This window comes from Pseudophryne corroboree, chromosome 10, assembly GCF_028390025.1.
Source record: "Pseudophryne corroboree isolate aPseCor3 chromosome 10, aPseCor3.hap2, whole genome shotgun sequence".
In the NCBI taxonomy this organism is placed as follows: Eukaryota; Metazoa; Chordata; class Amphibia; order Anura; family Myobatrachidae; genus Pseudophryne; species Pseudophryne corroboree.
Window position 1 is genome coordinate 7,111,950 of NC_086453.1, and position 72,089 is coordinate 7,184,038.

At 49.5% G+C, this 72,089-nt stretch overlaps 1 protein-coding gene across 6 annotated transcripts; it reads left to right on the top strand.

Annotated features, from left to right (window-relative positions):
* The first annotated feature begins 25,578 nt into the window (after window positions 1-25,578).
* HP1BP3 (heterochromatin protein 1 binding protein 3) lies at window positions 25,579-38,728 on the top strand. Of its 6 annotated transcripts, none has more exons than XM_063942068.1 (12): window positions 25,579-25,654; window positions 28,214-28,315; window positions 32,944-33,100; window positions 33,292-33,454; window positions 34,972-35,115; window positions 35,881-35,961; window positions 36,081-36,235; window positions 36,352-36,442; window positions 36,805-36,964; window positions 37,050-37,161; window positions 37,456-37,584; window positions 37,689-38,728. In XM_063942068.1, exons 2-12 carry the CDS (start codon window positions 28,231-28,233, stop codon window positions 37,999-38,001), a joined length of 1,590 nt encoding a protein of 529 aa, XP_063798138.1. In that variant the 5' UTR covers window positions 25,579-25,654; window positions 28,214-28,230; the 3' UTR covers window positions 38,002-38,728. The 6 variants fall into 6 exon arrangements, with proteins under 6 accessions (XP_063798138.1, XP_063798140.1, XP_063798142.1 ...); XM_063942070.1 differs by lacking the exon at window positions 25,579-25,654 and adding an exon at window positions 25,986-26,089; XM_063942067.1 differs by lacking the exon at window positions 25,579-25,654 and adding an exon at window positions 26,271-26,616.
* The last annotated feature ends 33,361 nt before the right edge of the window (window positions 38,729-72,089 follow it).

Sequence of the window (72,089 nt, forward strand, 5' to 3'; positions counted from 1 at the left end):
GCACAGCAGGTAGTCCTAAAGCTTTCTTTAGTTGTGCCCAGTCTCCTGCGGAGCCGCTAATCCCCATGGTCCTTACGGAGTCCCAGCATCCACTTAGGACGTCAGAGAAATATATATATATATATATATATATATATATATTCAAAGAAATGTGGACCCTGACGCACTTATCCACACAGGGCTCAGAATATAGTGATAGTAAGGGTGTGATACACTTGGAAAGGAGAGCACACACAGCAGCTATAGGCACACTCAGTCACAAACACAATGCAGGAGTAATGTACACAGCAATAATACTGCACTGGACAGGCAATGTACATACAATCTCCTATATATTTGCCTTATTATAAGTCTGTACCTGGCCCTCTAACGCTGGGCAGAGTCACAGTGGTGGGTGGAGTTACAGGCCTGGGTGGAGTTAGCAGTTCCTGCCCTGTCCCAGCACACCACTAGCAGAACGGAGCAGCAGCCACATAACCCCACCATCCCCACACAGAAGCCGCCAGGGGACACCACAGTGCCAGGTAACCATGGACACCCCAATGCCACCCGCACCAGACACCCCCAAACCCACCCTCCACCAGCTCCCACATGCAGCCACTGACGGCCCAGACACCCCCACACCCCACGCATAACGATCCCACCCTCCGCACAAGCCCACCATCTCCCCCAGCCATCTGCGGCACGGACGCTGTAGCCGGGCCCCGCCGCCCGCACCACGGCCGACCAGACAGCCGCAGGCCGCACCACCCCTCCCGCCCTCCACACACCACCAGAGCCAGCTCCCGCACTGCAGCCGCGGCTGGGACCCACTGTCCCGCCAGACGCCGTCTGCACAACGGACGAAGACAGTGAGGTTACAGGTCAGCATCACCCGCGCCTGATTGCCGCCGCCATACGCATTAGGAGGGACGGGTGGCGCAGGAAAAGGCTTCATAGCCCTCCCTGCGCCACGTACAGACACCCGCCGCCTCCTCCGCACACCTAATACAACACTGCCTCCCACCATCCCCAGAGACCCGGACTGCACGCCACAGGGCCCCTGGGCTGCCGGCTCCACAGGCCAGAGACGGGGGGGGGACAGCGCGCCTCCTACTGTGGACGCTGCACCAACCTCACAGGTAAGAGAGACTGCACAGGCAGCACCGCGTCTCTGCGCCCCCTCCCTGCCGCTCCGCGCCCCCTCCCTGCCGCTCCGCATCCCCTCCCTGCCTCTGCGTCCCCTCCCTGCCGCCCGCCTCTCTGCGCCCCCTCCCTGCAACCCCGCGTCTCTGCGTTTCATCACTGCCACCCCGCATCTCTGGACCCCCTCCCTGCCGCCCCGCGTCTCTGTGTCCCCTCCCTGCCGCCCGCATCTCTGCGTCCCCTCCCTGCCACCATGTCCCCTCTGTGCTGCCCGCGTCTCTGCGTCCCCTACCTGCCGCCCCGCGTCCACTCCCTGCCTCTGCGTTCCCTCCCTGCCGCCCCGCGTCTCTGCATCCCCTCCCTGCCACCGTGTCCCCTCCCTGCCAACCTGCCTCTGTCCCCTCCCTGGCGCCCCGCATCTCTGCATCCCCTCCCTGCCACCGTGTCCCCTCCCTGCCAACCTGCCTCTGTCCCCTCCCTGGCGCCCCGCATCTCTGCATCCCCTCCCTGCCACCGTGTCCCCTCCCTGCCAACCTGCCTCTGTCCCCTCCCTGGCGCCCCGCATCTCTGCATCCCCTCCCTGCCACCTTGTCCCCGACCTGCCTCTGTCCCATCCCTGCCACCCCGCATCTCTGGACCCCCTCCCTGCCGCCCCGCGTCTCTGTGTCCCCTCCCTGCCGCCCGCATCTCTGCGTCCCCTCCCTGCCACCATGTCCCCTCTGTGCTGCCCGCGTCTCTGCGTCCCCTACCTGCCGCCCCGCGTCCACTCCCTGCCTCTGCGTTCCCTCCCTGCCGCCCCGCGTCTCTGCATCCCCTCCCTGCCACCGTGTCCCCTCCCTGCCAACCTGCCTCTGTCCCCTCCCTGGCGCCCCGCATCTCTGCATCCCCTCCCTGCCACCGTGTCCCCTCCCTGCCAACCTGCCTCTGTCCCCTCCCTGGCGCCCCGCATCTCTGCATCCCCTCCCTGCCGCCATGTCCCCTCCCTGCTGCCCTGCATCTCTGCGTCCCCTTCCTGCCGCCCCGCGTCTCTGCGTCCCCTCCCTGCCGCCCGCATCTCTGTGTCCCCTCCCTGCCACCGTGTCCCCTCCCTACCGCCCCGCGTCTCTGCGTCCCCTCTCTGCCACCCCGCATCTCTGCGTCCCTTCCCTGCCGCCCCGTGTCCCCTCCCTGCCTATCTGCGTCCCCTCCCTGCCGCCCCGCGTCTCTGCATCCCCTCCCTGCCGCCCCGCATCTCTGCGTTCCCTCCCTGCCGCCCCGCATCTCTGCGTTCCCTCCCTGCCGCCCCGCATCTCTGCGTTCCCTCCCTGCCGCCCCGCGTCTCTGCGTTCCCTCCCTGCCGCCCCGCGTCTCTGCGTCCCCTCCCTGGTGCCCCGCGTCTCTGCGTCCCCTCCCTGGCGCCCCGCGTCTCTGCAGGGGTTAAAGGGGCGCAGCCCCTTCCGACGGTGTGAAGAGCGCCAGTAGGGCGCGATGAAGCACCTAGTATCAGATATGTATATGCAGAGAGATATAACAATGCACAGCAGTACTGGATGTATATCACAGAATAATCGTACCACCTATTCTGGCAGTAACACACTTATTTGTTAACACAGTCAAATGACAGGTAGAATACGCAAGTGTCCTGTATAAACTGGGCGCTGTGACAGGCAGCTATACAGAGGAGACAGCCCCCAGCAATCCCATAGAGAGCGGCCCCTCACTAAAATGGTGCCAGGTCTCAGCAGGGAGTGAGGGGGAAGTGGAAGCAGCTCCAGGGGGGGGAACATCTGCAGTAGAAGGCGCCCGGAGCTGGGGGGAGGGGCTACAGGCAGCGCTCTATCCCCATAGTGCTGGACTTCACCACCGCTACTTAATGGAGCCTAAAATATATGCCTGTGCTCCGTTTACTGCCCTGGTGGATATAGTGGGGTCCCTGAGCAGTACAGTGTCTACGCCAGCCGCGCGGTCCGTCTCCCATTGGCCACGCGCGAATCGCGATTTGTACCTGGCGGGTCACACCTGGGGGACCCTCTTACCTCCACCCCAAGTCCTGCAGCCACGCGATCCTGTGGGTGAGCAGCGGCAGTGTGCCAAAGTACCGGTGCGTCTCCGCTGTAAGTACCCGGGAACCAGGCTGCAGGAGTATACAGCGCCGCATAGGGGAGGCGATGGAGCCGCAACACAGTATGTTCCCTGGACATAACAGTGCTGCGGCTCAGTAGCATAGTAAAAGCTTTCTTCATTTCTTCAAAGTCTTCAGGGCTGCCTCAGGCAGCCCCCTCTGTTAGTGTCCTGCACTGCAGGCATCAACTTACAAACTGAGCTTCTGTGCACGGAGGCGGGGTTATAGAGGAGGCGGCGCTGTGCATCTTGGGAACAGTCAAAGTTTTTAGCCTGTTAGTGCCTCGGATCAAGATCCAACTCTACACCCCGATGTTATTCCTTGTGGAATACCAGTGTACCCCACTGCAGAAAATGTTAGTTTCACCTTTTAAGTTGAACTACTGAAATAAATGAACTTTTGCACGATATTCTATATTTCTGAGTTTCACCCAGGGCCGGATCTAGGGGGGGGGGGGGCGACCGCCCCCCCTAACAGTCATAGCCACGCCCACTTTTGAGCAGAAGAGAGCTCTCCTGGGAGAGCCTGAGGCAGAATGATGTGCTGCAGCCTATACCACAGCAGCACAGAGGAGCCAGGAGAGCAAGGGTTACAGAGCATTTGCCCCTCACTTGCTGGTGTGTGGGTACTAGGGCTAATAAATACAATTGCCCCATAGCACAGTCACATGTACATAGAACAATCGCAAAGCTCTATCTCAGTCTCACTCAAAAAGTTGAGTCAGAATTGAGAGAGGAGGAGTTAGGATTGCAGATGGGAGGAGTTGGGACTGTAGAGGGAGGAGTCAAGATTAAACAGTAACCCCCCCCCCCCCCCCCCCCCCGTAAAGAAAAAATAAGAATTTACTTACCGATAATTCTATTTCTCATAGTCCGTAGTGGATGCTGGGAACTCCGTAAGGACCATGGGGAATAGCGGCTCCGCAGGAGACTGGGCACAAAAAGTAAAAGCTTTAGACTAGCTGGTGTGCACTGGCTCCTCCCCCTATGACCCCCCTCCAAGCCTCAGTTAAGATACTGTGCCCGGACGAGCGTACATAATAAGGAAGGATCTTGAATCCCGGGTAAGACTCATACCAGCCACACCAATCACACCGTACAACTCGTGATCTGAACCCAGTTAACAGTATGATAAACGTAGGAGCCTCTGCAAAGATGGCTTCCAACAATAAACAACCCGATTTGTTTGTAACAATAACTATATACAAGTATTGCAGACAATCCGCACTTGGGATGGGCGCCCAGCATCCACTACGGACTATGAGAAATAGAATTATCGGTAAGTAAATTCTTATTTTCTCTGACGTCCTAGTGGATGCTGGGAACTCCGTAAGGACCATGGGGATTATACCAAAGCTCCCAAACGGGCGGGAGAGTGCGGATGACTCTGCAGCACCGAATGAGAGAACTCCAGGTCCTCCTCAGCCAGGGTATCAAATTTGTAGAATTTAGCAAACGTGTTTGCCCCTGACCAAGTAGCTGCTCGGCAAAGTTGTAAAGCCGAGACCCCTCGGGCAGCCGCCCAAGATGAGCCCACCTTCCTTGTGGAATGGGCTTTTACAGATTTTGGCTGTGGCAGGCCTGCCACAGAATGTGCAAGTTGAATTGTACTACAAATCCAACGAGCAATCGTCTGCTTAGAAGCAGGAGCACCCAGCTTGTTGGGTGCATACAGTATAAACAGCGAGTCAGATTTTCTGACTCCAGCCGTCCTGGAAACATATATTTTCAGGGCCCTGACTACGTCCAGCAACTTGGAGTCCTCCAAGTCCCTAGTAGCCACAGGTACCACAATAGGTTGATTCATGTGAAACGCTGAAACCACTTTAGGGAGAAATTGAGGACGAGTCCTCAATTCCGCCCTATCCGAATGAAATATCAGGTAAGGGCTTTTATAGGATAAAGCCGCCAATTCTGATACGCGCCTGGCTGAAGCCAGGGCCAACAGCATTACCACTTTCCATGTGAGATATTTCAAATCCACTGTGGCAAGTGGTTCAAACCAATGTGATTTTAGGAACCCTAAAACTACATTGAGATCCCAAGGTGCCACTGGAGGCACAAAAGGAGGCTGTATATGCAGTACCCCTTTGACAAACGTCTGAACTTCAGGCACTGAAGCCAGTTCTTTCTGGAAGAAGATCGACAGGGCCGAAATTTGAACCTTAATGGATCCTAATTTTAGGCCCATAGACAATCCTGCTTGCAGGAAATGTAGGAAACGACCCAGTTGAAATTCCTCCGTAGGGGCCTTCTTGGCCTCACACCACGTAACATATTTTCGCCAAATGCGATGATAATGTTTTGCAGTTACATCCTTCCTGGCCTTGATCAGGGTAGGGATGACTTCATCTGGAATGCCTTTTTCCTTCAGGATCCGGCGTTCAACCGCCATGCCGTCAAACGCAGCCGCGGTAAGTCTTGGAACAGACAAGGTCCCTGCTGGAGCAGGTCCTTCCTTAGAGGTAGAGGCCACGGGTCCTCCGTGAGCATCTCTTGCAGCTCCGGGTACCAAGTTCTTCTTGGCCAATCCGGAGCCACGAGTATCGTTCTTACTCCTCTCCTTCTTATGATTCTCAGTACTTTTGGTATGAGAGGAAGAGGAGGGAACACATATACCGACTGGAACACCCACGGAGTTACCAGAGCGTCCACCGCTATTGCCTGAGGGTCCCTTGACCTGGCGCAATATCTGTCCAGTTTCATGTTGAGACGGGACGCCATCATGTCCACCTTTGGTTTTTCCCAACGGTTTACAATCACTTGGAAGACTTCTGGATGAAGTCCCCACTCCCCCGGGTGGAGGTCGTGTCTGCTGAGGAAGTCTGCTTCCCAGTTGTCCACTCCCGGAATGAACACTGCTGACAGTGCTATCACATGATTTTCCGCCCAGCGGAGAATCCTTGCAGCTTCTGCCATTGCCCTCCTGCTTCTTGTGCCGCCCTGTCTGTTTACGTGGGCGACAGCCGTGATGTTGTCCGACTGGATCAATACCGGTTGACCCTGAAGCAGAGGCCTTGCTTGACTTAGGGCATTGTAAATGGCCCTTAGCTCTAGGATATTTATGTGAAGAGACGTTTCCATGCTTGACCACAAGCCCTGGAAATTTCTTCCCTGTGTGACTGCTCCCCAGCCTCTTAGGCTGGCATCCGTGGTTACCAGCATCCAATCCTGAATGCCGAATCTGCGGCCCTCTAGAAGATGAGCCTTCTGTAACCACCACAGGAGAGATACCCTTGTCCTTGGAGATAGGGTTATCCGCTGATGCATCTGAAGATGCGATCCGGACCATTTGTCCAGCAGATCCCACTGAAAAGTTCTTGCATGGAATCTTCCGAATGGAATCGCTTTGTAAGAAGCCACCATTTTTCCCAGGACTCTCGTGCACTGATGCACTGACACTTGTCCTGGTTTTAGGAGGTTCCTGACTAGCTCGGATAACTCCCTGGCCTTCTCCTCCGGGAGAAACACTTTTTTCTGGACTGTGTCCAGAATCATCCCTAGGAACAGTAGACGTGTTGTTGGAATCAGCTGTGATTTTGGGATATTTAGAATCCACCCGTGCTGACGTAGCACTACCTGAGATAGTGCTACTCCGACCTCTAACTGTTCCCTGGACCTTGCCCTTATCAGGAGATCGTCCAAGTAAGGGATAATTAATACGCCTTTTCTTCGAAGAAGAATCATCATTTCGGCCATTACCTTGGTAAAGACCCGTGGTGCCGTGGACAATCCAAACGGCAGCGTCTGAACCTGATAATGACAGTTTTGTATCACAAACCTGAGGTACCCTTGGTGAGAAGGGTAGATTGGGACATGGAGGTAAGCATCCTTGATGTCTAGAGATACCATATAGTCCCCTTCTTCCAGGTTCGCTATCACTGCTCTGAGTGACTCCATCTTGAATTTGAACCTTTTTATGTAAGTGTTCAAAGATTTTAGATTTAAAATTGGTCTCACCGAGCCGTCCGGCTTCGGTACCACAAACAGCGTGGAATAATACCCCTTTCCCTGTTGTAGGAGGGGTACCTTGATTATCACCTGCTGGGAATACAGCTTGTGAATAGCTTCCAATACTGCCTCCCTGTCGGAGGGAGACGTTGGTAGAGCAGACTTCAAGAACCGGCGAGGGGGAGACGTCTCGAATTCCAATTTGTACCCCTGTGATACTACCTGCAGGATCCAGGGGTCCACTTGCGAGTGAGCCCACTGCGCGCTGAAATTCTTGAGACGGCCCCCCACCGTGCCCGAGCCTGCTTGCAGAGCCCCAGCGTCATGCTGAGGACTTGGCAGAAGCGGGGGAGGGCTTCTGCTCCTGGGAAGAGGCTGCATGGTGCAGTCAATTTCCCCTTCCTCTGCCCCGGGGCAGGAACGAGCGGCCTTTTTCCCTCTTGCCCTTATAGGGACGAAAGGACTGGGTTTGAAAAGACGGTGTCTTTTTCTGCTGAGAGGTGACCTGGGGTAAAAAGGTGGATTTTCCAGCCGTTGCTGTGGCCACCAGGTCCGATAGACCGACCCCAAATAACTCCTCCCCTTTATACGGCAATACTTCCATATGTCGTTTGGAATCCGCATCACCTGACCACTGTCGCGTCCATAACGTTCTTCTGGCAGAAATGGACATCGCACTTACTCTAGATGCCAGAGTGCAAATATCCCTCTGTGCATCTCGCATATATAGTAATGCATCCTTTAAATGCTCTGTAGTTAATAATATACTGTCCCTATCCAGGGTATCAATATTTTCAGTCAGGGAATCCGACCAAGCCACTCCAGCGCTGCACATCCAGGCTGAGGCGATCGCTGGTCGCAGTATAACACCGGTATGTGTGTATATACCTTTTAAGATATTTTCCAGCCTTCTATCAGCTGGTTCCTTGAGAGCGGCCGTATCAGGAGACGGTAACGCCACTTGTTTTGATAAGCGTGTGAGCGCCTTATCTACCCTAGGGGGTGTTTCCCAACGTGCCCTAACCTCTGGCGGGAAAGGGTATAGTGCCAATAATTTATTAGAAATCAGCAGTTTTTTATCGGGGGAAACCCACGCTTTATCACACACCTCATTTAATTCATCTGACTCAGGAAAAACCACTGGTAGTTTTTTCACACCCCACATAATACCCTTTTTTGTGGTACTTGTAGTGTCAGAAATGTTCAATGCCTCCTTCATTGCCGTGATCATGTAACGTGTGGCCCTACTGGACATTACGTTTGTCTCGTCACCGTCGACACTGGATTCAGTATCCGTGTCAGGGTCTGTGTCGACCATCTGAGGTAACGGGCGTTTTAGCGCCCCTGACGGTGTCTGAGACGCCTGAACAGGCACTAATTGATTTGTCGGCTGTCTCATGTCGTCAACAGTTTTTTGCAAAGTGCTGACATTGTCACGTAATTCTTTAATTACTACCATCCAGTCAGGTGTCGACTCCCTAGGGGGTGACATCACTAACACAGGCAATTGCTCTGCTTCCACATCATTTTCCTCCTCATACATGTCGACACAATCGTACCGACACCCAGCACACACACAGGGAATGCTCTGATAGAGGACAGGACCCCACTAGCCCTTTGGGGAGACAGAGGGAGAGTTTGCCAGCACACACCAGAGCGCTATATATATATATATACAGGGATAACCTTATATAAGTGTTACTCCCTGTTATAGCTGCTGTATTTATATATTAGCTGCCAATAGTGCCCCCCTCTCTGTTTTACCCTGTTTCTGTAGTGCAGGACTGCAGGGGAGAGTCAGGGAGCCGTCCTTCCAGCGGAGCTGTGAAAGAAAATGGCGCTTGTGTGCTGAGGAGAAAGGCTCCGCCCCCTTCACGGCGGCCTTTTCTCCCGCTTTTTTCAGGAAACTGGCAGGGGATAAATGCATCCATATAGCCCAGGAGCTATATGTGATGCATTTTTTTTAGCCATATAAGGTTTTTATATCGTTTTTATTGCGTCTCAGGGCGCTCCCCTCCAGCGCCCTGCACCCTCAGTGACCGGAGTGTGAAGTGTGCTGAGAGCAATGGCGCACAGCTGCAGTGCTGTGCGCTACCTTATTTGAAGACAGGAACGTCTTCTGCCGCCGCTTTCCCCGGACCTCTTCGCTCTTCTGGCTCTGTAAGGGGGCCGGCGGCGCGGCTCCGGGACCCATCCAAGGCTGAACCTGTGATCGTCCCTCTGGAGCTAATGTCCAGTAGCCAAGAAGCCCAATCCACTCTGCAGTCAGGTGAGTTCGCTTCTTCTCCCCTTAGTCCCACGATGCAGTGAGCCTGTTGCCAGCAGGACTCACTGAAAATAAAAAACCTATTTAAACTTTTACTTCTAAGCAGCTCAGGAGAGCCACCTAGCTTGCACCCTTCTCGTTCGGGCACAAAAATCTAACTGAGGCTTGGAGGGGGGTCATAGGGGGAGGAGCCAGTGCACACCAGCTAGTCTAAAGCTTTTACTTTTTGTGCCCAGTCTCCTGCGGAGCCGCTATTCCCCATGGTCCTTACGGAGTTCCCAGCATCCACTAGGACGTCAGAGAAATCTAGATCCGTCCCTGGTTTCACCTGTATATAGTGTACAGTAACATCACCACAGGGGGGTATATAGTGTACAGTGTCATCACCACAGGAGGGTGTACAGCAGTGTTTCCCAACCACGGTCCTCAAGGCACACCAACAGTGCATGTTTTAGCGATATCCAGGCTTTAGCACAGGTGACTTAATTAGTAGCTCAGCTATTTTGATTTAACCATCTGCTGAAGCCTGGATCTCACTAAAACCTGCACTGTTGGTGTGCCTTGAGGACCGCGCTTGGGAATGCCTGGTGTACAGTAACATCACAGGGGGTGTACAGTAACATCACCACAGGGGGGTATATAGTGTACAGTAACATCACCACAGGAGGGTATACAGTGTACAGTGTCATCACCACAGGGGGATATACAGTGTACATTAACATCACCACAGGGGTGTATATACTTATAGTGTACAGTAACATCACCACAGGGGGTATATAGTGTACAGTAACATCACAGGGGGTATATTGTGTACAGTAACATCACCACAGTGGGGTATAAATCGTACCGTAACATCACCACAGGGGGTATATAGTGTACAGTAACATCGCCACAGGGGGTGTACAGTAACATCACCACAGGGGGGTATATAATGATAAAGCTAAATATTTATCTTATATATTACCCTTTATGAGGTCTAAGAACACTGTACGCTATCTACGTATGAAGTACCGTAAGGGTACGCTAGTTGCGTAACAATCGCTTAGCCGTAGTCGAGACGCTCAAGCGTCACGTTCGCTCACGGCCAAGAGATCACAGGCAGGCACGCTATTGGCTGCTGACTAACGTAATGATTCGCTCTAGCGTAGCGAACGCTCGGGACCACGAGGAGATCACCAGCGGCGCTGACGCTCACAATGTTAAACCTTTGTATCTAAACCATAAACAGTGTATTATGCAGTAAGACCTTAGTGTAGTGATAGAGTGTAAATGCAACACAGTATAACCTTATTAACTTAAAAGCTGTTCGAGCGTCACCGACGCTCTGAGAATACTTAACACTATAAGAAATACACAGATACCTGGGCTTAGGGTCCAACGCCTAATATGTATATATTTTGAATGATATACTTGCAAAAGAATTAATACAAATACAAATCATACACTACAATATAACATAGACTACCTAACCAGATAACTACACAGGAAATATAATACAATTACTATTTAAGGGAAAATAAGAGAAAAAGAGGAGGAGAGAGAGAGAGAGAGAAATTGGCCCACAATAACAAGAAGATCAATATAGTTGCGGAGAAACACTTACGCACAAAGGGAAACGATCGCATGCGCCTCGATATCCAGCTCCCGATTATCAGCAATGAGAACCGTTGAAGAGTGAACTGGATATGGTCGGCTTACCTATTTATGCCCCACACACAATGCAATTCAATGGTCCCTACAATCTCATTGTTCATTGGACACAGGAATTCGGCTTCGCATTATAACAAAAGGTCATAGGTTGATTCATACAGGTGGGCTGTGACTGCTTCCAACTGTTCAGGTGGGTGGGATACTGAGTTTCCCGCCGCATGACTAAATAAGAACAAATAATAGTAAATGGACATAAACTTCTTATGTCCATAACTATTCGCACGAGCGATTAATCCGCTCCAAACCAACACCGGAATATTGCTATTTAAATACTCTTCCGATGGGTACCAAACACCACTGTATGACCCCTGTTAGACCCTTCGTACAATACAAAGAGGGATCTCTCTGTTCAGGAACATGCTATGTTAACTAAACTTTCAGAATCTATCAAAGGGACCATGATCTGCAAAATACATTATATAGTGAAAATAATAAGAATTTACTTACCGATAATTCTATTTCTCGTAGTCCGTAGTGGATGCTGGGAACTCCGTAAGGACCATGGGGAATAGTGGCTCCGCAGGAGACTGGGCACATCTAAAGAAAGCTTTAGGATCACCTGGTGTGCACTGGCTCCTCCCCCTATGACCCTCCTCCAAGCCTCAGTTAGGATACTGTGCCCGGACGAGCGTACACAATAAGGAAGGATTTTGAATCCCGGGTAAGACTCATACCAGCCACACCAATCACACTGTACAACTTGTGATCTGAACCCAGTTAACAGCATGATAATAGAGAAGCCTCTATAAAAGATGGCTCACTACAACAATAACCCGAATTTTTTGGTAACAATAATTATGTACCAGTATTGCAGACAATCCGCACTTGGGATGGGCGCCCAGCATCCACTACGGACTACGAGAAATAGAATTATCGGTAAGTAAATTCTTATTTTCTCTGACGTCCTAGTGGATGCTGGGAACTCCGTAAGGACCATGGGGATTATACCAAAGCTCCCAAACGGGCGGGAGAGTGCGGATGACTCTGCAGCACCGAATGAGAGAACTCCAGGTCCTCCTCAGCCAAGATATCAAATTTGTAGAATTTTACAAACGTATTTGCTCCTGACCAAGTAACTGCTCGGCAAAGTTGTAAAGCCGAGACCCCTCGGGCAGCTGCCCAAGATGAGCCCACCTTCCTTGTGGAGTGGGCATTTTAAGATTTTTGGCTGTGGCAGGCCTGCCACAGAATGTGCAAGCTGAATTGTACTACAAACCAACGAGCAATCGTCTGCTTAGAAGCAGGAGCACCCAGTTTGTTGGGTGCATACAGGATAAACAGCGAGTCAGATTTTCTGACTCCAGCCGTCCTGGAAACATGTATTTTCAGGGTCCTGACCACGTCAAGCAACTTGGAATCCTCCAAGTCCTTAGTAGCCGCAGGTACCACAATAGGTTGGTTCATGTGAAATGCAGAAACCACCTTAGGTAGAAAATTTGAGGACGAGTCCTCAATTCTGCCCTTTCAGAATGAAATATTAAGTAAGGGCTTTTATATGATAAAGCCGCCAATTCTGACACCCGCCTGGCTGAAAACAGGGCTAACTCGTCACTTCCATGTGAGATATTTTAAGTCCACAGTGGTGAGTGTTCAAACCAATGTGACTTTAGGAAACTCAACACAACATTGAGATCCCCAAGGTGCCACTGGAGGCACAAAAGGAGACTGTATATGCAGTACCCCTTTTACAAATGTCTGAACTTCAGGCACTGAAGCCAGTTCTTTTTGGAAGAAAATCGACAGGGCCGAAATTTGAACCTTAATGGACCCTAATTTTAGGCCCATAGACAGTCCTGTTTGCAGGAAATGGAGGAAACGACCCAGTTGAAATTCCTCTGTAAGGGCCTTCTTGGCCTCACCCCACGCAACATATTTTCGCCAAATGCGGTGATAATGTTTTGCGGTTACGTCTTTCCTGGCCGTGACCAGGGTAGGGATCTTCAGGATCCGGCGTTCAACCGCCATGCCGTCAAACGCAGCCGCGGTAAGTCTTGGAACAGACAAGGCCCTTGCTGGAGCAGGTCCTTTCTTAGAGGTAGAGGCCACGGTTCGTCCGTGAGCATCTCTTGAAGTTCCGGATACCAAGTCCTTCTTGGCCAATCCGGAACCACGAGTATAGTTCTTACTCCTCTCCTTCTTATGATTCTCAGTACTTTTGGTATGAGGGGCAGAGGAGGGAACACATACACTGACTGGTACACCCACGGTGTTACCAGAGCGTCCACCGCTATTGCCTGAGGGTCCCTTGACCTGGCGCAATATCTGTCTAGTTTTTTGTTTAGACGGGACGCCATTATGTCCACCTTTTGTTTTTCCCAACGGTTTACAATCAGGTGGAAGACTTCTGGGTGAAGTCCCCACTCTCCCGGGTGAAGGTCGTGTCTGCTGAGGAAGTCTGCTTCCCAGTTGTCCACTCCCGGAATGAACACTGCTGACAGTGCTATCACATGATTTTCCGCCCAGCGAAAATCCTTGCAGCTTCTGCCATTGCCCTCCTGCTTCTCGTGCCGCCCTGTCTGTTTACGTGGGCGACTGACGTGATGTTGTCCGATTGGATCAATACCGCCTGACCCTGAAGCAGGGGTTTCGCTTGACTTAGGGCATTGTAAATGGCCCTTAGTTCCAGAATGTTTATATGAAGAGATGTCTCCAGGCTTGACCATAAGCCCTGGAAATTCCTTCCCTGTGTGACTGCTCCCCAGCCTCGCAGGCTGGCATCCGTGGCCACCAGGACCCAGTCCCAAATGCCGAATCTGCGGCCCTCTAGAAGATGAGCACTCTGCAACCACCACAGGAGGGATACCCTTGTCCCTGGTGACAGGGTTATCCGCTGAAGCATCTGAAGATGCGACCCGGACCATTTATCCAGAAGGTTCCACTGTGCGTGGAATCTGCCGAATGGGATTGCTTCGTAGGAAGCCACCATTTTTACCCAGAACCCTTGTGCATTGATGCACTGAGACTTGGTTCGGTTTTAGGAGGTTCCTGACTAGCTCGGATAACTCCCTGGCTTTCTCCTCCGGGAGAAGCACCTTCTTTCTGGACTATGTCCAGAATCATCCCTAGGAACAGAAGACAAGTCGTCGGAACCAGCTGCGATTTTGGAATATTGAAAATCCAATCGTGCTGCCGCAACACTACCTGATATAGTGTTACACCGATCTCCAACTGTTCCCTGGATCTTACCCTTATCAGGGAATCGTCCAAGTAAAGGATAACTAAAATTCCCTTCCTTCGAAGGAATATCATCATTTCGGTCATTACTTCAGTAAAGACCCGGGGTGCCGTGGACCATCCCTACGGCAGCGTCCGAACTGATACAGTTCTGTACCATAACCTGAAATACCCTTGGTGAGAAGGGTAAATTTTGACATGAAGGTAAGCCTCCTTGATGTCCCGAGACATCATGTAGTCCCCTTCTTCCAGGTTTGCAATCACTGCTCTGAGTGACTCAATTTTGAATTTGAACCTCTGTATGCAAGTGTTCAAAGATTTTAGATTTTAGATTTTAAAATCGGTCTCACCGAGCCGTCTGGCTTCGGTACCACAATAGTGTGGAATAATACCCCGTTCCCTGTTGCAGGAGGGGTACCTTGATTATCACCTGCTGGGAATACAGCTTGTGAATGGCTTCCAAAACTGCCTCCCTGTCAGCGGGAGACGTCGGTAAAACAGACTTTTGGAAACGGCGAGGGGAATACGTCTCGAATTCCAATTTGTACCCCTGAAATATTATCTGAAGGATCCAGGGGTCTACTTGCGAGTGAGCCCACTGCGCACTGAAATTCATTGAGAACGGGACCCCACCGTGCCTGAACTTGTAAAGCCCTAGCGTCATACTGAGGGCTTGGCAGCGGCGGAAAAGGGTTTCTGTTCCTTGGAACTGGCTGATCTCTGCAGCCATTTTCCTCTCCCTCTGTCACGAGCAGAAAAGAGGAACCCTTTTGTCCGCTTGCCAACCAGGACTGCGCCTGATAATACGGCGTCTTATTTTGAGAGGCGACCTGGGGTACATCCCCTCTTTTAAGGCAATACTTCCAAATGCCGTTTGGAATCCGCATCACCTGACCACTTTACTGGAATAATTGGACAACGCACTTATACTTGATGCCAGTCGGCAAATATTCCGCTGTGCATCATGCATATATAGAAATGCATCTTTTAATTGCTCTATAGGCAATAATATACTGTCCTTATCTAGGATATCATATTTCCAGTCAGGGAATCCGACCACGCCAACCCAGCACTGCACATCCAGGCTGAGGCGATTGCTGGTCGCAGTATAACACCAGTATGTGTGTAAATACATTTTCTCTAACGTCCTAGTGGATGCTGGGACTCCGTCAGGACCATGGGGAATAGCGGGCTCCGCAGGAGACAGGGCACATCTAAAAAAGCTTTTAGGTCACATGGTGCGTACTGGCTCCTCCCCCTATGACCCTCCTCCAAGCCTCAGTTAGGTTTTTGTGCCCGTCCGAGAGGGTGCAATCTAGGTGGCTCTCCTAAAGAGCTGTTTAGAAACGTTTTTTTTTTAGGTTTCAATCTCAGTGATTCCTGCTGGCAACAGGATCACTGCATCGAGGGACTTAGGGGAGAGATTTCCAACTCACCTGCGTGCAGGATGGATTGGAGTCTTAGGCTACTGGACACTTAGCTCCAGAGGGAGTCGGAACACAGGTCAGCCTGGGGTTCGTCCCGGAGCCGCGCCGCCGATCCCCCTTACAGACGCTGAAGAGACGGCAGAACGGAGGTCCGGAAAGCAGGCGGCAGAAGACTCCCCAGTCTTCTTGAAGGTAGCGCACAGCACGGCAGCTGTGCGCCATTGTTGTCACACGGCTCACTGACTCAGTCACGGAGGGTGCAGGGCGCTGCTGGGGGCGCCCTGGGCAGCAATATAATTACCTTTAGTGGCAAAATAAATACATCACATATAGCCATTAAGGCTATATGTATGTATTTTAACCCAGGCCAGTTTCTTAAAAACCGGGGAAAAGCCCGCCGAAAAAGGGGCGGAGCTTATTCTCCTCAGCACTCAGCGCCATTTTCCTGCTCAGCTCCGCTGGTGAGGAAGGCTCCCAGGTCTCTCCCCTGCACTGCACTACAGAAACAGGGTAACAAAGAGAAGGGGGGCATAAATTGGCGATATTTATATATTAAGAGCGCATATATAGTAAACAACACCTTCTAGGGTTGTTTATATACATTTATAGCGCTTTTGGTGTGTGCTGGCAAACTCTCCCTCTGTCTCCCCAAAGGGCTAGGGGGTCCTGTCTTCGATTAGAGCATTCCCTGTGTGGCTGCTGTGTGTCGGTACGTGTGTGTCGACATGTATGAGGACGATGTTGGTGTGGAGGCAGAGCAATTGCCGATGATGGTAATGTCACCCCCTAGGGAGTCGACACCGGAATGGATGGCTTTAGTTATGGAATTACGTGATAATGTCAGCACATTACAAAAGTCAGTTGACGAAATAAGACGCCCGGCAAACCAGTTAGTACCGGTTCAGGCGTCTCAGACACCGTCAGGGGCTGTAAAACGTCCTTTACCTCAGTCAGTCGACACGGGTACCGACACAGATGAATCTAGTGTCGACGGTGAAGAAACAAACGTATTTTCCAATAGGGCCACACGTTATATGATCACGGCAATGAAGGAGGCTTTGCAGATCTCTGATACTGCTGGTACCTCAAAAAGGGGTATTATGTGGGGGGTGAAAAAACTACCTGTATTTTTTCCAGAATCAGAGGAATTGAATGATGTGTGTGATGAAGCGTGGGTTAACCCCGATAGAAAACTGCTAATTTCCAAGAAGTTATTGGCATTATACCCTTTCCCACCAGAGGTTAGGGCGCGCTGGGAAACACCCCCTAGGGTGGATAAGGTGCTCACACGTTTATCAAAGCACACACGTTTATCAAAGCAAGTGGCGTTGCCGTCTCCTGATACGGCCGCCCTCAAGGATCCAGCAGATAGGAGGCTGGAAACTACACTGAAGAGTATATACACACATACTGGTGTTATACTGCGACCGGCAATAGCCTCAGCCTGGATGTGCAGTGCTGGGGTAGTGTGGTTGGATTCTCTGACTGAAAATATTGATACCCTGGATAGGGACAGTATTTTATTGACTCTAGAGCAATTAAAGGATGCTTTCCTTTATATGCGAGATGCTCAGAGGGATGTTTGTACTCTAGCATCAAGAGTAAGCGCGATGTCCATATCTGCCAGAAGAAGTTTATGGACGCGACAGTGGTCAGGTGATGCGGATTCCAAGAGGCATATGGAAGTATTGCCATATAAAGGAGAGGAATTATTTGGGGTCGGTCTTTCGGACCTGGTGGCCACGGCAACTGCCGGCAAATCCACTTTTTTACCTCAGACCCCCTCCCAACAGAAAAAGACACCGTCTTTTCAGCCGCAGTCCTTTCGCTCCTATAAAAAGCGACCAAAAGGACAGTCTTATCTGCCGCGAGGCAGAGGAAAGGGTAAGAAAGGGCAGCAAGCAGCCCCTGCCCAGGAACAGAAGCCCGCCCCGGCTTCTACAAAGCCATCAGCATGACGCTGGGGCTTTACAAGCGGACTCAGGAACGGTGGGGGGTCGACTCAAGATTTTCAGCAATCAATGGGTTCACTCACAAGTGGACCCGTGGGTCCTGCAGATAGTATCTCAGGGTTACATGCTGGAGTTCGAAAGGTCTCCCCCTCGCCGGTTCCTAAAGTCTGCTTTACCAACGTCTCCCTCAGAAAGGACGTCGGTTTTGGAAGCCATTCACAAGCTGTATTCTCAGCAGGTGATAGTCAAGGTACCCCTCCTACAACAGGGAAAGGGGTATTATTCCACACTATTTGTGGTACCGAAACCGGACGGTTCGGTAAGGCCTATTCTAAATCTGAAATCCTTGAACCTGTACATAAAGAAATTCAAGTTCAAGATGGAGTCACTCAGAGCAGTGATAGCGAATCTGGAAGAAGGAGACTTCATGGTGTCCTTGGACATAAAAGATGCTTATCTACATGTCCCGATTTACCCCTCACACCAAGGGTATCTCAGGTTCGTGATACAAGACTGTCATTATCAGTTTCAAACGCTGCCGTTTGGGTTGTCCACGGCCCCTCGGGTCTTTACCAAGGTAATGACCGAAATGATGGTTCTTCTACGAAGAAAAGGCGTATTAATTATCCCTTACTTGGACGATCTCCTGATAAGGGCAAAGTCCAGAGAACAGCTGGAAGTCGGTGTAGCGCTAACACAAGTAGTGCTTCAGCAACACGGGTGGATTCTAAATCTTCCAAAATCTCAATTGACCCCGACAACACATCTGCTGTTCCTGGGCATGATTCTGGACACGGTTCAGAAAAAGGTATTTCTCCCGGAAGAGAAAGCAAGGGAGTTATCCGAACTTGTCAAGAACCTCCTAAAACCAGGAACTGTGTCAGTACATCAATGCACAAGAGTCCTGGGAAAGATGGTGGCTTCGTACGAAGCGATTCCATTCGGCAGATTCCATGCACGAACATTTCAGTGGGATCTGCTGGACAAATGGTCCGGATCGCATCTGCACATGCATCAGCGGATAACACTGTCACCGAGAACAAGGTTGTCTCTCCTGTGGTGGTTGCAGACTGCCCATCTGTTAGTGGGCCGCAGATTCGGCATACAGGACTGGGTCCTGGTGACTACGGATGCCAGCCTACGAGGTTGGGGAGCAGTCACAAAGGGAAGAAACTTCCAGGGCGTGTGGTCAAACCTGGAGACGTCTCTTCACATAAATATACTGGAGCTAAGAGCGATCTACAATGCTCTAAGCCTGGCAAAATCGCTGCTTCAGGGTCAGCCGGTGTTGATCCAGTCCGACAACATCACGGCAGTCGCCCACGTAAACCGACAAGGCGGCACGAGAAGCAGGAGTGCAATGGCAGAAGCTGCAAGGATTCTGCGCTGGGCGGAGAATCATGTCGTAGCACTGTCAGCAGTGTTCATCCCGGGAGTGGACAACTGGGAAGCAGATTTCCTCAGCAGACACGACCTTCACCCGGGAGAGTGGGGACTTCATCCAGAAGTTTTCCACATGATTGTGAACCGTTGGGAAAAACCAAAGGTGGACATGATGGCGTCTCGCCTCAACAAAAAATTGGACAGGTATTGCGCCAGGTCAAGAGACCCTCAGGCAATAGCTGTGGACGCTCTGGTAACACCGTGGGTGTACCAGTCAGTGTATGTGTTCCCTCCTCTGCCTCTCATACCAAAGGTACTGAGAATTATACGGAAAAGAGGAGTAAGAACAATACTGGTAGCTCCGGACTGGCCAAGAAGAACTTGGTATCCGGAACTTCAAGAGATGCTCACTGAGGATCCGTGGCCTCTACCTCTAAGAAGGGATCTGCTTCAGCAGGGACCTTGTATGTTCCAAGACTTACCGCGGCTGCGTTTGACGGCATGGCGGTTGAACGCCGGATTCTAAAAGAGAAGGGCATTCCTGAGGAAGTTATTCCTACTTTAATTAAAGCCAGGAAAGAAGTGACCGCACAACATTATCACCGCATTTGGAGAAAATATGTTGCGTGGTGTGAGGCCAAGAAGGCTCCAACGGAAGAATTTCAATTGGGTCGATTCTTACATTTCCTGCAAGCAGGATTGTCTATGGGCCTCAAATTGGGGTCCATTAAAGTTCAAATTTCGGCCTTATCAATTTTCTTCCAGAAGGAATTGGCGTCAGTGCCTGAAGTACAAACTTTTGTCAAAGGTGTACTACATATACAACCCCCAATAGTGCCTCCAGTGGCACCGTGGGATTTGAACGTGGTTCTAAATTTTCTCAAATCTCATTGGTTTGAGCCTTTAAAATCGGTAGATTTAAAATACCTTACATGGAAGGTAACCATGCTGTTGGCCCTGGCTTCAGCCAGGAGAGTTTCGGAGTTGGCAGCTTTGTCATACAAAAGCCCATATCTGATATTCCATTCGGACAGGGCAGAATTGAGGACACGTCCTCAATTTCTCCCTAAGGTGGTTTCGGCATTTCACTTGAACCAGCCTATTGTGGTGCCTGCGGCTACTAGCGACTTGGAGGACTCCAAGTTACTGGACGTTGTCAGAGCATTAAAAATATATATTTCAAGGACAGCTGGAGTCAGAAAATCTGACTCGTTGTTTACATTGTATGCACCCAACAAGTTGGGTGCTCCTGCGTCTAAACAGACGATTGCACGTTGGATATGTAGTACAATCCAACTTGCACATTCTGTGGCAGGCCTGCCACAGCCTAAATCTGTAAAGGCCCATTCCACAAGGAAAGTGGGCTCATCCTGGGCGGCTGCCCGGGAGTCTCGGCATTACAACTTTGCCGAGCAGCTACGTGGTCAGGGGAGAACACCTTTGTAAAATTTTACAAATTTGATACTCTGGCTAAAGAGGACCTGGAGTTCTCTCATTCGGTGCTGCAGAGTCATCCGCACTCTCCCGCCCGTTTGGGAGCTTTGGTATAATCCCCATGGTCCTGACGGAGTCCCAGCATCCACTAGGACGTTAGAGAAAATAAGAATTTACTTACCGATAATTCTATTTCTCATAGTCCGTAGTGGATGCTGGGCGCCCATCCCAAGTGCGGATTGTCTGCAATGCTTGTACATAGTTATTGTTACAAAAATCGGGTTATTACTGTTGTTGTGAGCCATCTGTTCAGAGGCTACTTCGTTTGTGTTATCATACTGTTAACTGGGTTCAGATCACAAGTTGTACGGTGTGATTGGTGTGGCTGGTATGAGTCTTACCCGGGATTCAAGATCCTTCCTTATTGTGTACGCTCGTCCGGGCACAGTACCTAACTGAGGCTTGGAGGAGGGTCATAGGGGGAGGAGCCAGTACGCACCATGTGACCTAAAAGCTTTTTTAGATGTGCCCTGTCTCCTGCGGAGCCCGCTATTCCCCATGGTCCTGACGGAGTCCCAGCATCCACTACGGACTATGAGAAATAGAATTATCGGTAAGTAAATTCTTATTTTAGGATACGCTCCTGCTTTCTATCAGCAGGATCCTTAAGGGCGGCCATCTCAGGAGAGGGTAGAGCCCTTGTTTTTACAAGCGTGTGAGCGCTTTATCCACCCTAGGGGGTGTTTCCCAACGCACCCTAACCTCTGGCGGGAAAAGGTATACTGCCAATAACTTTTTAGAAATTATCAATTGTTATCGGGGGGAAACCCACGCATCATCACACACCTCATTTTATTTCTCAGATTCAGGAAAACTACAGGAAGTTTTTCCTCACCAAACATAATACCCCTTTTTTTTGGTGGTATTCATATTATCAGAAAAGTGTAAACTTTTTCCATTGCCTCAATCATGCAATGTGTGGCCCTATTGGAAATCACGGTTGTCTCTTCACCGTCGACACAGGAGTCAGTACCCTTGTCGGCGTCTGTATCTGAGGTAACGGGCGCTTTAGGGCCCCTGTATGAGACGTCTGGACATGCACAAGCTGAGTAGCCGGCTGTCTCATGTCAACCACTGTCTTTTATACAAAGCTGACACTGTCACGCAATTTCAACAGTACATCCACTCAGGTGTCGACCCCCTAGGGGGTGACAACACTATTTCAGACACTCTACTCCGTCTCCTCATCATTTTTCTCCTCATACATGTCGACACCAACGTACCGACACACAGCACACACACAGGGAATGCTCTGATAGAGGACAGGACCCCACTAGCCCTTTGGGGAGACAGAGGGAGAGTTTGCCAGCACACACCAGAGCGCTATATATATATATACAGGGATAACCTTATATAAGTGTTTTTCCCTTTATAGCTGCTGTATTGTTATATACTGCGCCTAATTTGTGCCCCCCTCTCTTTTTTAACCCCTTTCTGTAGTGTAGTGACTGCAGGGGAGAGCCAGGGAGCTTCCCTCCAACTGAGCTGTGAGGGAAAATGGCGCCAGTGTGCTGAGGAGATAGGCTCCGCCCCTTTCTCGGCGTCCTTATCATCCTTTTTCTGTATGTTTTGGCAGGGGTTAAATGCATCCATATAGCCCAGGAGTTATATGTGATGCATTTATTTTAGCCATATAAGGTTTTTTATCGATTTATTGCGTCTCAGGGCGCTGCCCCCCCCAGCGCCCTGCACCCTCAGTGACCGGAGTGTGAAGTGTGCTGAGAGCAATGGCGCACAGCTGCGGTGCTGTGCGCTACCTTATCTGAAGACAGGATCGTCTTCTGCCGCCGATTTTTCCGGACCTCTTCGCTCTTCTGGCTCTGTAAGGGGGACGGCGGCGCGGCTCCGGTGACCCATCCAGGCTGAACCTGTGATCGTCCCTCTGGAGCTAATGTCCAGTAGCCTAAGAAGCCCAATCCACTCTGCACGCAGGTGAGTTCGCTTCTTCTCCCCTTAGTCCCTCGATGCAGTGAGCCTGTTGCCAGCAGGTCTCACTGAAAATATAAACCTAAACTAAAACTTTCACAAAGAGCTCAGGAGAGCCCCTAGTGTGCACCCTTCTCGTCGGGCACAGAAATCTAACTGAGGCTTGGAGGAGGGTCATAGGGGGAGGAGCCAGTGCACACCAGGTGATCCTAAAGCTTTCTTTAGATGTGCCCAGTCTCCTGCGGAGCCGCTATTCCCCATGGTCCTTACGGAGTTCCCAGCATCCACTAGGACGTCAGAGAAATGTAATGATTGAGTCGCACGCTACGATCACATAAACTCTACCGTAAATACGCATACCGTGCGCCTGCGGGTGCCCGCGACTGTGAGTATGCGCACGTACGGGAGAGCGCACGCATGCGCAGCACGGACCTGTGTGAGGTGCAAATATGGTAGTGTGCATAGAGATATTTTTCTGACTTTGACAATAATGTACAGTACCATCGCCACAGGGGGTATATAGTGTACAGTAACCACAGGAGTATATGTGGCATACTGGAATGTTAGGAGACGAGGAAAAGTTCCAAAAGCCATTTGAATCTTTTCAGTGAGTGGGGAAATTTATGGCCCCAAAACCAGAAAAAAACAGTTCTCACAGAGCCTGCCACATGTAGGGGGTTACGACAGGAAGTGTAAGGGTTTTTTTTAGGACAAGGAACAAAGCACAGGACAGTTCAGTGTGAGCTGAGGACAGGGGATGGAGGGCACAGGTTAGTGTCCAGGAGAAACGCAGTCTGGGGACTGTGGAACAAGCATGTTACTCTACAGTCCCTGGCATTATGGAGAGAAGAGCAGTGTGTGGGTGTTGCTATGAAGAGAGGGAGAGCCATATCTGCAGTGTAACAGGAGAGCCAGCAGCTTCAGTGAGAGATGGAGAGTGCAGTGTGAGAGCCACAGTATGCAGAGTACAGTGGAAGGAACCAGGAACAAAGGGGATCCCCACCTTCAGGTGTACCGAAGAAGCAGGACGGGAGGTGTGAGTCTGCGTGAGAGGACGATCTGGGTGAGTGGTAGGAAACCACGTTTGGCGGAAGGCCCCCAATAACGTGTCCATGAGAGATCCCGTTTTGATAGAGCCCCTAGCGAATGGGGGAGAGCACACCGAAATGAATCTCAGTTTGCGGAAGCCGCACTACTGATTCCCAGAGACTGTGCTGGTATGTACTGTACTGTAATGCTGTCACATCATTGTTAATGCTGTTATTGCCAGTGAAGCAAATAAAAGGAGATGTAACCCATATGAATATTGTGCTGGAGATGAGAACCAGGAGTTAAATGTTATTGTCATGATAACCCTCTCTGAACTGTGAATAAACTGCTTATGTGATACGGATGGCCTGGCGTGCAATGCTTTTAAAATCACTGACAGATCTGGACCTGCCCGGCTATCACATATATAGTGTACAGTAACATCACGGGAGGTATACAGTGTACAGTAACACCACCACAGGGGGGGTATACAGTGTAAAGTAACATCACCACGGGGGTTTAAAGTGTACAGTAACATCACCACATGGGGGGTATACATCATACAGTAACAGTAACATCACCATAGGGGGGTGTACAGTAACATCACAGGGGGTATACAGTGTACAGTAACATCACCACAGGGGGATATACAGTGTATAGTAACATCACCACAGGGTGTTATATAGTGTACAGTAACATCACCACAGGGGGGTATACAGTGTATAGTAACATCACCACAGGGGGATATACAGTGTATAGTAACATCACCACAGGGGGATATACAGTGTACAGTAACATCACCACAGGGTGTTATATAGTGTACAGTAACATCACCACAGGGGGGTATACAGTGTATAGTAACATCACCACAGGGGGATATACAGTGTACAGTAACATCACCACAGGGGGATATACAGTGTACAGTAACATCACCACAGATGGTATATAGTGTACAGTAACATCACCACAGTGGGGTATAAATCGTACCGTAACATCACCACAGGGGGTATATAGTGTACAGTAACATCACCGCAGGGGGTATACAGTGTACAGTAACATCACCGCAGGGGGTGTACAGTAACAACCACAGGGGGTATACATTGTACAGTAACATCACCACAGGGGGTATATAGTGTACAGTAACATCACCGCAGGGGGTATACAGTGTACAGTAACATCACCGCAGGGGGTGTACAGTAACAACCACAGGGGGTATACAGTGTACAGTAACAACCACGGAGGGTATACAGTGTACAGTAACATCGCCACAGGGGGTATATAGTGTACAGTAACATCGCCACAGGGGGTATACAGTGTACAGTAACATCACCACAGGGGGGTATATAGTGTACAGTAACATCACCACAGGGGGTATATAGTGTACAGTAACATCACCACAGGGGGTATACATTGTACAGCAACATCACCATGGGGGTATATAGTATACAGTAACAACCACAGGGGGTATACAGTGTACAGTAACATCACCACAGGGGGTATACAGTGTACAGTAACATCACCACAGGGGGTATACAGTGTACAGTAACATCGCCACAGGGGGTATATAGTGTACAGTAACATCGCCACAGGGGGTATACAGTGTACAGTAACATCACCACAGGGGGTATACAGTGTACAGTAACATCACCACAGGGGGTATACAGTGTACAGTAACACCACCACAGGGGGTATACATTGTACAGTAACATCACCACAGGGGGTATATAGTGTACAGTAACATCGCCACAGGGGGGTATACATTGTACAGTAATATCACCACAGGAGGGGGTAAATGGTATCCGGTCTCTAGGTCGACCACTATTGGTCAACAGTAAGTAGGTCTCTAGAGACATGGTCTCTAGGCAGGGGCGTTTTAAGAGAGTAGGGGACCTGCGTGCAGCCTCCGTCACGGGCCCCCTCCTCTCCGGCACCAGTAGACTCTGGCATAATGTCAGTCTACTGAGCATGTGCAGGTCTCTGGGAACATGGCGCCCGCATCTTGTTTCCGGGGACACCTCGAGTGCGCATGCGCAAATCACTCGGAAATGCCTGCGGCTGCCATTTTCCAAGTGATCTGTGCCCGCATAGCAGGGCCTCCGTTGCGGGACTCCGGAAGGGTAAGTATATTCTATGGGTGCCGAGAGGGCCCCCCTGCACCCGTTATAGAAACGCCCATGTTTCTAGGTCGACATGATAGAAGGTCGACATGCGTTTTTCACATTTTTTTTCCATTTTTGTAACGTTTTCGTGCTTTACGTTCCACGTGGACGACTGGGAATAGCGCAGCGAGCCACGGTGCACGAATTGGGAGAAATCGACACCAAAAAACATTAACACCTCATGTCGACCTTCTGTCATGTCGGCCTAGAACAGGATTCCGGGGTATAGACATATGTGTGTATGTTATTATCAGTGCCGGAGGAGGGGCTTAGCCGGCCCCGCCCCTCCCCCGTCGCCATGGCGATGACGTCGCCGGGCTGGTGCGCGCGGAGGGGGGCGTGTCAGTAGCCAGGAGAGCGCGAGCAGACGGTTGAGCAGCTCCGGAGCCCGAGGTGAGTGCGCGCGCTGGGGGCGGCGGGCGAGGCGGGTGCGGGGCCGGCGCTGCAGGGGGTGGTGCGGGGGTGCGGGACGCGTTCCCCGGGAAAGTGCATAGCGGTAGGGGGGGCGGCCATTGTGTGTGTGTGGGCGGAGGGAGGAGCGGCGGCCATGTTCAGTGATGGAGGCTGCGGGGAGCTGTGCGCCCGTGCAGGAAAGGGGGGGGGGTGGGGTGTCCCGGGGCCGTCACAGCCGGTGCTGCTCCCGGTGATAGCCGCGGCCCCCCGGTCCCTTCCCCCCACCGCCGTCCTCCCCTCCTCAGCGCACGCCCCGCCCTCCTCCATGGCCCGTTTGAAAGATGCCGCGGTCGCTGATTGGCTGAGCTGGGCCCCGCCCCCTGAACGCGGCCTCTTTGTTTTGTGTTGTCTCCTCTCTCGGCCGCTCAGTGCTGATTGGCTGGGCCTGGGAGAGGTGCGCGCTGATTGGCTGAGAGGAACGTGTCTGAGCGGCCGTACATTGCACGTCTCACATCCGGGCACCGTCGGTGAGGAGCAGCGGGATCGGAGCTGTGCCGTGATCGTATAGGCCGAGAGCAGGGGACCCCCATCGTACAGAGCCCGGGCACGGTAACCCCCTCCTCCCCGCCCTGGGGACAACAGGCTCTCCCAGCCCAGTCACTAACCCCCTCCCCCCTGAGGGCAACAGGCTCCCCCAGCCCAGTCACTAACCCCCTCCCCCCTGAGGGCAACAGGCTCCCCCAGCCCAGTCACTAACCCCCTCAGCCCAGTCACTAACCCCCTCCCCCCTGAGGGCAACAGGCTCCCCCAGCCCAGTCACTAACCCCCTCCCCCCTGAGGGCAACAGGCTCCCCCAGCCCAGTCACTAACCCCCTCCCCCCTGAGGGCAACAGGCTCCCCCAGCCCAGTCACTAACCCCCTCCCCCCTGAGGGCAACAGGCTCCCCCAGCCCAGTCACTAAACCCCCCCCCCCCCCCAGGGCAACAGCCTCCCCCAGACCAGTCACTAACCTCCCCCAGACCAGTCACTAACCCCCCCCCCCCCCCCCCCCCCCCCCCCCTGGCCAGTCACTACCCCCACCCCCCTCCCCACCCGAGGGCAGCAGGCTACCCCAGACCAGTAACTCCCCCCCCCCCCCTTCCCCGAGGGAAACAGGCTCCCCCGGCCCAGTATTCTACCTCCCTGAGGGCAACAGGCTCCCCCGGCCCAGTATTCTACCTCCCTGAGGGCAACAGGCTCCCCCGGCCCAGTATTCTACCTCCCTGAGGGCAACAGGCTCCCCCGGCCCAGTATTCTACCTCCCTGAGGGCAACAGGCTCCCCCGGCCCAGTATTCTACCTCCCTGAGGGCAACAGGCTCCCCCGGCCCAGTATTCTACCTCCCTGAGGGCAACAGGCTCCCCCGGCCCAGTATTCTACCTCCCTGAGGGCAACAGGCTCCCCCGGCCCAGTATTCTACCTCCCTGAGGGCAACAGGCTCCCCCGGCCCAGTATTCTACCTCCCTGAGGGCAACAGGCTCCCCCGGCCCAGTATTCTACCTCCCTGAGGGCAACAGGCTCCCCCGGCCCAGTATTCTACCTCCCTGAGGGCAACAGGCTCCCCCGGCCCAGTATTCTACCTCCCTGAGGGCAACAGGCTCCCCCGGCCCAGTATTCTACCTCCCTGAGGGCAACAGGCTCCCCCGGCCCAGTATTCTACCTCCCTGAGGGCAACAGGCTCCCCCGGCCCAGTATTCTACCTCCCTGAGGGCAACAGGCTCCCCCGGCCCAGTATTCTACCTCCCTGAGGGCAACAGGCTCCCCCGGCCCAGTATTCTACCTCCCTGAGGGCAACAGGCTCCCCCGGCCCAGTATTCTACCTCCCTGAGGGCAACAGGGTACCCCGGCCCAGTATTTTACCTCCCTGAGGGCAACAGGATCCCCCGGCCCAGTATTCTACCTTCCTGAGGGCAACAGCCCAGTCACTCCTCTCCGAGGACATCAAGCACCTGCAGACCAGTATTCTATACACTCCTCACCCCCGAGGGTGACAACCTCTCCTGCCGGGTAACCTCCCTTGGCAGGGTATCAGGCATCGGGTGATTGGGTTAGTATGCCTGTGCTGATGTCTGTTTTCTCTCTATAGGTACAAGTGATATCACCATGCCGATCCGCCGTGCTGTTAATTCTTCCAGCCAGGAAACTGCCCCCAAGAATCGCGCCGCTGACAGTGAGGAGAAGAAAGCAGGTGAGTCCTGGATGTGCCGGGGGTTCTGTAATGTCAGGTTATATAGGAGTAGACTTATTACCGTGGACGGGTCTGTGGCTGATTAATACCAGGTGACATGGAGCCACAGAACCTGTGTAATTCATGAGTGCCTCGGTTTAAAGGGACAGTATAGTAAGCCTGTGTATGAGTGTATATACTGTCAGTTGTGGCCTGGCCGGACGTATATAGCTTTTGTACTACAATACATAGTATTTGCTGGCCCTATGGAGGCAGAAGGTTGTAGCCTTTTCCCTCCACATAGAGTTCAACCTCTCCCTCCTCCCTTGACTGTGCTAGGTGCAGCAGCTGGTGTGAGTACTGCAGGTATCCCACGCTGGTACTATACTGACTGACTGAGAGTGCTCAGATACTGCCCCCAGAGTGGCAGCTGCTCTGGTGGATCTCCCCTGGGGGGCACTAGTTGGTGATGCTGATTTTCTATACAGAAGGGTATTAGGACAGTATCATGGGGTCACATCTGCTATGCAGGAGACCCCGCCCACTGCGCAGAATATAAATTATACTCCGTAAAACGTTTAATGGGATTGGTTGTGTAATTTAAACAATGCAAACTGAGCACAAACGCAACACGCCGACAGGCTATTAATGTGATGCAGCATCCTAAGGGCGAGACTTGCTGCTCCGTTCTGGCATGATGGTGTGCCGGCACCTGCGTCCCGTCTCGCAGACCCTGGGGGTGGTGAGGTGAAATGCGCGAAAAGGGGCTCCTTTGGGTGACGGAAAACAAAAACAATTGAATTGTGCCCCGCGATCTCCTGTCACTTTCGACGGGAGATCGGGTGTGCAAAACAATTGAATACCGCCATAAGTCTCTGCTTTATAATGAGTGTCTGACACGATGGGGACCGTTGCGTTTGAAGTTTATAAAACACGCTATAAATTGCGTGATTAGCATGACTGCGTGCCGGATTCCACCAGACAGTAAGCGACGACACGGAGAGCAAGTATAAAGTGTGATCTGCCTACCTCACACTCGCTTGTGTGCGCCTCCAATCCCAGTGCTGGTTGTGTTCCCTTGTAGCGGCATGTAGTGTTGACCATGTCTGTCGTGTTCTGCCGGCGGGTGTGCGAGTCACGTTATTCGTATGTGGCTCACTGGCGTGAGATACGTGCACTGTTTGTGTTGACCATTTGTAGCCTTTTATGTCACGCGTCCACAAATCTGCGTATTAGAGCTGGTCCCTTGGCAGATATATTGGTGGCACTAACTTCATTTTGTTGGTAAATATGAGCCTAGAATATGTCATCCTGTGTATGCGGTCATGTTCCAGTCTAACAGCCCCTAGTGGTCCCGTGCTCTTCCCGAGACCCATATTTGACTTGCCTATTATCAGCCCCCTGCGAGCACCGCTGCTGCTGGGAGGCCCTGCTCTTATATTACAGCAGGATGGTTCACATGTAACGGAGTAATGGCTATTAGAGGAGGCCTTGTTTATGTTACAGTACAAGCGCTGTAATCCCATGGTGATTGTGTAGGATTGCCGCGGTGATATGGGTGACCGGCGCACTGTAATCCCATGGTGATTGTGTAGGATTGCTGCGGTGATATGAGTGACCGGCGCACTGTAATCCCATGGTGATTGTGTAGGATTGCTGCGGTGATATGGGTGACCGGCGTGCTGTAATCTCATGGTGATTGTCAGGGATTGCTGCGGTGATATGGGTGACCGGCGCACTGTAATCTCATGGTGATTGTCGGGTATTGCTGCGGTGATATGGGTGACCGGCGTACTGTAATCCCATGGTGATTGTGTAGGATTGCTGCGGTGATATGGGTGACCGGCGCACTGTAATCTCATGGTGATTGTCAGGGATTGCTGCGGTGATATGGGTGACCGGCGCGCTGTAATCTCATGGTGATTGTCAGGGATTGCTGCGGTGATATGGGTGACCGGCGCGCTGTAATCTCATGGTGATTGTCAGGGATTGCTGCGGTGATATGGGTGACCGGCGCGCTGTAATCCCATGGTGATTGTCAGGGATTGCTGCGGTGATATGGGTGACCGGCGCACTGTAATCCCATGGTGATTGTCAGGGATTGCTGCGGTGATATGAGTGACCGGCGTACTGTAATCCCATGGTGATTGTGTAGGATTGCTGCGGTGATATGGGTGACCGGCGCACTGTTATCTCATGGTGATTGTGTAGGATTGCTGCGGTGATATGGGTGACCGGCGCACTGTAATCTCATGGTGATTGTAGGGATTGCTGCGGTGATATGGGTGACCGGCGTGCTGTAATCCCATGGTGATTGTCAGGGATTGCTGCGGTGATATGGGTGACCGGCGCACTGTAATCTCATGGTGATTGTCAGGGATTGCTGCGGTGATATGGGTGACCGGCGTGCTGTAATCCCATGGTGATTGTCAGGGATTGCTGCGGTGATATGGGTGACCGGCGCACTGTAATCCCATGGTGATTGTGTAGGATTGCCGCGGTGATATGGGTGACCGGCGTGCTGTAATCCCATGGTGATTGTCAGGGATTGCTGCGGTGATATGGGTGACCGGCGCACTGTAATCCCATGGTGATTGTGTAGGATTGCCGCGGTGATATGGGTGACCGGCGTGCTGTAATCCCATGGTGATTGTCAGGGATTGCTGCGGTGATATGGGTGACCGGCGCACTGTAATCTCATGGTGATTGTCAGGGATTGCTGCGGTGATATGAGTGACCGGCGCACTGTAATCCCATGGTGATTGTCGGGGATTGCTGCGGTGATATGGGTGACCGGCGCACTGTAATCTCATGGTGATTGTCAGGGATTGCTGCGGTGATATGGGTGACCGGCGTGCTGTAATCCCATGGTGATTGTCAGGGATTGCTGCGGTGATATGGGTGACCGGCGCACTGTAATCCCATGGTGATTGTCAGGGATTGCTGCGGTGATATGGGTGACCGGCGCACTGTAATCTCATGGTGATTGTCAGGGATTGCTGCGGTGATATGAGTGACCGGCGCACTGTAATCCCATGGTGATTGTGTAGGATTGCTGCGGTGATATGGGTGACCGGCGTACTGTAATCCCATGGTGATTGTGTAGGATTGCTGCGGTGATATGGGTGACCGGCGCACTGTAATCCCATGGTGATTGTCAGGGATTGCTGCGGTGATATGGGTGACCGGCGTACTGTAATCCCATGGTGATTGTGTAGGATTGCTGCGGTGATATGGGTGACCGGCGTGCTGTAATCTCATGGTGATTGTCAGGGATTGCTGCGGTGATATGGGTGACCGGCGCACTGTAATCTCATGGTGATTGTCGGGTATTGCTGCGGTGATATGGGTGACCGGCGTACTGTAATCCCATGGTGATTGTGTAGGATTGCTGCGGTGATATGGGTGACCGGCGCACTGTAATCTCATGGTGATTGTGTAGGATTGCTGCGGTGATATGAGTGACCGGCGTACTGTAATCTCATGGTGATTGTCAGGGATTGCTGCGGTGATATGGGTGACCGGCGCGCTGTAATCTCATGGTGATTGTCAGGGATTGCTGCGGTGATATGGGTGACCGGCGCACTGTAATCCCATGGTGATTGTCAGGGATTGCCGCGGTGATATGGGTGACCGGCGCACTGTAATCCCATGGTGATTGTGTAGGATTGCCGCGGTGATATGGGTGACCGGCGCACTGTAATCCCATGGTGATTGTGTAGGATTGCTGCGGTGATATGGGTGACCGGCGTACTGTAATCCCATGGTGATTGTGTAGGGTTGCCGCGGTGATATGGGTGACCGGCGTGCTGTAATCTCATGGTGATTGTGTAGGATTGCCGCGGTGATATGGGTGACCGGCGTACTGTAATCCCATGGTGATTGTGTAGGGTTGCCGCGGTGATATGGGTGACCGGCGCACTGTATGTTCTGTGGCTGTCACTGATATGATGAGAATATTTGTCGGTGATTTGTCCCCTCTGCTCCGTTCTAAAGTTATACCCACAAATAGTACAGGGGCAGATTTAACAAGTGATATTCTTGTTCTCTTTCGTTACAAATATTAAATGGTGCTCCAACCAATCTGCTCCTGTAGGGAGGTAGGGGCTGGACTGCACACCTTAATTTTAAATATAAGTGGTGCCATCATGCTGAGACTTGTAGTGCCACTCAGAAATTTGAAAAATGCAGGTACACATTTTAAGCACTAAGTATATGAACACTCGTAATACTGACATATTATATAATGTATCCAGGACTTCTGTATAATAGTGTGGAGAGTAGGCATAAGAAGAAGTGCTCCCATGCTGAGACTTGTAGTGCCCCGCACTAAGAATTGAGTAATTGGGTCAGTACTGTTACAGTGCAGGTCTGAGTGTCACCCGCTGTAGCTGCATGGCGTTACTCCCGGCAGGACTGCGCCATACACTGCTAGATGCCCTGTCGCTCACAGGCCACAGTAATTTGTGTTAGTGGATGAGCCCCACACGCACTTGGTCAGGCATTAGACACTTCTTATGCTGATGGTATGTCTAGAGCACTAGTAACGCTCCAGGGTGACGTCTCAGTCAGTACTCCACCCCTGCATGTACGGTGCATGTAGAGATTCATGTTCCATGTGTCTTATACTCATCCCTCTTCTCTCTCAGAGCCTGACGCCAGTTCTGAGGAGTCTGCTTCTACCGGAGAGGAACAAGAGACTGAAACACCCCCAGCCACTTCCAGCGAGACGGAGCAGCCGAAAGAGGCCGAGGCCAATGAGGCAACAAAGACTGAGGGGGCGGTAACAGAGGACGCCAAGAAAGAGTAAGTGTGCCCTCTGGTGTTCACATATGGGCACCATCCAGACCGCTGCCAGGGGCGTGGCTGGCCGTTATACCGTGGGTTACGTGGATACACTGGGATCGGGGACGACCACACGATAAAGTCCTATGAGATCTGCAGGTACACCTTACCACCCTTCTGATGGCCTCTCCCTGACCTCTGCTTGCTTTTAGTGGTGAGAAGGAACCATCCAAAGACAAAGAGAAGAAGGTGAAGAAGACAATTCCATCATGGGCTACACTGTCTGCCAGCCAGCTGGCCCGCGCCCAGAAGCAGACACACGTGGCATCTTCATCTCGCCCCAAGATGGATGCCATCCTGACTGAGGCCATCAAGGTTAGTTCATGGCACTTATTATGGAGCTCCAGCAGCGCGGGCTGATCTTATGTTGTAGGTTTAGGGACCATTCTATGTCACATCTGCACCATTAGTCATATCCGCATGAGTATATGCACCATAACCATACAGTATATGGGGACGGCGCTATTGAGCTATGGACTCAGATGCAGTTATCACGCCCATTCCAGTTGTAAGGTGGATCCCTCCGGTGCGCATGTGTGACCTAATATCCTTAACGCTGCCGGGACAGAAGCCGCTATTCCGGTGGTGGAGCAATGATAGATAATTAGCGCCCGCTACTTGAGAAATGGGCCCGTTGGGCACAGTTTGGAAGGGGTAAAAGCATCAGTTGAGCGAGGTGTGCACATTAGCGTTAGGAACACTAGATGGCGAACTTGCACTCATGTCCTATGTGCTGTATACATGGGAGTGAGGTATATAAGGCTTTCTGGCATCTTCAACGCAACAGCACGTTAGACAGCGATCTATATACACACATAGTCAGATAACGGCGTATATAGAGAGAGATGGGTGTGAATAGTATATGTAAAACAGGCACTCACCCCACATAAATCAGAACACATGAAGGTCCTGTTGCCGAGTTCATTGTAATGTCGCCAGAGAGAGAGAGCAGCAGCTGTGCCTGAAACGTACAAACACCCTGCTTACTGCAGCCGCTACAGAGCGCGTCAACTGGTGGTGGAAATTGTTGTTGTTGTTTTTTTGTTTTTTGTTTTTTTTGGGGGGGGGCATGATTTATGTTTGTGTGTGTTTTTTTTTTTTTTTTTTTTTTTTTTATTTGGCTTAGTTTGGGGGTATTCACATCCACATTGGAGGAGGGGTTCAGGGGTAAGAGCTGCTTAATCTGTAGCCCCTTCTTTTTCAAGGAACCGGAAGTAATTTGACAACTGATGCAGGTCTGGCCATTTCCAAGATCTCGCAGTACAGTGGTGCCACCTACCACAACCTTTACATACTGTTATACCTATACTGCGCCAGAAGTCATGGGATAACGTCAGTCGGCAATAAACGTAAAACCATTAGCAGCTGAAGTGAATAATGTTGTTTATCTGGGTACAAGGACACCTGTAATGGGGAGGGATATATTAGGCAGCAAGTGATGTTGATTTGTTGGAAGTGGAAGCAGGAAAACTGGGCAAGCGTAAGAATCTGAGCGACTGTCAGGGCCAAGTAGTGAGGGCTGGACAACTAGGTCAGAGCATCTCCAGGTTTTGTGGGGTGTTCCCTTTATGCAGCGGTTAGTACCTACCAACGTGGTCCTAGGAAGGGTGCTAATTGTAGTTATGGCAGGGGAATCCCACGCTGTGGATCTCCCTGTTATAGCGTCAGTAGTACACTGCGGGCTGTAGTATTACTGGCACATAATGTTACTCCTGCGGGATGGGTACAGTGTCTCCCTGGTAATGTGAGGTGGTAGCGGTACACTGTGTGCTGTATTATTACTGGCACATAATGTTACTTAGTATATAAACGCTACTGCACATCCCATACAGGCTTGTTTCCAGAAGTCCGGGGCCTCGGTTGTGGCAATCCGGAAATACATCATTAATAAGTACCCATCGTTGGAGCTGGAAAGGAGGGGATACCTGCTGAAGCAGGCTCTGAAGAGAGAGCTGCAGAGGGGGATTATCCGTCAGGTGAGCCTGCTTGCTATGTCATGTTACCGCATAATCCCGCCACTTGCACTGTATGTAATCATTCCTGGGCTGCAGAGCGGGATTATCCGTCAAGTGAGACTGCTTGCTATGTCATGTTACCGCATAATCCCGCTACTTGCACTGTATGTACTCATTCCTGGGCTGCAGAGCGGGATTATCCGTCAGGTGAGCCTGCTTGCTATGTCATGTTACCGCATAATCCCGCTACTTGCACTGTATGTACTCATTCCTGGGCTGCAGAGCGGGATTATCCGTCAAGTGAGACTGCTTGCTATGTCATGTTACCGCATAATCCCGCTACTTGCACTGTATGTACTCATTCCTGGGCTGCAGAGCGGGATTATCCGTCAGGTGAGCCTGCTTGCTATGTCATGTTACCGCATAATCCCGCCACTTGCACTGTATGTAATCATTCCTGGGCTGCAGAGCGGGATTATCCGTCAAGTGAGACTGCTTGCTATGTCATGTTACCGCATAATCCCGCTACTTGCACTGTATGTACTCAGTCCTGGGCTGCAGAGCGGGATTATCCGTCAAATGAGACCATGCTATTTCATGTTACAGCATAATCCCGCTACTTGCACTGTATGTACTCAGTCCTGGGCTGCAGAGCGGGATTATCCGTCAAGTGAGACTGCATGCTATGTCATGTTACAGCGTAATCCCGCTACTTGTGCGGTTTGTACTCAGTCTTGGGCTGTCCGTGACGGGACTGGAGAGTAACCGGTTACATGTGTGTTTCAGGTGAAGGGGAAGGGAGCATCCGGCAGCTTTGTAGTTGTGTCAAACTCTGGAAAATCTGCACCGAAGTCTAAAGATAGAAAGGTTTGTATGTCCTTCGCTGACTGTCTCCTACACGTATGTAATAGTCTCGATGTATGGGGTAATTAGTGAGGTCATCCCTGGGATCTCCATATTCTACTCACTTCCTTCTCCTGTGACAGAAGAGTAACCCGGCAGCCGGCGATCAGCCCAACGTTAAACTGGAAGACATCTTACCCCTGGCTTTCACCAGGCTGTGTGAGCCTAAGGAAGCGTCTTACAGTCTCATCAAGAAATACGTGTCTCAGTATTACCCCAAGCTCAAGGTGGATGTCAAGTAAGTTTCCTGCGCCAGGTCCAAACTTCCCTCAGCTCCCACGTGTACTGCTAATAAGAATTCCTGCCTTCCCGGCTGTGCGTCGTCTAACCGCAGGGCTGTGCCTACTCTTTCAGGCCTCAGATGCTGAAGAACGCTCTGCAGCGGGCAGTGGAGAAGGGGCAGCTGGAGCAGATTACAGGGAAGGGGGCTTCCGGTACATTCCAGGTGAGTCTCTTCCTGTAACAGTCCACCCCAGGATTACTCTGCAGTATAGGTGTGACTGTGTGTTATGGGAGAACTAGCAGCTGATAATATGTATTGATAGAAGCTGGCGACTGTCCAGGCCGCGTTCACTGGAATCGTCCTGGGCCTGATTTAGAGGTGGTTGCAGAACCTCCTGCGGTTGCAGCTATTGGCGGTCTGGAACTTCCTGCAAATGCCGCTACAATGTCCTTCCCCTGATGTCCGTGCATATGACTGTGTGACTCGGCAGGGAGTAGCAAACGATCGCCCGTCAGCTGCAGTGCGTGCGCTTCTGAATCGGGGTGTAATAATCGGGTGGTATAACGACTTGTCTTGTTTCCCAGCTGAAGCGGGCAGGAGATAAACCTCTTCTGAGCGGAGGATTGTTTGAGGACGCCATCTTGTCTGCAATCACCGCCATGAATGAGCCCAAGACCTGCTCCACCACCGCCATTAAGAAGTATGTGCTGGAGAACCATCCCGGTGTGAACTCCAGCTTTCAGGGTGAGAGGGGGGGGAAGTCTGTCGCACGTCATTGCTCCGTCCCAGTGAGAAATGTCTATTTCATCCCATGAAATCTCCTCCCCAGTTCATCTCCTGAAGAGGACCCTGCGGAAGTGTGAGAAGTACGGCTGGATGGAGCAGATCTCTGGGAAAGGTTTCAGCGGCACCTACCAGCTCAGCTTCCCATATTACCCCGGGTGAGTGACGTACCCACAGCGTGTCGCTTACTAGTCCTGCCGCAGCTTCCTAACGCGTTCTGTCCAGTCCGAGCCGTTGCACATGCACCGTTCCGTATCTCCGTAGCACTAGGCTGATGCGATACAGGTGGGGCAGAGATCCCCAGAATGGCGACTTATTGTACCAACCCTCCAGCAATTGGTGACGTCACTTAGTGCCAGTAAATACTTAGATGTACTATTTATATCTGTGCACGTTCCGTCTGCGGGGCAGGTTTATAGCTATGACTGAGCTGTAGGTTCCTCTTCCTCCAGTCCCTACGTGCTGTTCCCGGACAAAGCTGAGGAAGAAGAAGATGAGTCTGAGGAGGAGTCTGAAGAGGAAGAGGAGGAATCTGAGTCTGAGGAGGAGTCTGAGGAGGAGGAGCCCCCTCCAAAGAGGAGGTGAGTGACACAGGCCGCTGATGCTGTTTGCTAGGTTTATGTGATGTGTGGTGGCCAGGCTTACCCTATTACACTGAGATAATGATTTCCCTCTTTCTACACAGGATGCAGAAGAAAGCGGCCCCTTCTAAATCCAGGTCAAGAGCCCCCCCACCCAAGCCCAAGAGGAGTGCCCCGACTCCCAGGGGGAAGGCAAAGAGTGTTCCCAAGAAGGCTCGCCAACCTTCCCCTCCTCCTCCCTCTCCCCCTGCATCAAAGGCGAAGAAGGGAAGATCCGCCCCACCACCACCACCTCCTCCACCTGCCAAAAAAGCAGCCAGCCGAGCCCCCAAGAAGCCAGTGGCCACGAAGAAAGCTGTGAAGCCCGTGGCAAAGGGCAAATCCAGCCAGCGGAAGTCCCTGAGGGCTAAGAAGTGAGTCGGCGCCCGTGAAGACGTCGGGACGCAGAAACGGTTCCAGTGGTTTATTTACAGCGAAAGCGACTTTTTTTAAGGTTGTGTCCGTTTCCTCCTGTCCCCTCTCTGATCTCTGAGGAGGTGCAGCGTTTTTGTATAGAAGTAGCCGCTGCGTGAAGCTCCTGTTCCTCTGTCTTCTGACAGAAACCAGCAAATGGTCCCTCAGTTCCCTTATCCAGAACCGTTTCTTGGGTGTGTAAATTCTCCCTTTTAAGAAATCTACTTTAATGTTTAAACATTTTGTTTTGTTATTTAAAAGGAGAAGGTTGTAGTCGGTCTGAGTGACGTATGCAGAGCGGTTTTTGTTACGTTTTCTAGAGCTTGAGAATGAATCCGTTAGCTCCTGCTCTCCCCCCACGACGGTCCTCCCACATCACCAACCCCTTACACATACATCCGAGCCCCTCGTGCTGGGGCGCCTCCCGTCTTCCTTCTAATCTCTGTATAGAGCTACGGAGCATGCGTGTGCCCCGATCCCCTCACACGCCAGCAATTGGCACCTGTGACTATCATTAGCATGTTGTACAGAAAGCAAAGTACACGATGTCTCCCAGTTTTTAGTTAATTTTACAGCCAACTGTGTCTTTATTTTAATGTTTGCCATTTTGTAAAGCCTTAGGTAAGGCTAGACCAGTGAAGCGATGGGAATTCTGCTGTTTGCTACAGTAAATGACTAGATTCTGCTAGTGCCTGGTGTCTGCGGTCTCCTTTATTTCATGGGCGTTGTGCGCCGTTCTGCTGGTGTCGCCACACACACTGTGTAACGGGCATCAGCAGGGGGAACATGGAGGGGTGAGTGCTGGAACTATATTGTAGATGGAGCCTGCAAATTTCCAATGATACGTATGCCCACGAGTGTTATGTTAGAGGTTCTCAAACGCTGTCCTCAAGGCACCCAACGGTCCAGGTTTTAAGTTTTTCCATGCTTGGCTACAGGTGACTTAACCACTTGCCTGGCATGGTCACATAACATGACTTGCCATACCAGCAAGTGTCTTATCTGACCTGGTCGTACAAGATGCTACCAGTCAGTGTGTTTGCGGCGGTGGGGGAAGAGAAACTTCCCTCCGCTGCTGCTGTCAGAAGGACTGGATGGTCCCTCTGCCTCTCTGCACCCTCCCCCGGTGTTTGCCATGCTGCCGATCATTGCTGATCGGTCAGCATGGCAGGACGCTCTACCCAGCGGGTGCAGACAATAGCAGCCGCTGGGGAAGTCTACATGAAACACCTACCACCTCCTATGTACCTGGTGGCTTTCAAAATGAAAGCTGCGATGTTGGGGGGGGGGGGGGGGAATGTTTTGTGGTGTTGAGTTTTGTTTTGTTTTTTGTTTTTTTAAATGTCCCAAAAAACGTAAAAAAAAAAATTACAAATTATTTTCTGAGCGGTTTTTCAGAAAATTCTTTGTCTGGTAAGGGGTTAATTAGCACCTCCGTCAATCTGATTTACCCATCTGTGCTGTGGGTATACCTAGACCCCGTACGGTTTAGGTGCCTTGTCGGCCGCCTTTTGAGAACTTCTGCGTTATTTGGTAAAATAGAAAAAAAGTAAACCTCGGCGCAGAACATACAGCTTTTCAGAAGTTTGGGTATTCGGCCCGATATATTGTGTGAAATCGGGCATTTTCAGTGTGCTTTTCCCCCGATCCGATGCGCGTTCCCGTGTGCATCGGATCGGATCATGAGTGCTGCACTCGTGATATGTCGGATCCCGCAGTAAATAGATAGGATAGTAAAAGATACATCGTATGCGGAAAAACCTGCATACAATATATCTAATACTATCTTACCAGCGGGGAGGCTGCTGGGAGGTTGGAGGAAATCTTATACGACATGACGGACTGTCATGTCGTATAAGTGTATGGGGCCCTTTAGTGTCATCACCCTCGTTATCCCACCTTGTGCGACTTCACAAAAAGACACCGGCCGGGCGATCTGAACCATGGTTGTCTCCTCTACCCGCACCTAGAGCTCCTGATGTCTACCACAGGGACAACGGAGACCCCATGTAACCAGAGGAGACCCTTTTCATTAAGAAAATAACAATGCTAAATTCCTTTGTCGTATAAACAACCCTTTATGAAGCTAAGAACACTGTACGCTGTTTACTTAAAAAAAATACCGTAATGGTACGCTATCTGCGTAACGATCGCTCAGCCGTAGGCGAGACGCTCAAGCGTCACGTTCGCTCACGGCCCAGTGATCACAGGACACGTTATTGGTTATGTCTAGGGGAATGATTCGCTGTAGCGTAGCCTACGCTCGAGACCACGAGGAGGTCACCAGCGATGCAGACGCTCACAACACTATACCTTTATGTTAAAATCTTATACCAATGAAATACACTGAATACCTTAATGTGAGTACAGGGTGTAAGTGCAACCTTGTGTAACCTGACTATCTACAAAGCTGCTTGTGCGTCACCGACGCTCAAGTGAACACTTAACACTATAGAAAATACACAGATACTGGTTTAGGTTCCAAGGCCTATTAACTGTATTATATCTAATATACTTGTAAAAGGGGATAACAGTACATATGATACACTACAATATAACAAAGACTTCCTAACCACAGAACTAAACAATAAATACAAAAAGACAATACTACACTGACCTAAATGCAATACAATACAATACTATAATACTATGAGAGATATAAGAGAAAAGAAGAGAGAGAGAGAGAGAGAGACGGAGAGAGATGAGAGAAATTGGCTCACAGAAAGACAATGATTACGGAGAGAAACTTACGCACAAAGGGTAACGATCGCAAGCGCCTCTGGACAGCCAGCTTCCCGATTATCAGCAATGATAACAGTTTGAAGAGAAGTGAAGGCTGGATGTCACAGACCCGTCTTTTATGCTACTCACACAATGCAATCTATTGGTCCCTACAGTCTCACTGTCCATTGGACGCAGGAACTCGGCTTCGCATTATAACAAAGGTCACAAGTTGATTCATATCAGTGGCCCTGGTTATGCAAAACAATGGGTGATAACTAACACATTCCTGTCTTCTGGAGGGGGTATTGTTTGGCGAATACAAAACAGAATCCTGTCTGGGTTTTGTTCTATATTCATGATGTCCACTTTCAGTTGAGACAATGACATCTCAGCCCTCATTCTCATGTATACAAATCCAGCCCCATTTGTAAACACAGGTGTTGGCCTTCCTCATTGAGTCTCAAAAGCTCAGTGTAATTAAAGACTATTGTACTCCGTCTGCGGGAAAGATACTGATTTGGAGTACAATTGATCTTCAATTACTATTCCTGTGTTTACCTTATGCATGTGTAGGTATGAGGCCCTCTTAACATGCAAACTATTGTTTGGGGGATCTCTGAGGTCAAAGAGACATTTGAGACCTACTGATGCCTGTCTCCAACTGTTCAGGTGCATGACTAAGTAAGGACAAATAAATAAATGGACATAACTTCTTATGTCCATAACTATTCGCACGAGCAATTAATCTGCTCCAAACCAACACCGGAATATTGCTATTTAAATACTCTTCCGATAGGTACCAAACACCACTGTCTGACTCCTGTTAGACCCTTCGCACAATACAAAGAGGGATTCCTCCGTTCAGGGACATTCTATATTAACCAAACTTTCAGAATCTATCAAAGGGACCATAATCTATAAACTACATTAATTGTGAACATTTGTAACGAATGAGTCGCACGCTACGATCACATAAACTCTACCGTAAATGCGCATACCGCGCCTGCGTGTGCACGCTATTGCGGGTATGCGCCTCCACGGGAGAGCGTACGCACGCGCAGCACGGACCAGTGTGCGGTGCAAATATGGCAGTGTGCATTGAGACATTTTTCTGACTTCGACAGTCTACCCTTTGGCAGTCAATAATAACTGCCACAAAACTTTTAAGGAGAAAAATGTAAGTCAGGGGTTAATTGATTTCCATGGTGGGGTAAGGAAGGAGAGAGGAGTAGGTGTGAAAAGGGTATGACCTAGTGAGAGAGTAGAAGCGTGTGTGTATGAGTCCATGTTTGGAGGGTCATGTATCATCGTGCCGTACGTGTGGTAAATCAAGCTTCGAGGTATTGCGAAGTATACATTTGAATTCCTTCTTATCCCGTACTAAGGGTCTGTGGATGGGCTGTCAAACTCTACCGAGCTCATTTCGGCTGTGGTTGCAACAAAATGGGGATGCACATTTTAGTTGATGATACATGAATGGGGGAGGTATGTGGTTGCTGATATCTGTGCCTGTATTCCCTATCGTCTATGTGTGTTATTACCTGAGGGTTGTAGAGATGAAGATAAAGAACACTTATGGAAAATGCAATGATATTCTATGTCAGGGAAATGTACATCTGTCGTTGAGGTTGTGTTCGGTATCTGTTGAGAGTCGTCTTCTTTGCGCTGTATTGCTCCTTAGGCATGAGCAAATAGCTTTGTCTGAGCCATCAGATTTACAAAAAATGTTGGGCTAGCGTGAGTTTAAAAGTACTAGGGAAACTGGGGATCCATGGCAAAGTTCATCAAGTGTCCATATCATAGGTTGTCAAAACTTCATCTTTGGTCTTGTCTGTTGTCTTGTCTGTATACCGTCTCGTCAACTTCCTCGTCCAAGGGGTCTTTGTATCTTGGAGAAAAGCAGAAAAACAGGTGAAAGAAACGGACCGTATAATCGCATTTTTCATCACATTCTGGTTTCTATCATTGGGTCATAAATCAAATCCAGGTTAATTACGGTTTCCTCACTCTTCAAGCTCATCACTTTTGTACTTTGTTTGCACCTCATTAAAGCCTGCCCGCATCTAAATATCAATCCAATTGATATAACGACACCCAAGATACATAGTAGAAACTTTCCAACATCCATTATGACTCCTTGAGCCCACTCTCCTAAACCGGAGAACCAATTTCGCGGGTTCAACCATGACACCCAACCAGTCAGCTCATTACCTACAGCAGCAAGGGTGAGATTGTGTTTTCGACGAAATTCCCACTTCAATTGGAGAATATCGTCCATCTTTTGGTCTATGACCTCTACCGGATCCTCGGTGCTATTTGTGATATACGTGCAACACTTTATGCCGTACTGTGTTGCCAATGTAACACAATATCCGCCTGTTACTGCTGTAAGATAATTAAGAACCATCCTATGCTGAACTAGTTCTGTTTTATAAGCTTGAAGTTCTCTTCCAGTGTATCTAAACGTGTCATCATACATTTCAGTGATATTATCTAACAAATTGGCGAGTGCGGAAATGTATCTATAATTCATCACTCCCCGAGCGGTACGAGTGAAATCTAACGCTACCAGAACCTGAATCCCGGTGGATTCATGGATAAGATCAGAGGCCGGATGCTCTAACCTTTCTGACAGTTGTCTTTTAACCCGGTGCTCGTAATGAGTGTGAGTATAAGGAGCTTGGGCACCACGGTGTATGTCCTTCATTTTGTCATGTGTAACAGTCATCACTTCAGGCAATACTTTTCCAATATAACACAATCCTTCAGAGTTTGGGGCAAGCCATTTGTACGCCTTTCTCCCGCATATGAAATATGCATCATCGGGGAGAACATAAGGGACGGAGAAGGACATGATCATGTTACAAACCTTCCAGGTGAAATCTCCTGACCCTAATTCTTCCATCTGCTTAATGCACGTATCGGTTTGTACGATATGTGCACAGTATCCTGGTGATACCTCTCCAACTCTAGTAATCCTATTCCCTAAGGTATATCGATACCGGAAAGATTTTCCTCTACTGGCTATGTGGCGTACCAGCTCTGTATCTGTAGGCATTCTATCTGCTCTGTGTGAAAAGGTCATGGTAAGGTTGCTCCATGACACTTCCCAATTTCCCGGTTTTCTAGGATTGGAGATGTTAAAACATAAGAGGGACCTATCCACATGGTATTGGTGGAGCTTCAAACTAGGAGGGCTGGAGATGTTAAACCTCCGGTCCACCGGTCTCCCACCCTTTAGCTCAAGTACCTCCCCTACCGTTAAAGGAAATGGTACTAGCCCTGATTTACTGTGACCCTGAGGTACTTGAGAGCATACCCAACAATCTGTCTTATTTAACACATTACCCACTAAGGAGTGATAGTCACTCAATGGATGCCGGTCCATATGGATATTAAAACTGGATTGGCATTACTTTGTTACAGAGCCTACAGATACAACTTTCTTTTTGAACTAACATTCCTTCACAGTTGTTTACAAATAACATGGTTGTTAGATCGTGCCCGGTACTCGCCTTTGCTTGGTGATTGGGTTGCTATTGGAAATTTACACCTCCGTCTCAGTCATCAGGACCTTTCTGGATCCTTTCTCGACCTCACTGGTACTCTCACCGAAACAGACTGCTCTGGTCAACATCATGGTTAACGGGAAAAATCCATATCACAGTCTCTTGGGGCAAGTCCATCTTACAGGAGGAGAAAAGAAGAAATTTGTAAATGGGGTATAAGAAAATCAGTTTGAGGGGGAGAGAACTCGTTACGATAATAAGTTCTCTCGTCTTGTCGTTCTTCTTGTTCTGCTGTCCTCTCAAAAGGTGCTGTCTCTTCAGTCTTCCGAATGAACCTTCTGGTGATGTAATCTTTCTTCCTAACTAGCGATCTTTCTGTGTGGAGCAAAAATCTGGCATTACCATTGGTTAACACTTAGGGGTGACATACCATCTTTAAATCATGGAAACATGAGTGAGGAGAGAGAGAAAATAAAAAACAAAAGAGATAGAGAACAATTCATGTGCATATATACATTACATAACTCGACAATAACCATCAATAAGAGAAGAGAAACAAAGCATTTTTAAACATTGTCAACATTAGGAAAACATTGTCAGACTATTAGGCTGTCGTATCTACGTGTCTAATGGTTTCCTTGAGCAGTCCCTCCCCACCAGCACTTGCATTATTCCACTGTCTGTATCTGGCCAGAATACATTGTGGTGGATAGGTCATGCTGGGGTTTGGTAGACTTCTGCAAGGACCAAGCGAATATGCAATGTTTGAATTCTTACCAATAATCGTCAGAGATGGGGATAGAGAGAGAGAGAAAAAACATTTTTCACAAATACATTTACAACGTTTAACCTGGTCATTCCTGTGTCTTCAGTGAATGACCTCCCAATTTACTAACCATTACCTCAGGCTTACCATCCGTCGTATGATCACCTTTCTTGACTACCTATCATGGGTGTGGCTCAAAATTCCTCCTATCTGATCTCTGATTATAATGGTGTGTGTTGTAATTTTGCTCATTTCTTGGTCTAGGGGGTCTAACTTTATGTGGGTTATTACAGTTGTTGGCATAATGCCCTTCTCTTCTACAATGGTAACAAATCCTTGGCTTTCTCCATGTGCTAGGGGCCTGGGGTTCCGGTCGACTTGATGCATCCTCTAGTGCTTGGATGTTCAGTGTCATCAACCGCTCTCCCTGCGCTTCCCTGGTTCTTTGGATATTTCGGTCATGCTCGATAGCGGACTCTCTTAATGCCGCCACCGAGATACCTCTCCAATGAGGTATTGAAGTTTGTACCCTAATTTTTAGTGTATCTTTTAAGTTGTTCGCTAATACGGACACAGCTACCTCTCTGTGGTGTACATTAGTTTCAATGTCATCTATACCAGTGTACCTAGCCATATCCTGCAGAGCCCGGTGAAAATACTCTTCTGCGGATTCACCTTCTTTTTGTCTTATTGTATAGATTTTATTCCACTTTGTTACTGTAGGAAAATATTCTTTCAACTGTAGATTGATTCTTTTTACATTATCTTGGTTATACTTGTTTGTTAGTGGCACTTCCTCATCTAGCTTACAATCAGTGATAAATTTCAATGAATCAACATCGGGGGGTAAACATGCCCTCAAAACTGTCCTCCAATCTTTGTTACTTGGCTCTGCAGTATGTCCTAGCACTCTAATGTATCTTTGACAAGCAACTAAGTCTTTCCTGGGATCAGGAAATTCAGACAGAATTGCTCTTAATTCTGTTCGGGAAAAAGGGCAGTACATGGCGATGTTCCTGACAGGAGTGATTCCTGAAGAGTCAGTTTCCCCATTTGGTACTGCAATTATCCTAACAGGATTAAGTCCAGTAATGTCATTCTGAATTGATTCTAGGATATAAGGTACATTTGTTTGTGCGTGATGTATAATACCATACATACCTGTGGACACGACCTCACCTGACCCTCCATTAGGGGGTTTGATTACAGTTTTTACTGACTGGGTCGCGTCCACCTGGACGTCTTGTGTGATGGCTTCTGGAAGAGGTGCCGACATCGTTCTGGGTTCACTTTCTGGTTGGTGTTCCTGAGGAAAGTTTAACATGGGGTGCGACTTGCATGGGTTAATAGTTGTACATTCAACAGTATTACAATTATCTTTGTTACATTTATTACACTTATTCTTATCATCTATACTACAGTTGCTAAGAGCGTTTATATTGTTCACCCCTGTGCTTTTCTCCGCAATCATAATTCTCCCTGCTGCCACGTTTCTCCTCTCAAGATGAAAGTTAGGTATGTAAGTTACATTTCTCTGTATTTCACTCTCCTGTAGCCATAACTGCAAACAATCATCATGTTTAACCCGTAGTTTCAAGTATTTTATGAGACAGATCCTCCGCCTTAAATTATGCAACACCTCTAAGTCAAAACTACCTATCCCGGGAAATGGTACCTTATCCCCCGCAGTCATTCGTGTCCATTCATCACAAAAGGTCTCAGAGTGGGGACCATATTTCCCCCACATTACTAACCGAGCAGACCCTCGGGGTCTGCAAGCCTCTGGAGTCTGAATCCTGACCTCCGACCGTCTCTGTATTGTGCACTTGGCTGCCATTGTGGACCTTTTTAACACAGAAAAAAACTTCCTAAAATGCACCAAACACAGAACTTCGTTGGAAATCCTTAAAGCTCTTCCACTGAACTTCTTCTGCTCCGGGTATCTCCGTTCCGCCTTCTAGCAGACACGTGTAGCCGTTGCAGGCCCTATTTTTAGAGATTTTCCTGAGAAAATTCCCTTCCTTTTTCTTTACACAAATCACGCTTGCATGTGCTCCCTACAACACGTATGAGGGCAAGATTTACGCATGGATATACGACCTCATATCACGTTGCGTTATTGGTCACACATACAACCGTGCGGTCCAATCGTACCACTTATAGACACTTGTTGCCCATAAATGGTAGGATCATTGGAGTCTCCCTACTGTGCTCCAAAACAGCCAGAGCGTAATACAACGAAAACTTTATCACACTCTGTTGCACGTTTTCACTCAGATCGTGCTCATCACGTTCCACATAGATCACAAAGTTCACAAAGCGGGATTATCACATAGATCACAAAGTCCACAAAGCGGGATTCAATACACTCATACCGTTTTCAACCCACTATCATTCTTATAGTTTTCTGATCAGAAAAATCATTTCCCGTAGTCTGATAGCTCTCCCCAGAGGTATTACAGTAAAGTAAGGTATTTAAACTAAGTTTTGGAAAGCTGAAATCAATTTGTGCTATTTATCGCTTTGCGTTATTTACCGCGTTGCGCTACTTATTGCCTTGCGCTATTTATCGCCTTTTAATTATAACATTTGTGATTTGTTACATGAGCGTACACGGACGCTCCGTTGCGCTGCGTGCGTCGGCCTTTGGGTTGCGTACGCAAGTCTCAGTCTTTTGTTAGAGACACGTGTACGCACAGCAAAGATCCACCGTAACACGATTTATACGTTTATCAATGTAGATGATCCTTGATCATTTACCGCGCACCACACTGACCTTGTCTCTTGGCAAAGCTGTGTGTTTGTCTATATTTTAACTATGTTGCTTCTACTTAAATTATTGAAATAGCGACAAATCTCTCTCAGCACATTTATCAACTATAAAACTGGCAAACAGGATAGTGATATACGAAAAAAAAAATGAAATACACGGATGGAAAAGAAATGCAGATATATATGTATACGTGCGTATATACGCAAGACAGAAGAAAAATACAGTTTTAAAAGACACAAGCGTTTTGTTCTTACCTCCTGGTCTCCGGATTCCTTCAGCACTCTTTATCTAAGCGAAGCAGACGCTTATCCCATCAGCACTGCGAGACAACCTCCCGCCCTTTTGCTGGGGGATAATGTCTGCTGATCTACCTAGTGCAGATATGTGAAGGACTGGACGGCCCCCAATTAACAATGCTAAATTCCTTTGTCGTATAAACAACCCTTTATGAAGCTAAGAACACTGTACGCTGTTTACTTAAAAAAAATACCGTAATGGTACGCTATCTGCGTAACGATCGCTCAGCCGTAGGCGAGACGCTCAAGCGTCACGTTCGCTCACGGCCCAGTGATCACAGGACACGTTATTGGTTATGTCTAGGGGAATGATTCGCTGTAGCGTAGCCTACGCTCGAGACCACGAGGAGGTCACCAGCGATGCAGACGCTCACAACACTATACCTTTATGTTAAAATCTTATACCAATGAAATACACTGAATACCTTAATGTGAGTACAGGGTGTAAGTGCAACCTTGTGTAACCTGACTATCTACAAAGCTGCTTGTGCGTCACCGACGCTCAAGTGAACACTTAACACTATAGAAAATACACAGATACTGGTTTAGGTTCCAAGGCCTATTAACTGTATTATATCTAATATACTTGTAAAAGGGGATAACAGTACATATGATACACTACAATATAACAAAGACTTCCTAACCACAGAACTAAACAATAAATACAAAAAGACAATACTACACTGACCTAAATGCAATACAATACAATACTATAATACTATGAGAGATATAAGAGAAAAGAAGAGAGAGAGAGGGAGAGAGAGAGAGAGAGACGGAGAGAGATGAGAGAAATTGGCTCACAGAAAGAATGATTACGGAGAGAAACTTACGCACAAAGGGTAACGATCGCAAGCGCCTCTGGACAGCCAGCTTCCCGATTATCAGCAATGATAACAGTTTGAAGAGAAGTGAAGGCTGGATGTCACAGACCCGTCTTTTATGCTACTCACACAATGCAATCTATTGGTCCCTACAGTCTCACTGTCCATTGGACGCAGGAACTCGGCTTCGCATTATAACAAAGGTCACAAGTTGATTCATATCAGTGGCCCTGGTTATGCAAAACAATGGGTGATAACTAACACATTCCTGTCTTCTGGAGGGGGTATTGTTTGGCGAATACAAAACAGAATCCTGTCTGGGTTTTGTTCTATATTCATGATGTCCACTTTCAGTTGAGACAATGACATCTCAGCCCTCATTCTCCTGTATACAAATCCAGCCCCATTTGTAAACACAGGTGTTGGCCTTCCTCATTGAGTCTCAAAAGCTCAGTGTAATTAAAGACTATTGTACTCCGTCTGCGGGAAAGATACTGATTTGGAGTACAATTGATCTTCAATTACTATTCCTGTGTTTACCTTATGCATGTGTAGGTATGAGGCCCTCTTAACATGCAAACTATTGTTTGGGGGATCTCTGAGGTCAAAGAGACATTTGAGACCTACTGATGCCTGTCTCCAACTGTTCAGGTGCATGACTAAGTAAGGACAAATAAATAAATGGACATAACTTCTTATGTCCATAACTATTCGCACGAGCAATTAATCTGCTCCAAACCAACACCGGAATATTGCTATTTAAATACTCTTCCGATAGGTACCAAACACCACTGTCTGACTCCTGTTAGACCCTTCGCACAATACAAAGAGGGATTCCTCCGTTCAGGGACATTCTATATTAACCAAACTTTCAGAATCTATCAAAGGGACCATAATCTATAAACTACATTAATTGTGAACATTTGTAACGAATGAGTCGCACGCTACGATCACATAAACTCTACCGTAAATGCGCATACCGCGCCTGCGTGTGCACGCTATTGCGGGTATGCGCCTCCACGGGAGAGTGTACGCACGCGCAGCACGGACCAGTGTGCGGTGCAAATATGGCAGTGTGCATTGAGACATTTTTCTGACTTCGACAAAAAATACACAAAACAGATTTCCCCCAAGAAGACGGGAACACGGGATGGTAGCAGATAATTCAGTTCCTGATCACGGCGTCTCTGACACTGGTGGGCCCTAACACTGCATGATAACTGTGCCCCCTCTGGGCCGTATACCGGCCTACTGTAAGGCCACATGATAATAGCACATACAGGAATATCTCTAAAGTGAGAGCCAGCTGGCCTGGAACCATACCTAGGTCCTCCAAATGGCACTGCAGGAACCATGATGTTCTCCAAATGCTGGCAGTGCCTCTCGGAACTGCACTATGAGATGGAATCAGTTTAGTGATACCCCTCAGGGGCTTGAAAGTGAGGTGCTAGTCTAACCCAGAAATATACACAAAAACATCTTACTGGTAACTTGTTACCAGCCCGCTAAAATGACGGAACAACATACGAGTAATGTCAGTGCCGGCAGCTGCGTGCGCCCAAATGGAGCAACAATTGAATTGCTTCCTTGGGCGCCATCTAGTAGCCGCCGGTGCGTAAAACACTTTAACTTCCCCTATTGAGGTGAGGAGCAGCGTTAGCCTTTTATTATATAGGATACCCCTGGGGAAAATGTGTTGTGTATTTCTCTGACGTCCTAGTGGATGCTGGGAACTCCGTAAGGACCATGGGGAATAGACGGGCTCCGCAGGAGACTGGGCACTCTAAAAGAAAGATTAGGTACTATCTGGTGTGCACTGGCTCCTCCCTCTATGCCCCTCCTCCAGACCTCAGTTAGATTTCTGTGCCCGGCCGAGCTGGATGCACACTAGGGGCTCTCCTGAGCTCCTAGAAAGAAAGTATATGTTAGGTTTTTTATTTCTCTGACGTCCTAGTGGATGCTGGGACTCCGTCAGGACCATGGGGATTAGCGGCTCCGCAGGAGACAGGCACAAAAATAAAAGCTTTAGGACTAGGTGGTGTGCACTGGCTCCTCCCCTCTATGACCCTCCTCCAAGCCTCAGTTAGGTTTTTGTGCCCGTCCGAGCAGGGTGCAATCTAGGTGGCTCTCCTAAAGAGCTGCTTAGAAAAAGTTATTAGGTTTTTTATTTTCAGTGAGTCCTGCTGGCAACAGGCTCACTGCAACGAGGGACTTAGGGGAGAAGAAGTGAACTCACCTGCGTGCAGGATGGATTGGCTTCTTAGGCTACTGGACACCATTAGCTCCAGAGGGATCGAACACAGGCCCAGCCATGGAGTCCGGTCCCGGAGCCGCGCCGCCGACCCCCTTGCAGATGCCGAAAAGTGAAGAGGTCCAGAAACCGGCGGCAGAAGACTTTTCAGTCTTCATGAGGTAGCGCACAGCACTGCAGCTGTGCGCCATTGTTGTCAGCACACTTCACACCAGCGGTCACTGAGGGTGCAGGGCGCTGGGGGGGGGCGCCCTGGGCAGCAATGATAATACCTTGTTCTGGCTAAAAATATATCACATATAGCCCCTGGGGCTATATGGATGTATTTAACCCCTGCCAGGTCTCACAAACACCGGGAGAAGAGCCCGCCGAAATAGGGGGCGGGGCCTATCTCCTCAGCACACAGCGCCATTTTCCTGCACAGCTCCGCTGCGAGGAAGGCTCCCAGGACTCTCCCCTGCACTGCACTACAGAAACAGGGTAAAAAAACAGAGAGGGGGGGGCACTTTTTTGGCGATATTGATATATTAAGCTGCTATAAAGGAAACAACACTTCTGTAGGGTTGTTCCTATATATTTATAGCGCTTGGGTGTGTGCTGGCAAACTCTCCCTCTGTCTCCCCAAAGGGCTAGTGGGGTCCTGTCTTCGATAAGAGCATTCCCTGTGTGTCTGCTGTGTGTCGGTACGTGTGTGTCGACATGTATGAGGACGATGTTGGTGTGGAGGCGGAGCAATTGTCGGTAATGGTGATGTCACCCCCTAGGGAGTCGACACCGGAATGGATGGCTTTGTTTATGGAATTACGTGATAATGTCAGCACGTTACAAAAATCAGTTGACGACATGAGACGGCCGGCAAACCAGTTAGTACCTGTCCAGGCGTCTCAGACACCGTCAGGGGCTGTAAAACGCCCTTTACCTCAGTCGGTCGACACAGACCCAGACACGGACACCGAATCTAGTGTCGACGGTGAAGAAACAAACGTATTTTCCAGTAGGGCCACACGTTATATGATCACGGCAATGAAGGAGGCTTTGCATATCTCTGATACTGCAAGTACCACAAAAAGGGGTATTATGTGGGGTCTGAAAAAACTACCTGTAGTTTTTCCTGAATCAGAGGAATTGAATGAAGTGTGTGATGAAGCGTGGGTTAACCCCGATAGAAAACTGCTAATTTCAAAGAAGTTATTGGCATTATATCCTTTCCCGCCAGAGGTTAGGGCGCGCTGGGAAACACCCCCTAGGGTGGATAAGGCACTCACACGCTTATCAAAACAAGTGGCGTTACCGTCTCCTGAAACGGCCGCCCTCAAGGATCCAGCTGATAGGAGGCTGGAAACTACCCTGAAAAGTATATACACTCATACTGGTGTTATACTGCGACCAGCCATCGCCTCTGCATGGATGTGCAGTGCTGGGGTGGTTTGGTCGGATTCCCTGACTGAAAATATTGATACCCTGGATAGGGACAGTATTTTATTGACTATAGAGCAATTAAAGGATGCTTTTCTTTATATGCGAGATGCTCAGAGGGATATTTGCACTCTGGCATCGAGAGTAAGTGCGATGTCCATATCTGCCAGAAGAAGTTTATGGACGCGACAGTGGTCAGGTGATGCGGATTCCAAACGGCATATGGAAGTATTGCCGTATAAAGGGGAGGAATTATTTGGGGTCGGTCTATCGGATTTGGTGGCCACGGCAACAGCCGGGAAATCCACCTTTTTACCTCAGGTCCCCTCCCAACAGAAAAAGACACCGTCTTTTCAGCCGCAGTCCTTTCGTTCCTATAAGAACAAGCGGGCAAAAGGACAGTCATATCTGCCCCGAGGCAAAGGAAAGGGTAAGAGAGTGCACCAAGCAGCTCCCTCCCAGGAGCAGAAGCCCTCCCCGGCTTCTGCAAAGCCCTCAGCATGACGTTGGGGCTTTACAAGCGGACTCAGGGGCGGTGGGGGGTCGACTCAAGAATTTCAGCGCACAGTGGGCTCACTCACAGGTGGACCCCTGGATCCTGCAGGTAGTATCTCAGGGTTACAGGTTGGAATTCGAGAAGTCTCCCCCTCGCCGGTTCCTAAAGTCTGCTCTGCCAACGTCTCCCTCAGACAGGGCGACGGTATTGGAAGCCATTCACAAGCTGTATTCTCAGCAGGTGATAGTCAAGGTACCCCTCCTACAACAGGGAAAGGGGTATTATTCCACACTATTTGTGGTACCGAAGCCGGACGGCTCGGTAAGACCTATTCTAAATCTGAAATCTTTGAACCTGTACATACAAAAATTCAAGTTCAAGATGGAGTCACTCAGAGCAGTGATAGCGAATCTGGAAGAAGGGGACTTTATGGTGTCCCTGGACATCAAGGATGCTTACCTGCATGTCCCAATTTGCCCTTCACATCAAGGGTACCTCAGGTTCGTGGTGCAAAACTGTCATTATCAGTTTCAGACGCTGCCGTTTGGATTGTCCACGGCACCTCGGGTCTTTACCAAGGTAATGGCCGAAATGATGTTTCTTCTGCGAAGAAAAGGCGTATTAATTATCCCTTACTTGGACGATCTCCTGATAAGGGCAAGGTCCAGAGAACAGCTGGGGGACGTAGTAGCACTAACCCAAGTAGTGCTGCAACAGCACGGGTGGATTCTGAATTTTCCAAAATCTCAATTGACCCCGACGACATGTCTGCTGTTCCTGGGAATGATTCTGGACACGGTTCAGAAAAAGGTGTTTCTTCCGGAGGAGAAAGCCAGGGAGTTATCCGAACTTGTCAGGAACCTCCTAAAACCAGGAAAAGTGTCTGTGCATCAATGCACAAGAGTCCTGGGAAAAATGGTGGCTTCTTACGAAGCGATTCCATTCGGCAGATTCCACGCACGAACTTTTCAGTGGGATCTGCTGGACAAATGGTCCGGATCGCATCTGCAGATGCATCAGCGGATAACTTTGTCTCCACGGACAAGGGTGTCTCTTCTGTGGTGGTTGCAGAGTGCTCATCTGTTAGAGGGCCGCAGATTCGGCATACAGGACTGGGTCCTGGTGACCACGGATGCCAGTCTGAGAGGCTGGGGAGCGGTCACACAGGGAAGAAACTTCCAGGGAGTGTGGTCAAGCCTGGAGATGTCTCTTCACATAAATATACTGGAGCTAAGAGCGATTTACAATGCTCTAAGCCTGGCAAAACCCCTGCTTCAGGGTCAGCCGGTGTTGATCCAGTCGGACAACATCACGGCAGTCGCCCACGTAAACAGACAGGGCGGTACAAGAAGCAGGAGGGCAATGGCAGAAGCTGCAAGGATTCTTCGCTGGGCGGAAGATCATGTGATAGCACTGTCAGCAGTGTTCATTCCGGGAGTGGACAACTGGGAAGCGGACTTCCTCAGCAGACACGATCTACACCCGGGAGAGTGGGGACTTCATCCAGAAGTCTTCCACATGATTGTGAACCGTTGGGAAAAACCAAAGGTGGATATGATGGCGTCCTGCCTCAACAAAAAACTGGACAGGTATTGCGCCAGGTCAAGAGACCCTCAGGCAATAGCTGTGGACGCTCTGGTAACACCGTGGGTGTTCCAGTCAGTGTATGTGTTTCCTCCTCTGCCTCTCATACCAAAAGTACTGAGAATTATACGGCAAAAGGGAGTAAGAACGATACTCGTGGCTCCGGATTGGCCAAGAAGAACTTGGTACCCGGAACTTCAGGAGATGCTCACGGAAGATCCGTGGCCTCTACCTCTAAGACGGGACCTGCTTCAGCAGGGACCGTGTCTATTCCAAGACTTACCGCGGCTGCGTTTGACGGCATGGCGGTTGAACGCCGAATTCTAAGGGAAAAAGGTATTCCGGAAGAGGTCATCCCTACCCTGGTAAAAGCCAGGAAGGAGGTGACTGCACAACATTATCACCGCATTTGGAGAAAATATGTTGCGTGGTGTGAGGCCAGGAAGGCCCCGACGGAGGAATTTCAACTGGGTCGATTCCTACATTTCCTGCAAACAGGATTGTCTATGGGCCTCAAATTAGGGTCCATTAAGGTTCAAATTTCGGCCCTGTCGATTTTCTTCCAGAAAGAATTGGCTTCAGTTCCTGAAGTCCAGACTTTTGTAAAAGGAGTACTACATATACAGCCCCCGGTTGTGCCCCCAGTGGCTCCTTGGGATCTTAATGTAGTTTTGAATTTTCTCAAATCCCATTGGTTTGAGCCACTCAAATCGGTGGATTTGAAATATCTTACATGGAAAGTAACCATGCTACTGGCCCTGGCTTCAGCCAGGAGAGTGTCAGAATTGGCGGCTTTATCGTATAAAAGCCCATATCTGATTTTCCATTCGGACAGGGCAGAACTGCGGACGCGTCCTCAGTTTCTGCCTAAGGTGGTTTCAGCGTTTCACCTGAACCAGCCTATTGTGGTGCCTGCGGCTACTAGCGATTTGGAGGATTCCAAGTAGCTGGACGTTGTCAGGGCATTGAAAATATATATTTCAAGGACGGCTGGAGTCAGAAAATCTGACTCGCTGTTTATACTGTATGCACCCAACAAGCTGGGTGCTCCTGCTTCTAAGCAGACGATTGCTCGTTGGATTTGTAGCACAATTCAACTTGCACATTCTGTGGCAGGCCTGCCACAGCCTAAATCTATCAAGGCCCATTCCACAAGGAAGGTGGGCTCATCTTGGGCGGCTGCCCGAGGGGTCTCGGCATTACAACTCTGCCGAGCAGCTACGTGGTCGGGGGAGAACACGTTTGTAAAATTCTACAAATTTGATACCCTGGCTAAAGAGGACCTGGAGTTCTCTCATTCGGTGCTGCAGAGTCATCCGCACTCTCCCGCCCGTTTGGGAGCTTTGGTATAATCCCCATGGTCCTGACGGAGTCCCCAGCATCCACTAGGACGTCAGAGAAAATAAGATTTTACTTACCGATAAATCTATTTCTCGTAGTCCGTAGTGGATGCTGGGCGCCCATCCCAAGTGCGGATTGTCTGCAATACTTGTACATAGTTATTGTTACAAAAATATCGGGTTGTTATTGTTGTGAGCCGTCTGTTCAGAGGCTCCTACGTTTGTCATACTGTTAACTGGGTTCAGATCACAAGTTGTACGGTGTGATTGGTGTGGCTGGTATGAGTCTTACCCGGGATTCAAAATCCTTCCTTATTGTGTACGCTCGTTCGGGCACGGTATCCTAACTGAGGCTTGGAGGAGGCTCATAGGGGGAGGAGCCAGTGCACACCACCTAGTCCTAAAGCTTTTATTTTTGTGCCCTGTCTCCTGCGGAGCCGCTAATCCCCATGGTCCTGACGGAGTCCCAGCATCCACTACGGACTACGAGAAATAGATTTATCGGTAAGTAAAATCTTATCTCTTCTACGCTACTCCATGGCAGCCATTACTCTGGGATTTATCCCTACTCCTAGATTTTAGACAGGAAGTTTTTTCTCTTTTAGGCTCCGCCCCCTCAGGGAATATAGGTCCGTCCGCCTCTGGCTTCCCCAGTCTTTTTCCTGTCTCCTTAGATAGTGACAGTGTAGTTGTTTGTTGTTTTTCAAATATGAGGCTTACCAGGATTTTTACCGGCCTAATGCGCCTCTGTGAGCCGCGGCTGGAAGGGGTTTGGCACCCGGGACCCATGGAGGAGCATTGTATTACTGCCTGTGGCAGTACAAATGCTGGATGGAACATAACCATAATAATTGCTGCCTGTGGCAGTACAAATATGGAGTGCCGCTACTGATTATAATATACCTGCTGGCTGCCTGTGGCAGTACAAAGAAGGTGATTGCTGTGATGCCCCCGCTCCTGTTGCCGCTGGTGACCGCTGAGACGCCGGAGACTGGAGGGCGGAAGTCGCGCTGAGCCTGGAGGACAGCGCTGGACGCGGCGGGCGGAAGTGAGCGGCCGAATACCGGAAGTGCCGCGAATCGGTCTGCGCATGCGCCGCCCGGAGGCTGAGAGTCAGAGGGATAAAAATGGCGCGGTCCACCGCTGAGAGTGTGAGAGGTGCAGAGGATACTATTCCCAGATATAAGGGAATATATAATATTGGAAGGACTACTGAAGACTTCTATCAGCATGGATAAAGAGATGTCTCCCTCCACGCCTACATGTGCCCAGGAATGGTAAGCAGCCTCATTTAGGGCACTTATTATTTTATGTAGTTAGGGTGCTTAGTATATCATTTGCTTTGGTTGCAGTGTGTCTGATGTGCCTAGGAAAAGAACATATAAAAAGAAGCAGCATTTGGCTTGTTCTGGATGTAGAAAAAGTTTTTCTGGAGATAAACATAGCAAGTTATGCGATGATTGTGAAGCATCCCAGGGCCAATCTAAGCAGATTCAGGATCTAATGGAATGGATGAAAAAATCATTTGTAACAAAAGATGAATTAAAGGAGCTTCAGGGGGCTAAAAGATCCAGGTCGCAGACCAGTCTAGATGCTGCTGAGGATTCAGATAGTCTCGTTGTCTTGGATTATGCTGATAGTCCCTCGCCGGCAGAGTCTGAGGAAGCTCAGGAGCCAGATAGATCATTTAATCTGGATATAGTGGATAGCTTATTAAAGCATATGTATAGAGCTTTAAATATTAAGGATGAAGCACAGGAGGATGATGCTCAGGATCCTTTATTCGAAGATAGGATTAAGAAAAGCTGATGTTTTCCGGTGCATAAAGTGTTAAAGGAGATTATGTCAGTACAGTGGCAGACTGCTGACAAACGTCTCAATTATATGAAGAGGTTGGAGCGTATGTTTCCGGTACAAGATGTAGAATTTACTAAATGGTGTGAATTACCTAAAGTGGATGCTGCTGTGGCAGAAGTAGTTTCCAAAACCACCATCCTGTTAGAAGACGGTGCGGTGCTTAAGGATGCGATGGATAAGAAGGTTGAGAGTTCCTTGAAAAAAGTCCATAAAGCATCAGCAGTGACGCTGAAGGCTGGGGTAGCGATGGCGTCAACAACCAGAACCCTGAGGCTATGGGGGAACAACCTGCATCGTGATTTGGAGGATCAGGTATCCAGACATCACCTGCAGAAAGACCTGGCTGTGATGATGAAGGCGGTGGAGTATCTGTGTGAGGCCTCTCTTGAGGTAGTAGAATATGCAGCAAAGTCATTAGCGGCAGGTGTTGCGGCTAGAAGGTCATTGTGGCTGCGTACCTGGACAGCAGACGTCCACTCTAAAAATAGATTGGTAGCTCTTCCGTATGAAGGATCTCGCCTCTTTGGAAGTAAGCTAGAGTCCATAATTAATGTAATGTCAGGCGGTAAATCCGCAAAACTGCCATTTGATAGGAAAACAAAGTTTAGGGCTTCTTCACCTAAACAGCAGTTTAAAGAGGCCAGGTCATACAGGCCAGGTAGGCAGTATAGTAGATACACTCCAACAACTACCAGGCAGTCCTTTCGTCAGTCTGGCAGAAGAGGAAATAAGAAATTTTTACTATATGATGCCCCAGAGTGCTGCGCCAGTAGGAGGCAGATTAACAAAATTTGCGGATCAATGGCAGGAGTCAACTCAAGAAGCCTGGGTATTAAAAGTAATCTCCCAGGGTTATCGTATAGAGTTTATAAAGAAGCCGATAGGGCGGAATTTTGTGAAGTCAAAAAGTTCAGCGTCAAAAGAACAGATAATAGCCCTTCAGGATATTATAGAAAACCTCATCAAAACACAGGCGGTTGTAAAGGTGCCGATGGCAGAGGAGAGAAGAGGTTTTTATTCCAGGATGTTCCTGATTCAGAAACCATCAGGCGAATTCAGGGCCATTCTGGATTTGAGAAGTTTGAACAAATTTCTTATAAAGAAAAGGTTTCACATGGAAACATTGAAGACCATATTATTAGGGATAAAGCAGGAAGACTTTATGGCCTCTATAGATCTGAAGGACGCCTACTTTCATGTGCCAATTCACAGGGACGACCAGAGGTTTCTAAGGTTTCACGTCCTTGGAAGACATCTTCAATTTACCTGCCTGCCGTTCGGCCTGTCTTCCTCGCCAAGAGTTTTCACGAAAGTGCTTCTAGCTCTAGTAGCACATATGAGAGTGATGGGCATAGCATTATGGCCGTACCTGGACGACTTGCTGATCTGTGCGAGTACGAAAGCGACTCTAATAACAACTGTACAGAAGACTCTTCAGATTCTTCAAGCTCATGGTTGGCTAGTGAATTGGAAGAAGAGCAAGCTAGATCCAACACAAGGTCTGCAGTTCCTGGGTGTTTGGATAGATTCGAAGAAGTACACGGTGGCATTATCAGAAGACCGATGCAAAAAGATTCAAGATCTTTCATCCCTGGTTCAGGTAGAGGACAGCATTTCACTCCGTCTGGGTCTGCGTCTTGTGGGGATGTTGTCTTCTACGATAGATGTAGTACCCTGGGCCAGGTGGAAAATGAGAACGTTCCAGTGGGACATAATCAGAGCGGTCCGTATAGGCAGAGACCTAGACCACAAGATAATCCTTACTCAAGGAGCAAAGAAGTCCCTGGATTGGTGGATGGACCAGAGTTTGAGGCAGAGGTCGGTGTCCTTAGCACAACCCAAGTACGCTGTCTTAACAACAGATGCAAGCGCCACAGGTTGGGGAGGTCATCTGTTAAGTCACACATGCCAGGGCTCATGGTCCAACCAAGAAAAACTCATGTCTTCCAACAAACGAGAAATGAGGGCAGTGTGGAATTCGATATGTTGTTTTCAGATGCTGCTGGTGCAGTCTCATCTGAGGGTGTTCTCGGACAATGTGACAGTCGTGGCATATTTAAACCGACAAGGAGGCACCAGAAGTCGAGATCTATGGGTGGAAGTAGCGAAGATTTTGGATTGGGCAGTACAAAATCTAAAGTCCATAACGGCCCTTCATGTTCCAGGAGAATCCAATCTAGTGGCGGATTACCTGAGCAGACACGAGGTATTACCAGGAGAATGGGAGCTAAATCCTCAAGTGTTCCACTTGATAACACAGAGGTTTGGGTACCCTCAGATAGACCTGATGGCCACATCCCAGAATACGAAAGTGGAGCATTTCTTTTCAAGGTACCAGTCCCCAAATTCCAACGGGACAGATGCTCTCTCCCAGAGGTGGAACTTCAGCCTCAGCTATGTGTTCCCTCCACTGCCAATGATACCCCGAGTTCTACGGAAAATCAGAGAGGAGAAAGCGGTAGTTATAATAATTCTACCTCACTGGCCAAACAGAGTGTGGTTTCCCACGGTACTCAGAATGGCAATACAGGGTCCATGGCTCTAACCAGTAGAACCAGAGCTACTACATCAAGGACCAGTCTTTCACCCAAACCCACAGAGTCTTCATTTGATGGCGTGGAAGTTGAAAGGTCAATCCTGAGAACTAAAGGCCTTTCAGAACAGGTTGTCACCTTACTTATGAAAGCAAGGAAGAGCACCTCTTCGAAATCCTATTACAGAGTGTGGAAAAAATTTGGAGATTGGTTGGAAGATGATACCGAAATCTCTAAGATTGAAGTTCCTCAGGTACTGCAGTTCTTAAACGAAGGTTTCCAGATGGGTTTGGCAGTATCAACCATCAAGGTACAAATATCAGCCTTAAGTATATTGCTGGATAGGAAGTTGTCAGAGGATAGCCTGGTACAGAGATTCTGTCAAGCCATCAAGAGGGAACGTCCCAGAGTCAGATCAGTTATGCCAACCTGGGATCTGAACCTTGTTCTGAACACGCTGATGGATTCACCCTTTGAACCTCTGCGGGAAATCCCTTTAAAAATGCTTACCTGGAAGGTAGTTTTCCTCACGGCAATAACTTCAGCGAAAAGAGTTGGGGAACTACAGGCCCTCTGGGCTGAGGAGCCCTACCTGAATATTCTTCCAGACAGAATAATATTGAGGAATAATCCTGAATTTCTGCCAAAAGTAGTATCAAACTTCCATATGAGTCAAGAAAGCATTCTACCATCTTTCTTTCCGTACCCAACGGATGATTTCGAAGAAAGACTACATATGCTGGATGTTTTGCGGGCAGTCTCTATATACTTGGAGAGAGTAAAAGACTTCCGGAAAGTTAAGAATTTGTTTGTTCTACACTCTGGAGTCAAAAAAGGCGAATCACCTTCTAAAAACACGATTTCTAGGTGGATCACGGAATTGATTGCGTTCACTTATCAAGAAAATGGGCGACCAGTTCCAGACCACATTAAGGCACACTCTACGAGGGCTGTGGCTACATCCTGGGCAAGGAGAGCGCAGGTGTCGATTAAAGAGATATGTGCGGCAGCGACGTGGTCGTCCATCCATACATTCACCAGACACTATGGCTTAGATGTCTCTGGTGGTCACTTTGGAGAAGCAGTACTGAAGGAAGCAACTGCATAAAGATTTACTTTAAGCATCAGTTGGGTTCTGTGTGGTTTATTTCCCTCCCTACTAGGATGCTTTGGTATATCCCAGAGTAATGGCTGCCATGGAGTAGCGTAGAAGAAAGTAGCAAATTATACTTACCGATAATTTCATTTCTTCGAGATACTCCATGGCAGCCTAGTTTTCCCACCTCAATATATCTTTGTTTTTTCTCAGGCTCCGTCAAGGAGACACTCAAAAGACTGGGGAAGCCAGAGGCGGACGGACCTATATTCCCTGAGGGGGCGGAGCCTAAAAGAGAAAACTTCCTGTCTAAAATCTAGGAGTAGGGATAAATCCCAGAGTAATGGCTGCCATGGAGTATCTCGAAGAAATGAAATTATCGGTAAGTATAATTTGCTACTTTTTACAGTGAGACCTGCTGGCAACAGGCTCACTGCAACGAGGGACTAAGGGGAGAAGAAGCGAACCTACCTGCTTGCAGCTAGCTTGGGCTTCTTAGGCTACTGGACACCATTAGCTCCAGAGGGATCGACCGCAGGACCCGTCCTTGGTGTTCGTTCCCGGAGCCGCGCCGCCGTCCCCCTTACAGAGCCAGAAGCATGAAGATGGTCCGGAAAATCGGCGGCAGAAGACTTCAGTCTTCACCACGGTAGCGCACAGCAGTGCAGCTGTGCGCCATTGCTCCTCATACACACTTCACACTCCGGTCACTGAGGGTGCAGGGCGCTGGGTGGGGGCGCTCTGAGCAGCAATAAAAACACCTTGGCTGGCAAAATAGTCACAATATATAGCCCCAGAGGCTATATATGTGATAATTACCCCTGCCAGAATCCATAAAAGAGCGGGAGAAAAGTCAGCGAAAAAGGGGCTGAGCTATCTCCCTCGGCACACTGGCGCCATTTTCTCTTCACAGTGTAGCTGGAAGACAGCTCCCCAGGCTCTCCCCTGTAGTTTTCAGGCTCAAAGGGTTAAAAAGAGAGGGGGGGCACTAAATTTAGGCGCAATATTGTTTATACAAGCAGCTATTTGGGGAAAAATCACTCAGTTATAGTGTTAATCCCTGCATTATATAGCGCTGTGGTGTGTGCTGGCATACTCTCTCTCTGTCTCCCCAAAGGGCTGTGTGGGGTCCTGTCCTCAGTCAGAGCATTCCCTGTGTGTGTGCGGTGTGTCGGTACGGCTGTGTCGACATGTTGGATGAGGAGACTTATGTGGAGGCGGAGCAGATGCCGATAAATGGGATGTCGCCCCCTGTGGGGCCGACACCAGAGTGGATGGATAGGTGGAAGGTATTAACCGATAGTGTCAACTCCTTACATAAAAGGCTGGATGACGTAACAGCTGTGGGACAGCCGGCTTCTCAGCCCGCGCCTGCCCAGGCGTCTCAAAGGCCATCAGGGGCTCAAAAAACGCCCGTTACCTCAGATGGCAGACACAGATGTCGACACGGAGTCTGACTCCAGTGTCGACGAGGTTGAGACATATACACAATCCACTAGGAACATCCGTTGCATGATCTCGGCAATAAAAATTGTGTTACACATTTCTGACATTAACCCAAGTACCACATAAAAGGGGTTTTATTTTTGGGGAGAAAAAGCAGCCGGTGTTTTGTTCGCCCATCAGATAAGTGAATGAAGTGTGTGAAGAAGCGTGGGTTCCCCCGATAAGAAACTGGTAATTTAAAAAAAATTACTGCTGGCGTACCCTTTCCCGCCAGAGGATAGGTCACGTTGGGAGATATCCCCTAGGGTGGATAAGGCGCTCACACGTTTGTCATAAAAGGTGGCACTGCCGTCTTAGGATACGGCCACTTTGAAGGAGCCTGCTGATAAAAAGCAGGAGGCTATCCTGAAGTCTGTATATACACACTCAGGTATTATACTGAGACCTGCAATTGCCTCAGCATGAATAGTGCTGCTGCAGCAGGGTCGTATACCCTGTCAGATAATATTAATACTCTAGACAGGGAGAATATGGTGCTAACATAGAGCATATTAAAGACGTAGTCATATATATGAGGGATGCACAGAGGGATTTCTCTAACGTCCTAGTGGATGCTGGGGACTCCGTCAGGACCATGGGGGATTAGCGGCTCCGCAGGAGACAGGGCACAAAAGCAAGCTTTTAGGATCACATGGTGTGTACTGGCTCCTCCCCCTATGACCCTCCTCCAAGCCTCAGTTAGGTTTTTGTGCCCGTCCGAGCAGGGTGCAATCTAGGTGGCTCTCCTAAAGAGCTGCTTAGAAAAAGTTTTTAGTTTTTTTATTTTCAGTGAGTCCTGCTGGCAACAGGCTCACTGCATCGAGGGACTTAGGGGAGAGATTTTCAACTCACCTGCGTGCAGGATGGATTGGAGTCTTAGGCTACTGGACATAGCTCCAGAGGGAGTCGGAACACAGGTCACCCTGGGGTTCGTCCCGGAGCCGCGCCGCCGATCCCCCTTACAGATGCTGAAGATCGTGGGTCCGGAAACAGGCGGCAGAAGGCTCTTCAGCCTTCATGAAGGTAGCGCACAGCACTGCAGCTGTGCGCCATTGTTGCTACACACTTCACACTGAACGGTCACGGAGGGTGCAGGGCGCTGCTGGGGGCGCCCTGGGCAGCAATAATTAATACCTTTCTCTATCGTCCTAGTGGATGCTGGGGTTCCTGAAAGGACCATGGGGAATAGCGGCTCCGCAGGAGACAGGGCACAAAAAGTAAAGCTTTTTCCGATCAGGTGGTGTGCACTGGCTCCTCCCCCTATGACCCTCCTCCAGACTCCAGTTAGATTTTTGTGCCCGGCCGAGAAGGGTGCAATCTAGGTGGCTCTCCTAAAGAGCTGCTTAGAAAAAGTTTAGCTAGGTTTTTTATTTTACAGTGATTCCTGCTGGCAACAGGATCACTGCAGCGAGGGACTGAGGGGAGAAGGAGTCAACTCACCTGCGTGCAGGATGGATTGGCTTCTTGGCTACTGGACATCAAGCTCCAGAGGGACGATCACAGGTACAGCCTGGATGGTCACCGGAGCCGCGCCGCCGGCCCCCTTGCAGATGCTGAAGACAGAAGAGGTCCAGAATCGGCGGCTGAAGACTCCTGCAGTCTTCAAAAGGTAGCGCACAGCACTGCAGCTGTGCGCCATTTTCCTCTCGGCACACTTCACACGGCAGTCACTGAGGGTGCAGGGCGCTGGGAGGGGGGCGCCCTGGGAGGCAAAATGATTACCTATAAAGGCTAAAAATACCTCACATATAGCCCTAGAGGCTATATGGAGATATTTAACCCCTGCCTAATTTTTCTAAATAGCGGGAGACGAGCCCGCCAGAAAAGGGGCGGGGCCTATCTCCTCAGCACACGGCGCCATTTCCTCTCACAGCTCCGCTGGTCAGGACGGCTCCCAAGTCTCTCCCCTGCACTGCACTACAGAAACAGGGTAAAACAGAGAGGGGGGGGCACATTTATGGCGATATTTTGATATAACAAAGCAGCTATAAGGGAGCACTTAGTATAAGGCTATCCCTGATATATATATAGCGCTTTTGGTGTGTGCTGGCAAACTCTCCCTCTGTCTCCCCAAAGGGCTAGTGGGTCCTGTCTTCGTTAGGAGCATTCCCTGTGTGTCTGCTGTGTGTCGGTACGTGTGTGTCGACATGTATGAGGACGATATTGGTGTGGAGGCGGAGCAATTGCCAAATATGAGGATGTCACCCCCTAGGGAGTCGACACCGGAATGGATGCCTTTATTTATGGAACTACGGGATAGTGTCAACACGCTAAAGCAGTCGTTTGACGACATGAGGCGGCCGGACAATCAATTAGTGCCTGTCCAGGCGACTCAAACACCGTCAGGGGCTGTGAAACGCCCTTTGCCTCAGTCGGTCGACACAGACCCAGACACAGGCGATGACTCCAGTGGTGACGGTGACGAATCAACCGTATTTTCCAGTAGGGCCACACGTTATATGATTTTGGCAATGAAGGAGGCGTTACATTTAGCTGATACTACAGGTACCACTAAACAGGGTATTATGTGGGGTATGAAAAAACTACCTATAGTTTTTCCTGAATCAGAAGAATTAAATGACGTGTGTAATGAAGCGTGGGTTGCCCCTGATAAAAAGCTGATAATTTCAAAGAAATTATTGGCATTATACCCTTTCCCGCCAGAGGTTAGGGAGCGCTGGGAAACACCTCCTAGGGTGGACAAGGCGCTAACACGCTTATCGAAACAAGTGGCGTTACCCTCTCCTGAGACGGCCGCACTTAAAGATCCATCAGATAGGAGGATGGAAAATATCCAAAAAAGTATATACACACATGCAGGTGTTATACTACGACCAGCTGTAGCGACTGCCTGGATGGGCAGTGCTGGGGTAGTTTGGTCAGAGTCCCTGATTGAAAATATTGATACCCTGGACAGGGACAATATTTTACTGTCGTTAGAACAAATAAAGGATGCATTTCTTTATATGCGTGATGCACAGAGGGATATCTGCACACTGGCATCACGGGTAAGTGCTATGTCCATTTCGGCCAGAAGAGCTTTATGGACGCGACAGTGGACAGGCGATGCGGATTCAAAACGGCATATGGAAGTTTTGCCGTATAAAGGGGAGGAGTTATTTGGAGTCGGTCTATCAGATTTGGTGGCCACGGCTACAGCCGGGAAATCCACCTTTCTACCTCAAGTCACTCCCCCACAGAAAAAGGCACCGACTTTTCAACCGCAGCCCTTTCGTTCCTTTAAAAATAAGAGAGCAAAGGGCTATTCATATCTGCCACGAGGCAAAGGTCGAGGGAAGAGACAGCAACACGCAGCTCCTTCCCAGGAACAGAAGCCCTCCCCGGCTTCTACAAAAGCCTCAGCATGACGCTGGGGCTTCTCAAGCGGACTCGGGGACGGTGGGCGGTCGTCTCAAAAATTACAGCGCGCAGTGGGCTCACTCGCAGGTAGATCCCTGGATCCTGCAGATAATATCTCAAGGGTACAGGTTGGAATTAGAGACGGATCCACCTCGCCGTTTCCTGAAGTCTGCTTTACCAACGTCCCCCTCCGAAAGGGAGACGGTTTTGGAAGCCATTCACAAGCTGTACTCTCAGCAGGTGATATCAAGGTACCTCTTCTACAACAAGGGAAGGGGTATTATTCCACTCTTTTTGTGGTACCGAAGCCGGATGGCTCGGTAAGGCCTATTCTAAATCTGAAGTCCTTGAACCTGTACATAAAGAAGTTCAAGTTCAAAATGGAGTCACTCAGAGCAGTGATAGCGAACCTGGAAGAGGGGGACTTTATGGTATCCTTGGACATCAAGGATGCGTATCTCCACGTTCCAATTTACCCCTCACACCAGGGGTACCTCAGGTTCGTTGTACAAAACTGTCACTATCAGTTTCAGACGCTGCCGTTCGGATTGTCCACGGCACCTCGGATCTTTACAAAGGTAATGGCCGAGATGATGATTCTTCTTCGAAGAAAAGGCGTATTAATTATCCCATACTTGGACGATCTCCTAATAAGGGCGAGGTCCAGAGAACAGCTAGAGATGGGATTAGCACTGTCTCAAGAAGTGCTAAAACAGCACGGGTGGATTCTGAATATTCCAAAATCCCAGTTAATGCCGACAACTCGTCTGCTGTTCCTAGGGATGATTCTGGACACGGTTCAGAAAAAGGTTTTTCTCCCGGAGGAAAAAGCCAAGGAGTTATCCGAGCTTGTCAGGAACCTCCTAAAACCAGGAAAGGTGTCTGTACATCAATGCACAAGAGTCCTGGGAAAAATGGTGGCTTCTTACGAAGCAATTCCATTCGGCAGATTCCACGCAAGAATTTTCCAAAGGGATCTGTTGGACAAATGGTCAGGGTCGCATCTTCAGATGCACCTACGGATAACCCTGTCTCCAAGGACAAGGGTGTCTCTTCTGTGGTGGTTGCAGAGTCCTCATCTATTGGAGGGCCGCAGATTCGGCATACAGGATTGGATCCTGGTGACCACGGACGCCAGCCTGAGAGGCTGGGGAGCAGTCACACAAGGAAGAAACTTCCAGGGAGTATGGACGAGCCTGGAAACGTCTCTTCACATAAACATTCTGGAACTAAGAGCAATATACAATGCTCTAAGCCAGGCAGAACCTCTGCTTCAGGGAAAACCGGTGTTGATCCAGTCGGACAACATCACGGCAGTCGCCCATGTGAACAGACAGGGCGGCACAAGAAGCAGGAGTGCAATGGCAGAAGCTGCAAGGATTCTTCGCTGGGCAGAGAATCGTGATAGCACTGTCAGCAGTGTTCATCCCGGGAGTGGACAACTGGGAAGCAGACTTCCTCAGCAGACACGATCTTCACCCGGGAGAGTGGGGACTTCATCCAGAAGTCTTCCACATGCTGGTAACCCGTTGGGAAAGACCAATGGTGGACATGATGGCGTCTCGCCTCAACAAAAAACTGGACAGGTATTGCGCCAGGTCAAGAGATCCGCAGGCAATAGCTGTGGACGCGCTGGTAACGCCTTGGGTGTACCAGTCGGTGTATGTGTTTCCTCCTCTGCCTCTCATACCAAAAGTATTGAGAATTATACGGCAAAGAGGCGTAAGAACGATACTAGTGGTTCCGGATTGGCCAAGAAGGACTTGGTACCCGGAACTTCAAGAGATGATCACGGAAGATCCGTGGCCTCTACCTCTAAGGAGGGACTTGCTTCAGCAGGGTCCCTGTCTGTTTCAAGACTTACCGCGGCTGCGTTTGACGGCATGGCGGTTGAACGCCGGATCCTAATGGAAAAAGGCATGCCGGAAGAAGTCATTCCTACTTTGATTAAAGCAAGGAAAGAAGTAACCGTGCAACATTATCACCGAATTTGGCGAAAATATGTTGCGTGGTGCGAAGATCGGAGTGCTCCGACGGAGGAATTTCAACTGGGTCGATTCCTACATTTCCTGCAATCAGGATTGTCTATGGGTCTCAAATTGGGATCTATTAAGGTTCAAATTTCGGCCCTGTCGATTTTCTTTCAAAAAGAATTGGCTTCAGTCCCTGAAGTCCAGACCTTTGTTAAGGGAGTGCTGCATATACAGCCCCCTGTGGTGCCTCCAGTGGCACCGTGGGATCTCAATGTAGTTTTGGATTTTCTAAAATCTCATTGGTTTGAACCACTAAATAAGGTGGATTTGAAATATCTCACTTGGAAAGTGACCATGCTTCTAGCCCTGGCTTCTGCCAGGAGAGTGTCAGAATTGGCAGCTTTATCTTACAAAAGCCCATATCTGATTTTCCATTCGGACAGGGCAGAACTGCGGACTCGTCCGCATTTTCTCCCTAAGGTGGTGTCAGCATTTCATCTGAACCAGCCTATTGTAGTGCCTGCGGCTACAAGTGACTTGGAGGACTCCAAGTTACTGGACGTTGTCAGAGCATTAAAAATATATATTGCAAGAACAGCTGGAGTCAGAAAATCTGACTCGTTGTTTATATTGTATGCACCCAACAAGATGGGTGCTCCTGCGTCTAAGCAGACGATTGCTCGTTGGATCTGTAGCACAATCCAACTGGCACATTCTGTGGCAGGCCTGCCACAGCCTAAATCTGTAAAGGCCCACTCCACAAGGAAGGTGGGCTCATCTTGGGCGGCTGCCCGAGGGGTCTCGGCATTACAACTTTGCCGAGCAGCTACGTGGTCAGGGGAGAACACGTTTGTAAAATTTTACAAATTTGATACTCTGGCTAAGGAGGACCTGGAGTTCTCTCATTCGGTGCTGCAGAGTCATCCGCACTCTCCCGCCCGTTTGGGAGCTTTGGTATAATCCCCATGGTCCTTTCAGGAACCCCAGCATCCACTAGGACGATAGAGAAAATAAGATTTTACTTACCGATAAATCTATTTCTCGGAGTCCGTAGTGGATGCTGGGCGCCCATCCCAAGTGCGGATTATCTGCATAAATTGTACATAGTTATTGTTAACTTATTCGGGTTATTGTTGTAGGAAGCCATCTTTCAGAGGCTCCGCTGTTATCATACTGTTAACTGGGTTTAGATCACAAGTTGTACGGTGTGATTGGTGTGGCTGGTATGAGTCTTACCCGGGATTCAAAATCCTCCCTTATTGTGTACGCTCGTCCGGGCACAGTACCTAACTGGAGTCTGGAGGAGGGTCATAGGGGGGAGGAGCCAGTGCACACCACCTGATCGGAAAAAGCTTTACTTTTTGTGCCCTGTCTCCTGCGGAGCCGCTATTCCCCATGGTCCTTTCAGGAACCCCAGCATCCACTACGGACTCCGAGAAATAGATTTATCGGTAAGTAAAATCTTATTTTTATGGCAAAGAATACATCACATATAGCCATTGAGGCTATATGTATGTATTTAACCCAGGCCAGATATCTCAAAACCCGGGAGAAAAGCCCGCCGAAAAGGGGGCGGGGCTTATTCTCCTCAGCACACAGCGCCATTTTCCTGCTCAGCTCCGCTGTGAGGAAGGCTCCCAGGACTCTCCCCTGCACTGCACTACAGAAACAGGGTAACAAAGAGAAGGGGGGCATATTTTGGCGATATTTATATATTTAAAGCGCATATAACAGAAACAACACCTTTTAGGGTTGTTTATATACATTTCTCTATCGTCCTAAGTGGATGCTGGGGTTCCTGAAAGGACCATGGGGGATAGCGGCTCCGCAGGAGACAGGGCACAAAAAAGTAAAGCTTTACTAGGTCAGGTGGTGTGCACTGGCTCCTCCCCCTATGACCCTCCTCCAGACTCCAGTTAGATTTTGTGCCCGAACGAGAAGGGTGCAATCTAGGTGGCTCTCCTAAAGAGCTGCTTAGAGAAAGTTTAGTTTAGGTTTTTTTCTTTACAGTGAGTCCTGCTGGCAACAGGATCACTGCAACGTGGGACTTAGGGGGAAAGTAGTAAACTCACCTGCATGCAGAGTGGATTTGCTGCTTGGCTACTGGACACCATTAGCTCCAGAGGGATCGAACACAGGCCCAGCCGTGGAGTCCGGTCCCGGAGCCGCGCCGCCGACCCCCTTGCAGATGCTGAAGCGTGAAGAGGTCCGGAAACCGGCGGCTGAAGACTCCTCAGTCTTCATAAGGTAGCGCACAGCACTGCAGCTGTGCGCCATTTTCCTCTCAGCACACTTCACTGGGCAGTCACTGAGGGTGCAGAGCGCTGGGGGGGGGCGCTCTGAGAGGCAAATATAAACCTTATACAAGGCTAAAAATACCTCACATATAGCCCATAGGGGCTATATGGAGATATTTAACCCCTGCCTGACTGGAAAAATAGCGGGAGAAGAACCCGCCGAAAAAGGGGCGGGGCCTATCTCCTCAGCACACGGCGCCATTTTCTGTCACAGCTCCGCTGGTCAGAACGGCTCCCAGGTCTCTCCCCTGCACTGCACTACAGAAACAGGGTAAAACAGAGAGGGGGGGCACATTAATGGCTATATATATATATATTAAAGCAGCTATAAGGGAGCACTTAATATAAGGATATCCCTTGTATATATAGCGCTTTGTGGTGTGTGCTGGCAGACTCTCCCTCTGTCTCCCCAAAAGGGCTAGTGGGTCCTGTCTTCATTAGAGCATTCCCTGTGAGTTTGCGGTGTGTGTCGGTACGTGGTGTCGACATGTATGAGGACGATATTGGTGTGGAGGCGGAGCAATTGCCAAATATGCAGATGTCACCCCCCAGGGGGTCGACACCAGAATGGATGCCTTTATTTGTGGAATTACGTGATGGTTTATCTTCCCTTAAACAGTCAGTTGAGGACATGAGGCGGCCGGACAATCAATTAATGCCTGTCCAGGCGCCTCAAACACCGTCAGGGGCTGTAAAACGCCCTTTGCCTCAGTCGGTCGACACAGACCCAGACACGGGCACTGATTCCAGTGACGACGGTAGAAATTCAAACGTATTTTCCAGTAGGGCCACACGTTATATGATTTTGGCAATGAAGGAGACGTTACATTTAGCTGATACTACAGATACCGTAAAACAGGGTATTATGTATGGTGTGAAAAAACTACAAACAGTTTTTCCTGAATCAGAAGAATTAAATGACGTGTGTGATGAAGCGTGGGTTGCTCCTGATAAAAAGTTGATAATTTCAAAAAAGTTATTGGCATTATACCCTTTCCCGCCAGAGGTTAGGGCGCGCTGGGAAACACCCCCTAAGGTGGACAAGGCGCTCACACGCTTATCCAAACAAGTGGCGTTACCCTCTCCTGAGACGGCCGCACTTAAGGATCCATCAGATAGAAAGATGGAAGTTATTCAAAAGAATATATACACACATGCAGGTGTTATACTACGACCAGCTATAGCAACTGCCTGGATGTGCAGTGCTGGAGTAGTTTGGTCAGAATCCCTGATTGAAAATATTGATACCCTAGATAGGGACAATGTTTTACTGTCGTTAGAACAAATAAAGGATGCATTTATCTATATGCGTGATGCACAGAGGGATATTTGCACACTGGCATCTCGGGTGAGTGCTATGTCCATTTCAGCCAGAAGAGCCTTATGGACACGACAGTGGACAGGCGATGCGGATTCAAAACGTCACATGGAGGTTTTGCCGTATAAAGGGGAGGAGTTATTTGGAGTTGGTCTA

Coding starts and splice junctions, on each gene's coding strand:
- HP1BP3 (XM_063942067.1), top strand. CDS start 26,415: ATGGCCCGTTTGAAAGATGCCGCGGTCGCTGATTGGCTGAGCTGGGCC. Junction 33,455..34,971: donor TCCTGACTGAGGCCATCAAG/GTTAGTTCATGG, acceptor CATCCCATACAG/GCTTGTTTCCAGAAGTCCGG. Junction 35,116..35,880: donor AGAGGGGGATTATCCGTCAG/GTGAGCCTGCTT, acceptor TGTGTGTTTCAG/GTGAAGGGGAAGGGAGCATC.